This window comes from Cloeon dipterum, chromosome X (genome assembly GCF_949628265.1).
Source record: "Cloeon dipterum chromosome X, ieCloDipt1.1, whole genome shotgun sequence".
In the NCBI taxonomy this organism is placed as follows: domain Eukaryota; kingdom Metazoa; phylum Arthropoda; class Insecta; order Ephemeroptera; family Baetidae; genus Cloeon; species Cloeon dipterum.
The window spans coordinates 1,589,322-1,639,795 of NC_088790.1; the positions used below are offsets into that span (position 1 = coordinate 1,589,322).

Here is a 50,474-nt window from a genome sequence, read left to right on the forward strand (position 1 = left end):
CTCAAACTGGACGTTCTCCAAGCGACTGGGAACTTACCCAGCTCGAGGCAGGCATTCAGGAAAGACAGTATCTCGTCCGGAATAACCAGCCACAAGAATTTGAGTGTCTCGTTCGACAAATTATCCGGACCAGGAGCTTTCTTATTCTTCATATTTTTTATAGCAAGTTCTACTTCCTCTTTCATGAAATAATTAAGATCTATGCTCCTGGGATACTTTTCCAACAGATATTGCAGGCCAAGGCTGTCGTTCTGCCCCAAATCTCTGACGTTGAATAGCTCTCCCAAGTACTGTGTCCACGTGTCCAGATTGACATCATTGGCCACGTAATTAAGATTTCGACCATTCAACCTCAGAAATCTGTAACAATTCTCCTCCGCCTCACCTAAAATCCTTTGGTCATGTTTTTCTTGGAATTCAGACTTTTTCCTATTACACAATTTTCGATACTCTCCTTTTGCATTCAGAAATATTTTTAAAATTTCATTCCTTTCCTCTTGAGTTCCATCCCCTAACAATGAGGACCCCGCTAGCGCTCTCAAAAATGTAAGATCTTGGCGAAAGATAAAGCACTCTGAGTCAAACCAAGGCCGACTCAGCCTGCCCCTTTCACCTGGCGCTGTTATCCTAGAACGTTCAACTAGTTGTAAAATATTATTATAAAAATTATCAAGGTCCTCATTGTGCAAATCAGCTTTTAGAATTATTTTATAACTTAAGAGGAAGTTTTCTAGTAAATCGTGATCTAATTTATACTTAATTTGGGTGGCAGCTTTTAAACTATTTTCTCCCGACTTAGGCACCTCCAAAATTGAACAGACCATGCTATGCTTTCTAAAAAAAGTATCAATTAATAAAAATTCAGTGCATTTAACTGACTGGCCACAGAGAATTAAATCAATTACACTAGCTCCATTGGCGCAAACATAAGTATTTTGCAGAGGAAAGGTGTTGGCAAGGTGGAGATTATTAAGGCTAAGAAAGTCGTAAATTACTTCTCCTTTGTTGCACTTTTTGTCTAACCTACAATTAAAGTCGCCTGCAAAAATTACTCTATCAGCATTTTTAATGAATTGCAAAGTTTCTATTAATTCATCCCAAATGTCTGCAGACTGTAATTCTGGATTTAAATATGTGGCCACAATTGTGAAACCGGAGAAGTTCAAAATTAAAAAGTTTCTAAGCTCATGACAGTCAATTAGAACCCCCAATCTCGGCCCGTAGTAAATCGACAAACCCCGCATAGGCCGCCCTCTGTTGGCTTTAGAACCTAATTTATATTTACAATAAAATCCCCTTATCGAGAGGTTTTTCAGCAAAAATGTCTCAGTAAAAATAAGTACATCGAATTTAGAAATAAATTTGTCGTCAATTAAGTTGATCACATTTCTGAGACCCTCTGCATTCCACAGCATAACTTTTAAGGAATCGATTTTGGGGGGATTTAGAAATTTGATAACTTAGCCTTATTGGCAGCTGCCTGCCTCGTCATCGGCCTCTTGCCAGGCTTGTCAGGGGCTCTTGAGGGCCCTGGTCGCACTTCTTCGTCATCATCAGCACTCTCCTCCATTGCATCGTCATAGTCGGTTGTCGCCCCCACTTCCGCTTCGTTCTCGTCCTCGAGCAGATGCTCGCCGAGAGGCTGGGCCTCATCGTTTGGGTTAAGTTTAGAGGCGGTCTGGGACGCCGATTGCTTGCTCTTCCTCGAAGGGAGATGGTAGACATGGGCTTCGATCTTGTATGGCATGGACTGGCAGCGCCTTTGGAGTTGTTCCTTGACCCAGTCCCACGAGAGTCCATCGAGTCCGGCGCAGATGCGCGGCATAGCGAACTTCTTGATGTTGTTGTCTGCCAGATATTGGGCAAATTTGTCGAAGGCCACGTGGGTGCTTTCGAGAAAGGCCTCCGGCTTCTTCCTGAGCTTATGTGGGGCGGCTTGCTTGGTCACCAGGCTGAGCAGCCTTCCAAGGTCACCCGCCTCTTGGACGATGACGTCACCGATCTGGACTGGCTCTGAGGTTGCTGGTGGTTTCCCGAACCGCGCTGCACACTGACCGGCAACTCCGAGCTCGCAGCGTCGGTCTGCCGAGATCGCTTGCACGATGACGCCTTCCTGGGCTGAAAACAGATTGGCCTCTTTTTCTACAAAGGAAAGCTTACTCTTTTTTGCTTTGCTGGGACCTTTGCCCTCTGCAAGCCTTTTTCTGCTCTCCAGGTAGTCGTTTGTCAGTGGGGTGTCCGTGCCCGGCGTCAGCTCAGGGAATTTGCGCCACGGAGGGCGTTGGGCCCGCGCGCGGGGCTGTGGTGGGTTGCGTGCCAGGGCCGTTTCCAGCGCCGCCTCCGTGCGCGAAAGTCTTTCCTCGAGCCTTTTCTCGCGTGAGTCGGCGGCTTCAAGGAGTCTCTCGTAATGCCTCTCCCGGTTGTCTGCAGCCTCTAGTAGTTTGTCGTACCTCTGGATGATGGCTCGCAGAGACTCTACTGGTCCGTCTTCTAGGTTAGCAGTTTGCATGCGGCCGAACGTGCCGGACGCGCCGGCACGTGGGGGCGGTTTGCTAGGTGCAAAGTCTCTTGGCAGGCGCATCGTGGCTGCCGTGGCCGCTGAATAGGTCCTTGGGCTACCCTGTTGCCCGCCTCTACGCCGCGAGTTAGTCCCTGAGTTCGGCGACATCACCTTTAGGTGGCAGCTGCGCTGCTCCCTCTGGCCGGCTGACGTCAGAAAACAGTGATTTTTCTGCAGGAATTTGTCAGATTTCGCTTTGAAAATCGGGTCCAGGGACGAAATGTCTCAATACAGGGTTGAGGAGACACTTCGCGGCCCTCCTGGGCCCGACAGTGAACTGAAACAATTCCAAAATCCGGGGAAAAGGGTAAGAAAACTGCAGCTGCTTCGCAACGTGACCGCTTCTTACCTGGCGCTCTGCCCCTCTTCAAATATTTTTTAATATTTGTTGCTTATGCAATCAGATTGGGTGCATGTGAGAACATCTTCACCGGAATTCCAAGCGGCGCCAGACTTGAAATTTTAAGAGGACATTCAGAATAATTCAATGTTCTTGACAAACTATTTGTAATTCATATTCGATGCAACCGTCAAAACGAAATATTTAATTTGGGTTCAGTTATGAAAACATGTTTTGAAAAATATTTAATAACCATTAAGTATTATCAGTAAAAATAAACAATTTAGTATCATTTCCACTAATAAACAATTATTTTGTAAAAATTTACAAAATTTGCTTTTGTTGTTGCTGCTGTATTCGATGATTTCACAATATATATTAAATATACGTGGTATTTTTTATATCCGTTTATAAATATTTTTCAAATTTTCATAAAATAAAAAAATCACGATAAATAAATTGTAAATTATAATAATTAGATAGTCTCAGTTTCCTTCTATTTAGATATTTGAAAATTTTTAAAAAATCGTGGAAATCAGGCATTTCTATTGTAACTTAAGTTGTTTGGTTAAATTGGCTTGAGACTAGGTTTGACACGTAATTATTCAAAAAAAGAATATTTTTAATTGTATTTATTTTATTTTTTGTGTCAATCTGTTACTTCTACTATCTCCCTTTTACACACAAGCGCTATCAAAATTGGAATTATTCCAGATTCGCGCGAACCAATATATGATGATTTTTGTGACAGTGCACTTTCTCGCTTAATAGAGGAGCCTATTTCACCAAGCAGGCACGAAGTGGGGGTGCTAGGTGCGAGTGCATTGTACTCGCTTACAAGCATAATAAATTTGTCAGGAAGCCCAAATGCTTGAACTGGCGAAGCACGCATCGCTGATGGTGTGCTTTCAGCCAACCTGCGACTATGATTCTGAGTCGGATCAGATTTAAAATTTAAACTTTTCCACCAGTAAATTTGGACTTTGCGTTGCATAAATTTATGAATCGGATAGCCGCATCAAACTCTTCATTAAATTTAGTTCTGCTGGATAAGAAATCAGTTGCTTATTTAATGTTAAGATTTAATAAATAAAATACGTCAAAATAAATATGAATTTGAATAAGCTGGCAAACTTTATTCAATTTAATAATAAAACTAATTCATTAAAGACATCTGTCTATCACACTATTAATAACTTAACTTATTGACCACCCCGTTGGCTTGCATTGTTAAGGCACTCTCAGGAGTGTCAAAGCAATGTGAGGTATTTGAGCAGTTCGGAGATCTAATACTGGCTACCCAATGTCAGAGATGGCAAAAAGTGGTTAGTTTAGTGACTCGAAATGCTCAAAACGGGCTGGAAGGCGCACCGGCGCCGACTCGCTACTTGCTGCTTTGAACCTTTCCAGCATGCGTGATTTGGCTTCACGGGACAAATGTCTAGCGTTTCAATGCAGTCCTCGGTGCGGAGGCAAGTGGCCCTTGAGTGGGCTGGGTCCCTGTGCGGCCTGGGGCGCCCATGTTATCCGTTCGCGGTGATATTGGGATCCGGGTTTCAGCATTCGTGCTAGTGCAGTGCGCGCCGGCCCTTCCCGGTCTTGGGACAGGGATAAAAAGAGCAAAAAACTGTTAGAAGAGAATTTTAGTCATATCCAAATAAGATATTAGAGCTGTCAATAGTTGAATTGTGACAGTAAATTTAACCTCATTTAGTGTTCCATTATATCATTAAAGGATTTTTTCTAGGATTTGTAAATTTAAAGTATGGTGTTTCCAATTATAAGACGGAATTTGATAGAAATGAATCATATTGTGTGTATACTAAAATTATAAATACAAAATTTAATAAAAATACTTTCAAAATAAACAAATTTCAACTTGTGTCATAAAGAGAAAAATTCATAACTAGATCGATGATCTTTGCTACGAGGAAATATAATGGTCATGATGATATTTCTACAGAGAATCATTCCTCGATTGGTTTTGCTGCGGCTTGAGTTGTGATGCGAGAAATTTGTGTCAGTTTTAAAAGCATTTCTGTACCACAACCCCAGCAGTTGTGGGACATATACATATTTAGAAATGTAACCATCTGTGATGTATGATCTTGCCAAAAGACAAAAAAAGATGCGTTACTAGTTCATATTAAAATTAGTTTATTGCAATTTTTATCCTCTCTTTATTGCTACCAGCAATTCTTGTGGTTCGCCTTGTACGCCAAACTTCCAGCAGCAGCTTGTTTAGCTGAAAACAGAGACTCCTGGAACTGAGAAGAAAAATAAAATTAGATATCAAGTTGTAAGATTAAGGTTAAGAGTTCTCACAGTAGATACAACAAGTCCAGTCATACTCTTCAACAAATCACTCAAATATTTTTCGAACATATTGAAGAGGACCTTTGGAAATTTTCTAGCTGAGTTGGATTCAATCGTGTATATGAGCGACCTGGATGATGTGTGCAGACAGACTTTTTTGATTCCTGCAACATTATAACGTTTTTGAGAATGGAAGATATATTCTAATCCATATAAATACAAACCTGCCTCCCTTAGAATATCAAAGGCCATGGCTGCTGCCACAAAGAAGCCAGTTTTTTCATGCTGCCAATATTTTTGGTCAAGCACTTGCCCTCGATTCCTGCAACATGTAACAAAAAATTTTAACGCGCGATTATGGAAAGTGATACTTTTAGGATCCGACATAAAGGCCTAAATCCTGATAACTAAAAATCTATTTGCACATTTTCTTGAGTTTGTTCAATCGTGATAATTGTGGAAACTTCTCTCCCCAACAAATTTTTTATTTGATGTTTTTCTTTCCAAATACTGTATCTGAATATAGTAAACTGTCAAAAGTGAAAAGTGGTTCCAAGATGTGCCAAACTTTCCGCTTAGAACTTCACTGAATCTCATATTTACATTTTTGTATGATCCTTAAAATAATAATAAGAAAATGCACGGTTTAATGTTCCTTTTGATTTGATTTGATTGTTTATTCTCACCGTAAAATTTAAATACATGTTAAAAAAACAAGTGCTGCAACACTGTATAATGATTTGCCAGTTTCGCCGCGGCTTGAGCCACAATATGAGCAATTTGTGCAAGCTTTAAAAGAATTTCTGTGCTTAAAGATATTTTATGATTTTACGGTAAATTCTTGGCACTTGTAAAAAATTTATAATTTTTTGTGTATTTCTTGTGTGTGTGCATTGCAATTAGGGGCGTATATTTAGTAATGTAACCATGTATGACCCTGCCTAAAACCAATAAAGTTATTAATTAATTAATTATTGTTGAAAAAACGCGTCCTAATTTTGTTGGCGAATGAAATAGCCAATAATAAATCTTTGTTGTTCATTCAAGGGTGAACGCATATATGGGAATAATTAATTTTTTTAGCAAATCCAATAATTTTGCAGTTTGCTAAATTCTTGTAGTAAAATTTGATACTGTTTTAAAACATTAACGAAAAATATTAAAATTACTAAACACTTTGAATCTCAGATGTTCTGATACCGTTTAACACATTAGTTTCATTGGTATTAAAACTTGAAAATTTTGATTTCTATATTAATTAAGTGTGCTATAATACCCATGCATGAAACTTGTGAAAACCACTACACTGCAAGTTTTGGATCTAACAGAAAATTCCCTACAAATGGATCCGTTGATTTTTCACTATGCAAAGTGCGTCACCCTATTTTGCCCCCTTCTGCTTAAATACCCACTGAAACCACATTTTCTCATATTCTAATCGACACTGGGGGTCGAAATAATTTTTTTCGACCAAATATTGAGAACAAGCGCAAATAGTTCCATCAAGCTTATTTTTTTAGTGTAACATATTATTTGATATATATACCCCTCGGCGATATTCTGTGGTGTGGCGAACGAAAATTCGAACTATATTTTGAACTAAAAAAATCTTTTACAACGTTTCTACGGCGAATGGCTGAACCGATTTTGGTTTTCAGAACGTCAAAAAAAAGCAAATTAATTAAAAAAAGCAAAATAGCTAGATTGAGTCTGAAATCGCAGCGGAAATGCCTTAAAACCGCTTAAAACAAAATTTTTAAGAAAGTGTGTGGTTGCGCCATCTGTTGGCGGCTTCAAACACTAAGGGTTTATGCAACTGGTCAATTGATAGTAAATATACATTCACCGTATATTTAAAAATTTCAAGAACTTTTTAGATCCTTTTTTCTGTGTCAATTTCATACATTTCCAGACGCTTCCTAAATAAAAAATACCCTTCAGAACATGAATGTTCACGGAGAAAATCTATTTTGCTACCATCCAATTCTAATTTATTATTAATAATAATTGCTTCACGTTCCTCGTCAAGACTTCCTAATTTTGCCAATTTTTTTAGCACTGCTGATACAGATTGAACACTGAATTTCCTCCAATTTATTTATTTTGCTATTTTTATCCCTGTCCGAGGACCGGGAAGGGCGCGCACTGCACTAGCACGAATGCTGAATTCCGGGTCCCAATAACACCGCGAACGGATAACATGGGCGCACCAGGCCGCACAGGGAACCAGCCCACTGAAGCCACTGAAGGGCCACTTGCCTCCGCACCGAGGACTTTTTTTTTGAAACGCTAGACATTCGTCCCGTGAAGCTAAATCACGCACGCTAGAAAAGTGCAAACTAGCAAGTAGCGAGTCGGCCTAGAGCAATGCAGACGGTCACTCATCCACCTACTGACTGCACTCAATGTTGCCTAACTTCGGTGATCTAATGCGCATTATTAGTGGCCAAGACACTTATTTTCGTGCTTGAATAATATCTGCAGGCCACTGTTTTGTATATTTTTTTTCAGTGGAAGAAACCTTCTCAATCCATCGAAAAGTTCTTTAACAGCATTATTTTTGCATGTACATCTACTAGGTCAAGTTCACTATGTGTTTGCTGGCATAGCAGTGCCATAGTTATCTTTAAAATTGAATTATTTCCTTTTGTATTGGTACATCTGGCATTCCATGACATGTGTTTGAATTCCACACTTTATTTCGACTCCACAGCGTAACGATCATTGATTTTCGTGCCGTTAATATTTATTCTTGTTTTTTCTTGCATGTCAAAACATTCAATTAAATAATTAATTGAAAATATAGCAAGAAATGACATGGCACCAGCAAAATATTGATTAATTACAATGTAATCTCTCGCCGCACTGATTGTGAGCCGCATTATTATACAGTATTAAAGCTTTGAATGTTATGCAACCCGCACTGAACAACTGTTCAGCGTCACAGTTTCCTTCCCAATGCAAGGCGTACGCGACGGTGAGATTTAAATATGCATAAATGTGTGTTTTGGGTTCATTACGGCTACTGACAACTTTTTTACCTAAAATAAACATCATTTCTCGCATATTTTAAAACTGTAAAAATGAATAATTGAATAAGAAATCGGGAAATAACGAAAAAAATTAATTTGCTTTCAAATGGGATTGAATATTATTTATCATTTGCTGTTCTGAAATCGATATGATCAAATTTATAAGTTTTTCAAAAACCGCTAACTTTTGTCACCTCCATACCAATGGAAATTAAGAGCCATTTTATTATTTTGGAAAGTCTCTTAAATACATTCTAGAGCTTAAATAATTACAAATAACAACATAATGATGTCTGTAGAACACTATTATGCATTGAACATCATTTTGTAATGAACCTAGATGTTAGAAAGTTTTAAAATCACGGTGTATTTTGAGGAATGGCTACATTATTGGCACTCAACGAATCCTCCTTTTTTTCAAAAAAAAATTGAAATAGACCATATATATGCGATTTATATTATAGCCATCATCAATAGCGCACAAGAGTTTTAAAGGTGGATCTTGAATCCATCAGCTCACTTTTTAATCCAGTAAAGGTAAGCTGTGAGTCTGACGTAAACGTCAGGTCGATGCGACTCGCAGCCTACTGAAGGACCAAAGCTGGCAATTTCAACTTTGGTCTTCACTCCGTCATATTCAGTGATGGTGAGGGCGCCGCAAGACTCCCTCTGTTGTTGAAAATTTGTCAGTAAAAATTGAAGGGCAAAAAAGCGAAGCCTTTAACTAAAAACAATTTTGGTGATTCATTTGAAAGGATAATAACCTTGACTTTGACTGTAATTTCATAATAATAATAATAATAATTTATTTGTCTTTTGGCATGTACATAATTTAACACAATAATGCAATAAACCACATACATCCAATTGCAAATCAAACATTCAGTTACATTCACTCAAAAAGAAAAGAAAAATTGAAGTTGCTACAACTTCTGTACACAATCAAAATACGTCAACAAACAAAAAACATCAACAAGTCAAGTTTAAAGTCCAATTTTTTTGCTCTTTTTATCCCTGTCCGAGGACCGGAGGACCGGGAAGGGCGCGCACTGCACTAATAGCACGACTGCTGAATTCCGAGTGCCAATAACACCACGAACGGATAACATGGGCGCACCAGGCCGCACAGGGACCCAGCCCACTCAAGGGCCACTTGCCTCAGCACCGAGGACTTTTTTTTAAACGCTAGACATTCGTCCCGTGAAGCCAAATCACGCATGCTGGAAAGGTGCAAACCAGCAAGTAGCGAGTCGGCGCCGGTGCGCCTCCCAGCCCGTTGAGCAATTTGAGCAATTCGAGTCACTAAACTAACCGCACTTTTTGCCATCTCTGACATTCGGTAGCCAGGATTAGATCTCCGAACTGCTCAAATACCTCCCATAGCTTTGACACTTCTGAGAGTGCCTTAACAATGCGAGAGCCAACGGGCTGGTCCAATTCAGTGACCAGATTAAAGATGCCAGAAAACTGCGAAGTCATTGACGTGTAAGAGCCACTTCTTGGACCCACTTCTCGGCGAGTTCCTTTTGTCACACGCATTGACCATTTTTCTTGTTTTGTCGCTTTTCTCAGAGTAGAATAATTTCGATAATTTCTTCTAAAAAGTGCACGATTTACTCGAGTACGAAAACTGGAATAAAAGAAAGTATGCAACCCGCGGCGATTAAAAGCAGTGCCTGTTGCGAACTTCACACTTGACCGTTTTTCTCTCCTATATTCTCGCCTACAATTTTTTTAAGTCTAGGAAAATTTAAAACGAAATTTTGAATACCAAAACAACATTTATATGTTACGAAACCAAAAAGAAAAAGATCATGAATTCACATTTTGAGTGACCTAATCCTTATGGCACTTTTTTAGAAAAACCTCGTAGGCATTGGCGCATATTTCCATCAAATCAATTCCAACTTTTTGTCACCTCTCTTCTGATGGGAATTTAGAGCTTTGTAGGCTTCTCGGTCGACGTGAAATTGATCTGGAATCATTTCAAAAACAATCCTGGTCTGATAAAATTTCGAATTTTTAGTTTTCAAAATCGTGATTTTTGCACTTTCATCTCCATAAGGAATCCCAAAATTCGCTATTTATTCCAAACGGAGAAAGTTTAAAGAATTTTACTGACTCCATCGCATACAAAAGACCACCGTTGGTCTGGAAAAACCGATTTTCAGATTTTTCGCACCCATAGAAAAAATATTTTTATATGGATTTTTCTGCTTTACGGACAAAAATGGTTTTATTTTTCATAAAATTCCGCCGCTAGTCGGATCATCGACCACAAACCCTCATCGGACTTTTACTTTTTTTATTTTTCGTATTTTTAAGTCAAAAATCTAATTTGGACCATTGGAACGTATTAAAAAAATAAAATAAAACCAAAAACTTAAAAAGAGTGCAGATTTTGGGGGCGGGTGGGGGTGGCCAAATGGTCTCAAAGACGCAGAATTCCACGGCGAGTCTAATAAACTTTGGTTTTTAACCCTATAACTCATAGGAGCCGATCTAAGTCCAAAAAACGAAATTTGTGACATTTCAAACTTTTGTTTGCGGGGTATGGGCCTGAAAGTGCCGATTTCTTTTCGAATCGATGCCCCTTGGTCGGGTGCCTCGTATGCGGTTTTCCAAAATCGGACCATTTTTAGAATTTATTATGAATTTGTTCGGGCTAATTAGTCAAAAAAGTCAAAAATTTCCAAAATGTATTATTTTTATTAAAATTTGGCCGTTTGTCCGATCATTGACCACGATCCCTCATCGATCAGGTCTTTGATTGTTCTATTACTTGGGATACCCTTATGACCTTTTTGAGGGTACCGCGACCTGAGATCCGCTCAGACTGGTTTTTTCATTTTTCAGTAATTTCGAGCACATTTGGCGACACTCGGTGACGATTTTACGCCCTTTCCTTTCACCGAACTTCCTCAGGTCACGCGACCTGACGGTATTGCCGGTGATAGTCTTTTGGTCAATGGCACCGCTTCGGAAAATATGAAGAGGCAATATTTGATTTAATTATTTAAAAAACAGCTCAAATGATTTTTTTGCTCTTTTTATCTTTGTCCGAGGACCGGGAAGGGCGCGCACTGCACTAGCACGAATGCTGAAACCCGGGTCCCATAACACCGCGAACGGATAACATGGGCGCACCAGGCCGCACATGGACCCAGCCCACTCAAGGGCCACTTGGTGAGACCTACACTTACGATCATTTTAAGGGCTATCCACCCTCAGATTGGTCCCGGGGCCACTTTCTTCGATTTATCCGACGCTGTAGGCCTTTTAGTCTTTACGCCATCTGTTTTTTGTCAGAAACCACCGACTGCCCTGGACCTAAAAGTAAAGCTTTTTTTGTAAATTAAATTTTAAGATGAAGGCTATTTAAGGATTTTCCCAAGATTTGCTTCTCACGACGATATATTCTGTTTACTTGAGGAACGTGCTAAAAATTAAACTGTGACGTCAGAGGGGTGACGCTTGCGCAGTATCGACCAAAATGTTCTAGATTTCAATGAAAAGCGCAGACTGTGTCAGTTAGCACCTTGCGCGATCAGAAAATACATTTGTGTCGTGTATACTTTCGAAAAAACTCTCGTTTTTTTTTTTTAACTCGATGAATGAGCATATTTGTAAATTTTGGGGCAGAAAATTTGAAATGTATGAAAAGAAGAACACAAGAAGCAGCAGACGATGGAAACATTTATAAAAAAAATTTTATAGCGTGTCGTGCCATTACGAGTAGAGTAAGCCGCCCAAATTTTGATCGGCGGCAGGCATTCCGGCTCCGAGCCGTCAATACAGACATCGGCGGCTGCCTGGCAAAATTTCATCGGCTCGGCTGGCGGCTGGCTTGCAGCCGGCTCATATGTGCTTTTAAACACTGCCTAACCGAAAAATCGCGCTGTAAACTGCAGAGGTCGGAACATACCCGCATTTTCCTGGAATAACAAACTGAATTGCAAAAAACAACCTATTTTAGGGTATTTGTATGGAATTTTGATATTTTTTTTCTGTAACAAGCATTTTTATTGAAGTTAAAAAATTATCATAGATGGCAAAAATAGGGATTTTTAGAAAATAGTTTGGTTTCTCCGAGAGACTGAAAGTCTGAACACTGAGCGGTTATCGTAATTTTCCAAAGCTACTTAATTTTGACGCGAAATGTGACCTATTTGGGGGTTTTCGTAGAAGAATCTAAAACTGGTGGATTTTCCCGATGGTTTTATACGCAAAAATCAGTGGTTAATTTTTGCATATTGTAAAATTTGAGAACTTTGGTATAAGCTATAAGTTGCGTTTAATGCTTTAAAAGGGACGACAAAGTCAAGTTAATTGAGGATCTTTGTACAACATTTGTGTTTTTCCTTTCAAATGGCTATAATTAAAGTTTATATTTTATGAATTAAGGAGCAATGAAATTTTAAGATAAAAGAAGCAAATTAGGTTGGAAATTGGTTTTCATATTGTAAAAACACGTGCAAACAGGGTTCGCAAATTTGAAAATACGCAAAAATCATTTGGCAACATATACCACTAGTTTTGGGGTTTACCGCATTTTTCCAACCGAAAAAGTCATATTTCGCATCGTATAAAAAACTCAATTTTAGAAAATGGCGATGATCGAAGAGTTTAAATGCTCGGTCTCTTAGTGATTACATCAGTGGCTTTTATACGGATTTTGTAAAAATTCCTTTTTTTGGTAATCCATCCTGAGAATTTTCTATCTTCCATAAAAATACATTATTGTGAAAAAATGGTGCAAAATTGTATAAAAAAACGCTCGAAACAGTTCGGGCACTGCAGTGGGGTTTTTCCGAAAAAATGCGGTTTTCCGAACCCTGATTGCGAATTACATAAGGTTGCAACTAACACGGAAAACACCGTTTTTTTATAAAACAGTCGAATTATTGAGTATGATTTATACTTGAGATAAAATTTCCGTGAAACAGAGAACGGCGCGAAATTCTTTAACTTTAGAGCAAGCAGTGAAATGAAGAAATGACAAAAAGATAAAAATTATGGGTGCGGCTGGCTGGCTGACGTGGCTTAGCCGATAAAAAATGTCGGCGGCCGGCGGCTCGAGAAAAGGATCGGCTGAGTCGGCTGGCTTGGCGCGGCGCGGCTGGCTCAGTTTTCTAATTACGCCTTTTGTTTACCATTAAAAATCACTATATTTTTTAGCAGTGCAATGTAAACATACATAATTATGTCTGATTTAAAATCTTGACCATTTACATTCATTTTTTGAATTGTAAAAATTGACTAAAAATTACAATAAACTTGAAAGATAATTTTCCTCGCTCTCTTTTAACTGCCTGTAATAGCTACCGTTTGCCTAGGATATTATTTATGTGGATAAAAAGCAGGGAGGAAAATTGAAAGTGCGAGTTTTGTGCACATGCAGAGTCTCAGCATTGTCCGTTAAAAATTTAAAAGCTTACCAAGGGTGGTCTTTCGCGAAGAAAATGCCCATGCCCGTTTGGAACGGATAGTCATTGTAGTTGGGCGCGCACGCTGCCACCCAAACTTGGCACGCGCCAGTGCGGTCAACTGTCAGCAACTCAAGCGGACTCCTCGCCGCCACCCCCTTCCCAGCTGAAGAGTCAGTGGAACCCAGGGGGTGCAGAGCTGGTGGATCCATCTTTTACACTGGACAGAAAAAAACGTTGAGTTATATATTGAGAGAATTGAATTTAAAATAAACGAGAGACTCTAGAATTTTCGGAAAATCTACTACAATCTCTTATTCAGTATTATTAAGGATGCACGTTAAAATCTACTCCAAATTTAGCAGCGGCGAGGTAAAAGAATACATTTTTGAATTTAAGGAACTAAAAAGCTCATAACGCTGCATCAAAGTAGTTTTTTGCACGACCAAATTGAAAAAAGCTATTTACACCAGATCTGGTGCGAGTGGTATTGCCTATAGGTAAGCACCGCGTTGCAAATTCCTCGGGGCAGAGCTGTGAGCGGTGTGCTTGCGCCAAAATGCAGAGAGACGCTGCTTTGCAACAATTGCAACCTTTGTCCATCTTATTTTTTTGGTTAAAATACTTGTCTTGTTTTTGTTCATAAATAATAAAAGTTGAAATTTTATATATCCAGCTCAAATATGGTTAGAGATATCTGATCAAAATTAATCGCACCAGGCCAACACGTGCTTCAATGCACCCTCTGGCCTAAACAACCTGGTGCGAATAGTTATACCTGGGAAGGTAGTTCGCACCAGGACATGGCGCGAATAGCTTTTCCAAAAATGAAAAGTTTAAAATAATGAAAATAATCTCGCCATGTGGTTTTAAAGTACACGAGAAAAAGATCAATGACCAAACAACTTACAAGTTGCAGCCACAAATGTTTCGCCAAAACAAGATACAAAGGAGCTTAATTCGAAATCACAAGGTACGAAGCGAGAGCGATAACAATAAAGATGGAGAATTAAAAACCAGGTGATCGGCCAGGCCACGTAGCGCGCGCCAGTCAGCAACAGCCAATCAGCTTCGCGGGATGAGTGGAACGTGAGAATCAGATTTAGCGGGATGCCTAAACTCGAGTTTAGACTATGCCCCCTTTCCTTAGTTTCTTTTGTGCGCTTCACTGACTCAGCATACCTGTTGGACCTTTTTTGAGATCACATTCATTTTGTTATCAAGCCGTTGCACTTATACTTATACATACCTGTGGAGGTGTGAACACCTGCGTCAAAGGTCACGCCCCTTGACACGAACACAATATTGTGTTAGCAGAGCAAAAGTTAATTCATCTATGTTTACGTACTTCTTCATTGGCGTATTTTTATCCACTTCCAAATGTTGATAAGTTTTTCAAAATTTAAAAAAAATATTTTTGATTTATAATTCAGAACAGGACCACCTGTTTTTTTTACAAATAACTACTTTTATTGCTGCGGATGAAAAACTTCATTTTTTTCGCAGCCAGTGACAATATTTTGCCAGTTTTCTACAATTTTTAATCTTCTGCATACAAACCCCATGAAATCTAGTCTTCGCATGTTGAAAAACTAGTTTTCTTATTTAAATTTCATGGTGTTATTTCGGAAAATAATTCAAGGGAAATAATTTATTTTTCTGAGTTATGTAAAACCGAAAATTACTCACGTTTATTTTTGCTTCACACTTTATCAATCATGTGTTTGTATATATTACCACGAAATTATCGGAAATCGTTATTAAAAAATTCAAATAAATTAACAATTTGGCTCTAGCTCCTGAAAACGCTCAACTGGGGTTAGCTATAAAAAATAATAGATTTTTAGATATGAGTGTAACCGCATTGTTCGGCTTCGAAACAGCTGAAATTGGCCGCCCAAGAAGGGGGCGTAATCAAGGGAATACAATATGGCATTGCACCACGCCCCCTACAAGCGGCATGTCCGCGTCGCCACTGTATTCCCTCGGTTACGCCCCTCTCTTCGACGCCGAACATTTAGGTTTCACTCACGAAAAATAATAGAATTTTCAATAACATATACTCGTCCCGGTGCCAAAAAAGGTTGCAGGAAAAAATTCTATTATTCTTTATATATAATTGAAAGGCCACAAATTGTCAAAAATTATGAAAATCATGAAATTTTGGAGAAAAATACGTTAAATGGCTTATTTCTAACCACAAATAAAAACAGGAGAATGTTTCTATTTGTCCTCTTTTTTACAATTTTTTAAAATGTGTCTGGAATTAATTCAGCATTCTGAGCCACCTTCGCAACAGGACTAATGTAACAGGTAAATTTTTATCTTCTGGGTGTTGTAGGTTGGATGGTAGCTCGAAGTGTGACCTGGATTACACCAGCCGGGGTTGACTGACGCCGAAAAGAAGAGAAAAAGACGGCATGCCACACGCGCCAAAAAAATTCATTTTCGGTGTAAAATTGTAGAAAGTGGATAAGCCTCATTTTTGTCTCTTGAATTGAAACATAACTGTTTTAAAAATTTTGGAAGCTACTGTTTTAATTTACGGTGATCGTACAGCCACATTAAAATTCAATGAACGCAATTCACGGTCGAAGCTGAAGACCCAGAACCTCAATTTAAGGACGTTATTTTGATTCCTCTGCTTGCCTCGCCCTCTCGCACGCTCCTTCTGTGGAAAAACAGGAAAATTATTAAACTCTGGGCTGGACAACAGTGGAAAACCCTCTCTAAGAATTTAAAACCTGCGGCGCCTCCAAGGCCAGTTGAAAAAAATAGCAGCTGAATGTAACCGCACACTGTGCCCCCCATCAGACGCTGGAGGAGTCATAAACTGCTCGCCGACAATGGAAAAATCATCGATTTCTCCAGAATTATGCCTGACTTGTTTATTGCTCTGAACGGAGACTCCAGCTGCTGAGGCGGGTGCTTGTGTGTGGATACGAAGATGAAATTCTGCAAGTGTGATTTTTATAGAATTTATAGCCAGTGGTGGGGCGGATATTACATCTTTAAACCACCTCGAAGGTTTCAACACGCACTTGACCGCTGCCAACAACTGGAGTCGTGTTTTCAGGGCGCCCCTGAGGACCAACAAGAACAACGGGACGTTATTATAGGGCGGGATTTGGGGACTTTGCTTCTCCATATTATGCTGGCCATTAGCAGGTGCCACAAGCTTTCATAAAGTCAGGCCAAAACAAGGGCCGATTCTCTTCTTCAATTTTTTCTTTATAGAAATAAGAGGAATATTATTTACGTGTTATTGATGTGTAAAATAGGTGAATTTTTTTCAACGAGATATAGCGATTATGAGTGCGTTACAAAATGACCAAATTTTTTAAAACATACTGATTCAAATATATACATGCACGTTTCTCACTCTGTCAGGAAGACCATACTCCTATTCCGACCCTTTTAAACTCTTGCTTCATTGAATTCATTCGGCACACCTGTTCTTCAGCTTGTCACAAAGCGTCTATTAGGAGCGAGGGCGTGGCCGTCTTTGTCGTCGTCTCTGGCTGATTGGCCCGACCAGGTTTTTCATCTGTCCAGACAAGTTTCTTCCCGCTATCGACCAATCACAGCTCGTTCTGCATTCGGAATGTATGTATGAGGCGATCCATTTTTATTATTTTGCCGCTCATTGCCTTTTCGATCGTCTATTGTCTATTGTTTCCCGCTAGTTTGGCTGATCCAGCTGATCAAAATTCAGAATTCTTGTGCACGGCGTCACCAAGTTGGAAACGAATTGACGTGATTTCGAAGGTTTAGTCTTCTTAGAGAGCACCTTTGCCAGCAGGTAATCTTATTTAATCTCTCAAATAATGTGTTGTAGGTGTCTGATCTAATAGTGGTATGTATGTATGTAATGTAATTTTCGGAAGATGGACGATGGCCCTGCGATGGACACTCAATGTGGGGGACAGTTTAACTACTTTTTACTGAGTTATTTCGCTGTCCCCCAATCGAAAAACCCGTCATTGCTCGTCCCCCACTTAAAATAATTAATTTAAAATTCAGCTCTAACCCGTAATATGTACATTTATTTTATTTGTTGCTTATATCCTTCTCGATTTATTTATATACACATGTATAATGTATGTAACACAAATTTTTCTGGTTCGTTCTCGGCTGGAGTAAAGATGCGTGACCTATAGTTTTTATTTATTTGATGTCTGGGAATGGAGCAACTGCATGGTTGATTTTTCAACATTTTTTGGCCAGTAACGGCTGTATTTCCACTTCTTTCTTGTCTAAGAGTAATCAAAACTCTGTTCCTTGCAGTCATGGGCAAAAAGAAGGCGACAAAGACGGAGGCTGGTGGGCCACAGGCTGCGGCCATCGTGAAACCTGAAAAGGAAGCGGTGAATCTGAAAAAGCCAGCGCCAAAGAAAAGGAGAAGAATGCAGCTCAAGAGAATTTGCCAGAATTTGCTTGTGGAGCAGAACGCCTCATGCAAGCCACGGCCTGAGCCAAAATCGGAGAGCACTGTTGTCACCCAAAAAGAAGAGCGAGAGGAGCTGCTCAGGAAGCTTCGTCAGGGCCAAGCAGACGCCAAGAAGTGCCTGGCCAACGCCGAAAAGCAACTTCGCAAGGAAAATGAAGCCCTGAAGAGGCTGGACGCTGAAATTTTGGAAATTTCTCGGATCCATGAGAATGAGGAGGTTGTTGGCACGCTGCAATTTGATTCGGAAAACCACTGTGTCGTCTCGGTGGACGGATATAGCTCCAAGAGAGGCACTGGATTCGGAGTCTTCTTTGGAACAGAGCACAAGCTGTGAGTTCCCAGCGTTCAATTATTAATATTGAGAAATATTTTTCAATGTGAATTTATTCAAAAAAATAAAGATGATACTCTCGTTCCTGTGACTTTTGCCACCGGAGTTGTTCGTATTAAAAAATACGATATTTTGATTTGCGTGAAACCGAAATAATGTTTGGCGTCAAAAGGGGGGTAACCGAGGGAATAATACGATATGGTGGTGCACTACGCCCCCTATGAGTGGCATGTCAGCGCCGCCATATTGTATTCCCTCGGTTACCCCCCTTTCGACGTTGAACATTTTGGTTTCACGCAAATCAAAATATTTAGTATTTTTTAATACGAACTCGGGTGGAAAAAGTCTAAAAGGAACGAGAATATCAGCTTTTTTTATTAAATCCACATTGAAAAATATTAAACACCAACGCTTATAGTTTAGAATATTTAAATTCTCTTCTTTCAGGAATGTCTCACAGCCTTTTTCGAAGCGCCCTGATGCCCACTTTGACTCAGTTCTCTATGCTGCCTTTGTTGCTTGTGAAATACTCAAAAAACTAGGTAATCATTTTATATCTGCTCAAAGTCATAACGCCACCTCTGCTCCAAATTCTGCATGGTCGCTTTAGTTAAAAAATGTAAAATATTAGTGAAAATTAATTCCCTTTTCTATGCGTTTAGGTGTGCACAGAATGAGCATCTTCACCTCTTGCAAAGGACTTTATGAAACCATCAAACTGATGAATAAGAACCGGAAAAAGCCAGGGTCCCGTGGTCTCTTCGCCGAGCTGTGCGTCTCGTTCAAGGACATGAACACAAAAGTGGTATATATATTTGATTTGTGAGATCTCTATTATTTAATTCATTATTGTCATTCTTATTTGTAGACAATGGTGGCAATGAATTGCTCCGAAGGATGGAAGCTGGCAAAAAAAGGCGCACCCTGAGTGCTTTCTTGTCTTACAATCAAATTAAAATCATTTTGACCATTTCTTATATTAAATTGTAGCTTCTCAAAATTGAAAATATTTCAAATTTTACCTCTGAACCAGTGAGTCAAATGTCTTAGGTGCCAGTAATCTTTTAGCACCTTAGATTAATTAATTAAAATTTTAAATTTATCAACAAAAAACGAAAAAACAAAAATATCGCTTGGAGGAAATAGTCAAATTTTTTGGGAAAACTCCTATTTTTTAGGGAAGTTCATCTAGTAAGCAACCCTGATATTGCCGCCCCCCTCGCTTTTCCTGCCAACAGTAAATGGCGGGGAGGGTTGTTTTGATATGAAGTTATCATCCCCCTTATTCTGTGGCAGTCCCTCCTATTTGAACCACTTAAAACACCTACAAGCCTTTGATGGAATCGGATAGGTAAGGTCCTTTCGGAAGAATGGTGTTTATAACCGATTTTAAAGGAAATCTCATTAAATTGGAATTGTAGTTTAAATACGATATCCTGGAGTACGGCAAAAATTTAATTAACAAAAAAATTTAACCTTAATTAGCAGTTTATTTTTACCGAGCCAATTTAATGTCAAATGAGAAATCAAAAAGACGTACGTTGCTGTAAAATTATTATTATTTGATAGTTTTCAGCTTGATCTTACGAACGCATGCCAGCAAAAAATCAAATATTAACAAGCTAACCGATTCTTTGGTTTGCGGCTGGCGTATCAGGCCGAAGAGTGTACGTTTCAAAATTTGTAATGAAAAGGATTTCTCTTGTATATATAAGAGAGAGTTGTTTTTGATTGCTGTTATCAGATTCAACTTTGCTCGGTAGACTTTAATTAAAATTTGTTTGCTTACGAATGGCAAATTGTTTCAGAAGTTTTGTGCCGAAATGGGCACAATAATATGTCGAATATTTTGTCCGGGAGCACGTACGTTGAAAGCGAGCAGCAATCGAAGCTGCACACACTCAAGCCTCCAACCCTGATTTTAGGGTTTCAAATTAAAATTGGCAGGCTTTTTCACTCTGATTATACGGTGATGTGCTCTTCGGCTACTAAAGAATTGCAAGAGGAATGTAGGCGTTCAGAAGGCAGCTCAAAGCTAAGGAATAAAATTTTCCAGAGTGAAATTCAACGATTTGGATATTTCAAAAACGTCGTGTCCCAGAAGCTGAGGCTCTCCTCCTAACTCCTTCACCTCTGGCCACACAAAAATGAAGAGATCTTTCCAGTAGATTGAATACTTGAAATTTGGGTTTTGAAACAAAAATTCTATCAAGCTCAATAATTTGCACAACCCGTGATATGTGAATTAACTTTTTTTCTACAGTCCTGAGATGACGAAAAGTGTTGAAAACCAGAGAGTACAAAAGATTGAAAAAAAACAGGAAACTCTCAAGTCGACGTTAGCCTGCTAGAGACAAAAAGCAGCTTCATCATTTTTAGATTTAATTGCAGAAAATTTGAATTTATTCCTAATATAAGCAAATGCTTTTCAGGATTTTCCAGGTTTAAATGTACAATTTTTTGTTAGAATATATTGTGTAATAAATGTATGTAGGCAAATTTCTTAAAAGTTTAGAAAATATTTTAAGAAGACACGTCTTATTTATTTCGGATCAATCACATCAATGAAAAAAAAAATTGGAAAACAATTAATCATATATCACTCATCACGCTAAAAACATCAAGATCGCAAAGAGCAGGGATCAACATAAAAATATTTTATCAAAAAGATATAGGCTATCTCTGTTTCTAAATTAATGAACTTGCAGAAATGCAAAAATTTCTTACTCTTTTGGATCTAAACATCAAAACTTATAGAAAACTGATCCTTTATTAAAAATAAAAAAATCAGTGAATTCAAGTTCTAAAAAAATAACAAAAAGGTTGAATCAAGACATTTAGCTTTTAAGCTTCTTCTTCCTTTTTCACCTCAGCCCTGTGCTCCTTGCTCTGGCTGAGGCCGTCAGGCATTGGCAGCTGGCCTGGGGAGTGAATGTTGACCAGAACGGCTAACAAAGCTTCGCTGTCGAGCAGGCCGGCCTTGGCCACGCTGGCGCCAAACTCGTCGGCCGTGAGGGTCAAGAGTCGCAACCCTCCGATCACCACAGCGCCCAGCACGTCCTTGGCCACTTCAGGGGTCAGGCGCTGACCTCCGTTCATCTCGTTGGCCCAGGAGACCACCCTCTCGACAAGGTCGACCTCTCGGACCTGCAGTTCTGGCGCTGCCACCAGCAGCTCGAGCGCCCTCCTCGAACACCCTAAGAAGCCGCTGTCCCACAGACACAGAGTGGTCTCCTCGGTCAGCACCTTTAAAAGGAGGAACAAAAATTATAATTCAATTGACTCAAGTAACTCAAGAGCCGCCATATATTTAAAACGCGCTTTTTTATTTTTACCAGTTTCTCTCAGGCATTGTTTGCTTATGATAATTTTCTAATTATTTTTTTACGTGATCTCGACTTTGATAAGCTGTCAAGAGAAATTTTTGGAGAAATTGAGGCAGGAAATAAGAAAATTTTAACCTATATCATACAGTAAATTTTAGGTTGTCACGGGGGGGGGGGGGGATGCAGTAATTTCAATTCTAGCGAAAGAAATCGGTAAAAATTGAGTTGGGGAAAACTGGCCAATTTGAAATTTATACTTCTTGAAACAAATATTTTTTTAAATTAAAGTGGCGTTTAATTTAAAATATAAAGATGCTTTTTGGAATTCATTTAGCCTAAACGTCAGCCTCTCATAATAATGCTGGTATTTCTCAAATCCTTAAGAATTTTTATAAGATATTTTTTGCATCTTTCTGCGCAACAGGAAGACTCTTTCAACCCTTCAACCACTTCTTCAGTGCACCAGGGGACGTGAAGAAAAGTTTATTGAAGTTATATTGAAAAAGTGTGATCCGGCCCGGAGAACCAAAATCGTGTAAAATGCTATTTTAGCAAGTATAAAATACATTTTGAATTCTACAGTTTTAGTAAAAAAAACAGGAGTTTATCCAAATTTTGGTTAAAAAGCAGTATTTCGATTTCTTATGTATAGTAGCATTCAAGTTCAAAGGTAAAACCCCTTTTCAAGCCCATCAAAATTGAAAATTAATGCACTTTTTCATCTAATTAATTTTTTTAAATAATCAATCTTCTTTATTTACAGGCTTTTAAAATAAACTCTACATAGGAATTTGATAAAAAAAAATAACGTCATTTCTCTGCAAATAAATTCGAATTTTACACCCTCGAAATCCTTTTTTTTCTTTTAATTGGACGCTCTAAATCGAAATTCTTTGCTATAGCAATTCCCCATATAGGAAGAATTCCTAAATAGATAAAAAGTCAATTCACTTGTAATTAATATGATTGTTTAGCTTTTCCTGATACTTAGATAATGGTAAAAAGCCCCAATTAAATCAAATTTTCTGCCCAGCATAATATATTTATATATACTTGAAAAGCCTTCATCTATATCATTTTAACCCAAACTAATAAAAATGCATATTTTCCAATTTAAACAGGGTTGAAAAAGGGGGTTGGCACCCTTATGAATATATATCAGCCATCTAGAATACATATATATGCATACTGTAGTTGGTTGTCAAGTCAAACCGTGTGTTTCTTTTATGAATCTTATCTTCCGAGAGACTTTTGTCGCAAAACATGTTTTTTAATTTGGAAGCCATTGTAAAAAATTTACGAAAATGCGTTAAATTTAACTCATCTTCACATATACCACGCCGTGCGGTGTTTCAGGGTCAAATTAGATTATTGTTTTAAATTAAATAAATTACCTTAAGGGCCTTTCGCTGGATGGGCGACTTGTCCAGGGCCATGTCCAGCAGTGGCCATATAGTGTTGGGACGCACACGAGCCAGCACAAAATTGCCTGAAGTCCTCGCAAGTGGCAGGCAGCCAAGCTGTTTAGCAAGAATGTGTGCCCCCATCGCCTCTGGCACGGTATAGAAGGAAGGCTTAAAACCGTAAGCGCTCCTGCAAATGGACAAAAATAAATTTAGCTCGGCTTTTCATGCAATTTATAGAATTTTATATTTTTCACCCCCCTCGAGGTCTATTTTTTCAAACGCCAGATATTCATTGGAAACTTAAAGTGAAATTACCTGATCACGTTGCGAAAAATCCAGGGGTCCTTAGTTTTGATTCTGATGTTCAAGGTGTCTCCTACGCCTAAGTCCCGCAACTTGTTCTCGAGGGTGGATGACAGGGCTGCCAGAATTACTCGGTGACAACGGAAATCCGCCTATGCGAACAAAAAATTTTGATTTGTATTGTACAATCCTGCAAGCCGATGTAAAAAATTAAATTAAATTAATCTGAGTACAAAAATCTCTTGCATTTAAGCTTTTCCGGAAAAGTTAGTTTTCGCCAAGCCTACTTTTACATGGGATTCTGATAAGAACTGGCGAGAATGTGTAACCCGGCAGAAACTCTAACTTAACCATTGTATAATATATATATATATATAGTCACGACCAAATTTTAATGTATACTATGCACATGTTATCATATTTTCAAATTTAAAATACAGTCATCATGTAGGAAATACAGAAAAATGAACTATGTACATAACCTGAGTTCCGTCCAAGCAAGTGACAACCACCTTCAAGTCTTGAAACTGGCCTCTTTGCTGGAAACGTTGCAGTTTGTCCTGCAGAAGGGTGCCTTTTCCGACCATTTTGGACCTCCTGGAATTTTCAGTGGCTGCAGCTGAGAAAAGCGATTACGTGTTGAACACAACCACAGGAGGCGTGCAGACAGCAGAAGGAGAATAATGTAATGTGCATGCAATGTGCATTTAAATACATACATTTGAACAGCTGGCGGTCGAGGTCTGTCGCCAAGCAGGCAGCATCAGCCAATCAGTGTCGCTGGACCGGTGCAACATGAGAATCAGATGTACGGTCACGCCTTCTTTTCGCTTTGTTTTCTTTTTCTTATTGTTAGTAGTAGTGCAACCTTTCAAAATCGCGGCTACTCCTCCTGCTACATACTTACCTGAGGATGAAGATTAAATTACACCTGCATACAGGTCCCGCAGCACCTCTCGCTTCGCACACACAATATAGCGCCGCAAAAAATACTACATAGCTCTCTTTAGGTTTTTATTATTACATAAAATAACGCGACATTCTCATCACGATGTATGTATTCGTATTTCTCTATTCTTCTCTGCAACGGCGGAGTGTGGATGTAATTTTTTGCTTTTATCACACAAGCACACACAATTTCTTTTATTTTGAGCTAATTTATTATGCATGCATTATGAAACGGAATTGTCATGCATTTTCTCGTTCAAACTATACTCTTATACTTTTTTTTGGTTGCAATCTGAGTTGAGCGTGCCACTAAAATACTACATATATTTTCGAAAATCAAAGATCACAGCCCAATAACTCTCGCTGTGAATATATGTAAATTTGTGTCATTTCATTTTTATTTTAATTAACTTGAATCAATTTAAAATTATATTCTGGATTCTGGATTGATTTGAAATATTCGATATAGTGCTTTTGCTTCCAGTTTACGAAACGAGCTGTGATTGGCCGGAGGCAAAAACAGACAAGTTTGGACCAGCCAGAAACGTGATCTAACCAATCGGCAGGCAGCCACTGGGAATTGCCACGCCCTGCTCACCTGCCACTGAGATCAACCGCGGAAAGGTTCCAAAAAAGGATTTGCGAAGATTTTGAATGAAAGAGGCCGCTGTCAAGGCCAGTGCAGAATTGGACCTCGGATGTGAATCCACATAGTTCCATGATTTTAATTCCCAAGTTGTGGCAACACGAGTGCGCAAAAATTTTATTTTTTACTCCGCCGCAATAATGCTATCCCTCGGTTATGCATTTTAATTTGGATGTGTCGAAGCCGATCATTTAGGCTATATATACAAGCTCACATAAAAAATCTAGTATTCTTGTTCGAAAGAAACATCCCTATTTGATTTCAATGCTAAAATCTCGAACGAGAGGCATTTTATATTGTCTGGAATTGTCAATTTTTTAGTCCTTTAGTCTTATTCAAATATAGTGAGAAAAATTTGTTTTGTGAATGTATCTCAGATAATCCGTAATGCATAATTTTGCTTGGAAAATATTTGTTTGTATAATTTTCTGGAATTTTGTTCATGCACCTGTTGAATCAGGAATCACAGTACTAAAAATGATTTTTTTACAGACCCGCTCTGCTTGGCAAAAGTTGCTTTTCGACTTCTTGGGCAAAGCTATAAAAGGGCCGGCGCATATGTCCAGCCAATTGACCAGTTGCATAAACCCTTAGTGTTTGAAGCCGCCAACAGATGGCGCAACGACACTTTCTTAAAAAAATTTGTTTTAAGGCATTTCCGCTGCGATTTCAGACTCAATCTAGCTATTTTGCATTCTTCAATTATAATTTTTTTTTTGACGTGCTGATAATTAAAATTGGTTCAGCCATTCGCCGTAGAAACGTTGGAAAAGATTTCTTTATTTCAATAAATAGTTTTTCACTATTCTACAGCGATTGGCTGAACCGATTTTGGTTTTCAGCATGTCACAAGAAAGCATATTAATTGAAAAATGCACAGTAGCTAGATTGTGTCTGAAATCGCAGTGGAAGTACCTTAAAAGCGAAAGTCTACGGTGGCGCCATCTGTTGGCAGCTTCGAACACTTAGGGTTAATGCAACTGGGTGAATTCACCGAAAAACGGCACCAGAAAAATTAATAATCGGTGATTTGGAATATTTGCATAAGTTTTTAGTCAATGAGAAAGCGTCAAGTGTGAAAGATCCAATTTAAAAAATTACTCCTGCTCTTTTATAGGTTTAAATTTGAATTAAGAGCAAACCATCCAAGGCAGCCCACCTCAGCAGCTAATGCATTTTGAGCCAGATAAGGCTTTAAAGTTTGATTTCGGAGCCTGCGCGGAAGCTTGCACGACTCCTCCAGCGTCTGAGGGGGGTTCAGTGTGTGTATATGCAACCATGAATTGTTTAAAAAGGGAGATAATAATTTATGAATTCTACATTCGGGAATTCAATTCAAAAGGCTGCATAATTGTAGGTGTTAATTTTAATAACTGGTGATTTTATTCAAAGACTAAAATGGACAGGAAGAGAAAATTTATTTGGCAGTTGCAAGGTGAGCCAAGCGGAAGGCCTCCTCAACCTGGGCTTTCAGCTCAGGGTCATCGTTGGGCCCGACGCAGGTCTGGTGAAACAAGAAAATCAGTAAAGCAAACAAAATATTATTTTGGGAAAACTGAGCTTACCCAGCGCATCTTCATGCCCCACTTGGCTCGACGCAGGTCATATATTGGGCCTAGTCTATTTTCTTTGCGCCTCTTGATTCCCTTTTTCTCCTCGTTGAACAAAAATTTGGAGGATGTGTGCACGTGCAAGTTGAACACACCTGGAATCAAACATTGCCCTCATTATCAGGGCTAAAACAATTTACAAATCCAGCCCATACAGGGCAACTTCAAAAAAATCAAAGCAAAATATTCGAAAAATTCAGCACAGTTATTTTGGCGCAAAACCCATTTAAGCAACAAACGCGTTTTTCGTATTTTCAAGCCGGAAACCGAATTCGGAACAAAAGGACAATAATAATAAATAATTAAAGCCGAAAACATTAAAATAGCTCAAGATTTGAGGGGGCGTTGGCGACGGCAAACGAGCCCAAATCACGTAGAATTTAATGGCTTTGGATTTTCGCAGTGGAAGCAGAATTGATAATTTTCAAAGGCGAATAACCATGGATAGCAACAGTTGCCAAATATTGCTTTTGCAGCCACAAATTTTTCGAACCAAATTATCGAAAAAGTCAGAATTTTCAATGATTTCTACAGGCCATATTTCCAGTCCATGGTAAAAATTTTAAAAAATGGCTTTCCTTATCATGGTTCATTATAAGACTAAATAAAATCCGATCTGACCAAAATCCGATCTGACCAAAATCCTAATTTTTAACATTCAAAGATGTGATTTCTGCACTTTCTTGAACAGAATTACATGGGAAATAGAAAATACTCTTATATATCTAAGCACATGTACACGGGACCGACAGTCAAATTTTCAGGTGGGAACCATTGATTATTTTTCTGCCGCGACGGACGCCAACCGAGAGACGGCACGCAAAAAAATTTAATCATATGATCTCACCATTCATTTTGGCTACATTGCACGCCAACGTGGCTGCCGCAGCCTCTGCATTATGGATGTACGGCGAGGGGAAAGGCACGCTCGCGTTCCTGAGTGACATAGTAAGGCAAATCAAGTATTAGAATAATTAACACAATTAAGACTCACCTTGGGTGGTGCAATCCAAAGCTGATACCAACCCCAGATGCAGCTGCAGTGCAGTATCCAGCCGTGTACACTTTGCAGAAGCTCTTCTCGTCCGGCAAGAAACTCATTGGAATCTGCATTTCTTGGTTTCTTCGGACCAGTGGCTCCTCGGCTTGTACTTTGTCCACGCTGGCAAGGGCAGTGTAAATCGTCTGAACCTTGGCCTTCTCCACCCTGACTATTTCCTGCAAGGCTGCGATACGTACTTTTGTTTCCTTTTGCTGCTGCCGCAATCTCTTCAGCCTGTTCACTCCAACACACTCGAAAACGTTTAGGACTTGCTCAGGCTGACACATGCTCGCAGTTTCCACAAAAAGATCCTTCTGCTTCTTTATTCTAACCGGGCGATGCCGTTTTTCATTCGGCTGGCCTCTAGACAAGCCTATGCCCTCTGTGCCCATAGCAGCAGCAGCAGCTATTTTAGCACTACTGCTCCTCGTGCTAACCATCCTGGAAATTTTTTCTCACCTCAATAAAAAATTCAAAGCTAAAATATTCAATAAATTTACATAAATCGCTATTATACACATGTTACTTTCCAGTCTCATACTGGATAAAATATTACGAAACCTGATACAAAAGAGGCAATATAATTTAATTAAATTACCTTTCCCCTATTCTTTCAGGGACAGCTAGAGACGAAGGTCTTAGGTCTGACAGGAATCTTAATAGGTCTTGACGAGAATCGGCACAATCATAACAATAACAATGGAGGAGATGAAAAATGTCTGACTGTGTCTAATGACTAATGAATTTATATGATGATGATAGTTAACTCTTGGGAGGGAAATCGGTGGGGGCGTGGCCTGGATGGTCCGTTTCCGTTCCACGCATTCTCTGTAGCCAGTTTTTATTCTTATGAAAACCGGTATGTACTTAAAACAATTTGGCTTTTTGAATTAAATCAAGAGGATTTAGTACAAATTTACAAAAAAACTCAATGAGTTGAATTTTTCATTTCAAATCACGAGTTTTGACCGCTTCAAGATCCGAAACGTTTTCAAATTGGTACCGGTACATATATGTACGATTAAGAAAGCTTTTTTTCATTCGCTCGTCCTGTTCTTGTTCTCGTCGCTGATTGGTGCGGCTGCGGCACTGCGGCAGTCACAAAATCACAGAGCAGTCAGAGCTCACAATCAGAGCACAGTGTTGTGACACGAATTGACATAATCCTGAGCGCACTGCGAAATCGTTATGTCGCTGTTTTCATCTCCAGGTATGCATTTTGCGCATATAATTTGCAGTAATTAGCCCTGATTTATGTTTGTTTATGCATTTTTAATGAAACAGGTAGATATTCATAAATTTTAAGAACCACGTACATCTTAGCTGTGTTTGCATAATATGCATGTAATGTACATTATGTAATAATAACTATGTAAAATATGATTGGAAAAAATTACACTTTTCGCCGCCGACAAACAGTTTTTGCCATCCATATTTTCTTATAGAATATCCTCATAAGAATTGGCAAGATGTGTAACCCGGCGGAACAGTAATTTTTTCAATGTTTAATGTATGATTTGTATATATACAAAATATTGTAAAAGTATGGTTTTAAATTACTTTAATGATCAAATTCGAATTTTCTCATTATATCCGTGTTTTTTCAGTCAAAACACCTGCTGGTGACACGGATGGGGGCCCGCCGTGGACGCAGGAGCCTGAGTTGGTGACTGTTGAGCCCGATTTAGTGTCAGTGGAGCCCGAGTCACATCATCAGGTGGTGCTGAGCACATCCGAGGGCTGCAGCTGGGTCTCTGAATGCCCGGCCCCGGTGCCTCTGCCCTGGTTCCTAGCCGACGAGAAACCCACGAGATCGGACAACCAGGATGCGGTGGCCGGATCGTCCAAGGCAGACTTGGGCCAGACGATCAGCATGGCAAGACTGCGTGCGGCGGAAGGCCTTGCCGCGCTGCAGAAAACCTACATCCACTTCCAGAAGAGCAGGGACGCGATCGCTCGTGTGGATGAGCCCGAAGTCGTCCTTGTCGAGGACGAGGAGCCGCAGCCGCTGCAGGAAAAGGTTGTCGAACAGCCCCAGCAGCCTGGTGACTCAGATTTGGAGGTGGTGGAGGTCACCATTGATGAGCCGGTGGCGAAGATCAACTACAAGGAGCCTGTGCATCTGGAGACACGAATGCCTGGCCCCTTACTCTCAGTCGACGACGACAAAAGCGGCGCGTGCATCGTCCACATCGATATCTACGGATGCAAGTGGCAGACTCCCCAAGTTTTGGCCGGAGTTGGTGCATTTTTCGCCTTTTGGCATCCATGGTATATAAATTGATTATTTTTTATTTGATTTTTGCGCGGAAATATTTGAGAATAATTTTAAATAATTTTTTAATGTTATAGTCATTATTAAGAATGAATTTTTATTTTCAAGGTTTTGAAAGTTGTCAGGCGTGGATATAAATTCGCAAAATTCGGGATTTTTTGCTGCACTTTAAAAAATTCTTCTTTGAACGCGATCAACATCGCTCGACGTCAGGGTAGTGGTGTTTGAGACATTTGAAAATATGTTCAGTATAATATCACTGCTCTTAAAAAATAAGAATTAGCAAGTTGCTTATAGGCCCTCACTTAGTGTTGGAAAGCCGCCGACAGATGGCGCCACCGGTTTTCAGCACGTCAAAAGATAGCATATATATTAAGTGAAGAATGCTCAGTTTCAGGATTAAGTCTGATTAAATTGCAGCGGAAGTACCTCAAAATTAATTTTTTTTTTTTTTTAATAAATTATTCAGTCGCGGCATCTGTTGGCGACTTTCATCATAAAAAGTTAACACCAATTAACTAACTGATGTAATTAAAATTTGAATTTTTCCGTTGAGATTTAAAGGCGACAGTTGGCAAGAACTGCCAAATTTTTATTTGCCTGGCGCGCGTTGGCGGCTGGTCATTTTCACCAAGCGACATTGGCGCGGCTGACATATATTTCAACGTGTATTTTGATAGTGCTTGTTGGCCTGAAGGGCTGCAAGACATTTCCTTTGCACTTTTTAATTTCGACTCTTTTTCACCAGCGGCTGGCGTTGCTAGCGCAGCTTGGCCACATTCACGGTGGCTGGCCCGAAATACGCCGGATGTCGGTCGCGGCTGGTGAAGACCTTAAATATGTATATAAATAAAAAATCGAGGTCTCATTGTCGGCCAGCCTCGCTGCGCCGCGTAAGCCTGCAAATTTTGGATCACGTCGTCGGCAGCCGCGCCAGCCGCCGTGAATCTGACTTAAAATTAGCTGCGCTAGCCACGCCAGCCGTGGGTAAGAAATTAAAAAGTGCAGGAGAAAGAAATGTCTCCCGACTTTTCGAGCCGTTAAATCATGATCAAACTCCACTGTCAAAATACTGTCAGCCGTGGCTGAGACCTGTAGTAAAAAATCTGGCAGTGAAATCTGAATTTTTGTTCTGTTTTTCAGCAACGTGAGCCGCGCGCTGGACTCTCGTGTGGAGTGGGACAAGGACGACGCGGCAGTCGTGGCCGCCATCTTGGCCTGTCAACGTGCCAGAGCAGCAGGTAATTGACTTTCCATTCGCAAAACTGCCGTTTCTGATATGTTTTTTTAGGGCTGCACAAGTTGAGGATCTGCACCAGCCACAAAAAATTGAAAGGCCTGGTTAAGCGTCACCAGAGGCGCGCTGCGCCCATCGGAATCCAGACGCACCGGTCGCAGAGCATGCGACTTGCCACTCTCGGCATGCAGATCGAGTGGGTGAGTATACAAGCTCCGCCTTTAATCGCCATTTCTCACATTTTTGTCTCTGTCTCTGCTCAGACGGTCGTTTCTGCAATCTCTGCAGGCCAATGTTGCGCCTTCAAGCTCGCCTTCCAAGGAGCCCGCGACCAAGTTGGCCCCATTTGGTTGACTGCCGATCAGCAAGTAATTTGCTAACTCTCAATTTGATGCGGAGTCTTCTTAAACTGTGTGCTACACAGATATACTTAAATAAACGTTGTGAAATCTTAAAAAATTGACTTAATAGAAACTAATTTAAATTTTACTTGGTATACACCGAGAAAAAGATGTTTTAAACCCTTCAAATTATGTAAGAAATATTTTCCAGTCTTTTTCTTGCAGATCAGAATAAAATCCTTGTGTTCGAATAGCATCTATAGGAGAAGTTTCAAGATCTCACGACTCAATTAGCATGGCACCTGAATGAAGGATGAAGAGGTTGAAGGAAAAAATATTTACTGAACAATATTAGATCCCACCTTTTTCCCACAATTTATTAAGCAAACATGGTTGAAAACAAAAAGATGTTTTATTTATTGCTGTTCAGAATATTTTCAATTTCACATTATTGAATTATTGTTCATCTTGATTAAATGAAAATTATAAAAAATCCAGGATATCGGAGAATGCTGTAGAACCATATGCCAAATCCAGAGGTTGAAATTATACCTATACAGAGGAATTAAAAAACAGGCTTTAGGGATCCTCTCACTAACTAAAAACGAATATTTTTGAAAATTAAATTGGACGTAAGCACAGCTGTTTGACACCTGGTTGGCCACTTGCTAGGCAGCAGCAGCAGCGAATTAGCTTCGCGGGAGTGCGGAACGTTAATAATTTTTCTATGGTTACGCTCACTTTCTGCTTGATTATTCTTGTCTCTGGAGATTATAGACCTAGTACCTTGACTACCTGATTTGGCTCAGCCTGACACTCGACATACCTGTACCTGTGGAAGGTCTCGCCCTATGTCAAAGGGTAAGTTATATGTATGTTATCGCAATCGCAGGCCGAGGCGCCGGCAGGAGTGATCCTATAATTTACGCATCCATTCGTTTATTTCTGATTTTTCTCTTTTGAGAGCTGATCGCAAAAATTGAATGATATGATACAAAAAACATTACATTACATTATGGGGGTTGTAAATTTACCACCGAAACATAAAATTTGCATAAAATCATGCAATTTGACTATTTTTTCCAGAGCAGCGGTATATTAGCCGGTATACAGGAAGAGCCCTTGACAAAGTTTGAGAAGATGGGCGAGAAAGTAAAGCGCAAAAAAGACGTTCCTAAGGAGCAAAAAAAGGCAACATAAGATAAGAGGTTGGTAAAAAGCAGCGTGTGGTGCTGCCGGCGCCCGGGTCCCCTTTTCTTCGAACCCGCTACTGGCGCCTGCACCGTCCACATAGAGGTTTTCTGCAGAGACTGGCAATCCTCGCAACTCGTGGCTGGCGTCGGCGCCTTTTTTTCTTTTTTTTTTCTTTTCGCAGTGTAATTTGAGCCAGGCACTAGACCCGCGTTTGCGCGCTATAGAACGCCAAGGCCACAGGTTGGCCGAGAATTTTGCGTACCTGCGATCTACTGGACAACATTTTGCAATTTTTATTTTGCAGGCCTGTACAAACTTGATCTGCACACACTGGAGCAGGAGGCTCAGGGTTGCTATTAACCGTCACCGCAGGGGTGCTCCACTCGGGGGCATGCAGCCGCTTCTCTCCCCCAACGTGAGGGAGGTATATTTTCGGGGCTGGATATTCCGTGGGTGAGATTGCTCCTCCCCTTTTTCATTGACCGCCATTTTTAATTTTTGTATTTTCCCTAAAGCCGCGTGCCTCATGTCTCTCCTTCAAACGGGCATTCGAAGGAGCCCAGCACTCCGGATTAACTGTGTAAAATTGTCACTTACAGTTGTTGAAAATGTTTATTATTACGTGTTTTATTAGAGAGACATATATAATGAGGATATTGTTACACAAATTTACACGCCGCCAACAAATAAATCGAGAACAGTAGTAGCGCGGAAGCAGATAAAATTTATTAAAAAACGGCCTTTTCTTGCCGAAGAAAGTTATCTGGGTCAATAAGCAGAAAACGCTTTTTCATCCTACACCTCATTCTTTGGTCCAGCGAACGCGGCCGCTTTTGTTTCTGCGCCTGGTGCGATTGCATCTGAACATTTTCGACTAAGAATTCTCATTGTTTTGCACTACTAAATTTTCGCTACTTGCTGGTTTGCACCTTTCCAGCGTGCGTGATTATTTTGGCTTCACGGGACGAATGTCTAGCGTTTTCAATGCAGTCCTCGGTGTGGAGGCAATTGGCACTTGAGTGGGCTGGGTCCCTGTGGCGGCCTGGTGCGCCCATGTTATCCGTTCGCGGTGTTATTGGCACCAGGGTTTCAGCATTCGTGCTAGCACGGTGCGCGCCCTTCCCGGTCCTCGGACAAAGATAAAAAGAGCAAAAAAATCATTTGAGCTGTTTTTAAAATAATTAAATCAAATATAGCCTCTTCATATTTTCCGAAGCGTTGCCATTGACCAAAAGACTATCACCGGCAATACCGTCAGGTCGCGTGACCTGAGGAAGTTCGGTGAAAGGAAAGGGCGTAAAATCGTCACCGAGTGTCGTCAAATGTGCTCGAAATTACTGAAAAATGAAAAAAACCAGTCTGAGCGGATCTCAGGTCGCGGTACCCTGAAAAAGGTCATAAGGGTATCCCAAGTAAAAGAACAATCAAAGACCTGATCGATGAGGGATCGTGGTCAATGATCGGACAAACGGCCAAATTTTAATAAAAATAATACATTTTGGAAATTTTTGACTTTTTTGACTAATTAGCCCGAACAAATTCATAATAAATTCTAAAAATGGTCCGATTTTGGAAAACCGCATACGAGGCTCCCGACCAAGGGGCATCGATTCGAAAAGAAATCGGCACTTTCAGGCCCATACCCCGTAAACAAAGTTTGAAATGTCACAAATTTCGTTTTTATGGACTTAGATCGGCACCTATGAGTTGTAGAGTTAAAAACCAAAGTTTATTAGACTCGCCGTGGAATTCTGCGTCTTTGAGACCATTTGGCCACCCCCACCCGCCCCCAAAATCTGCACTATTTTTAAGTTTTTGGTTTTATTTTATTTTTTTAATACGTTCCAATGGTCCAAATTAGATTTTTGACTTAAAAATACGAAAAATAAAAAAAGTAAAAGTCCGATGAGGGTTTGTGGTCGATGATCCGACTAGCGGCGGAATTTTATGAAAAATAAAACCATTTTTGTCCGTAAAGCAGAAAAATCCATATAAAAATATTTTTTCTATGGGTGCGAAAAATCTGAAAATCGGTTTTTCCAGACCAACGGTGGTCTTTTGTATGCGATGGAGTCAGTAAAATTCTTTAAACTTTCTCCGTTTGGAATAAATAGCGAATTTTGGGATTCCTTATGGAGATGAGAGTGCAAAAATCACGATTTTGAAAACTAAAAATTCGAAATTTTATCAGACCAGGATTGTTTTTGAAATGATTCCAGATCAATTTCACGTCGACCGAGAAGCCTACAAAGCTCTAAATTCCCATCAGAAGAGAGGTGACAAAAAGTTGGAATTGATTTGATGGAAATATGCGCCAATGCCTACGAGGTTTTTCTAAAAAAGTGCCATAAGGATTAGGTCACTCAAAATGTGAATTAATGATCTTTTTCTTTTTGGTTTCGTAACATATAAATGTTGTTTTGGTATTCAAAATTTCGTTTTAAATTTTCCTAGACTTAAAAAAATTGTAGGCGAGAATATAGGAGAGAAAAACGGTCAAGTGTGAAGTTCGCAACAGGCACTGCTTTTAATCGCCGCGGGTTGCATACTTTCTTTTATTCCAGTTTTCGTACTCGAGTAAATCGTGCACTTTTTAGAAGAAATTATCGAAATTATTCTACTCTGAGAAAAGCGACAAAACCAGAAAAATGGTCAATGCGTGGGACAAGGAACTCGCCGAGAAGTGGGTCCAAGAAGTGGCTCTTACACGTCAATGACTTCGCAGTTTTCTGGCATCTTTAATCTGGTCACTGAATTGGACCAGCCCGTTGGCTCTCGCATTGTTAAGGCACTCTCAGAAGTGTCAAAGCTATAGGAGGTATTTGAGCAGTTCGGAGATCTAATCCTGGCTACCGAATGTCAGAGATGGCAAAAAGTGCGGTTAGTTTAGTGACTCGAATTGCTCAAATTGCTCAACGGGCTGGGAGGCGCACCGGCGCCGACTCGTTACTTGCTGGTTTGCACCTTTCCAGCATGCGTGATTTGGCTTCACGGGACGAATGTCTAGCGTTTTCAATGCAGTCCTCGGTGTGGAGGCAAGTGGCCCTTGAGTGGGCTGGGTCCCTGTGCGGCCTGGTGCGCCCATGTTATCCGTTCGCGGTGTTATTGGGACCCGGGTTTCAGCATTCGTGCTAGTGCAGTGCGCGCCCTTCCCGGTCCGAGAGGAAAGGGATGAAAAGAGCATTTTTGATTCATCCTATAAAATTTAAATCCATCAGAGAAGTAATTTTCTAATTCTTGAGAGGGTAATGTATTGTTGATTAAAAACATTTCACATTAAGTTAATTTCCCTCCTAATGGAATAGCAATGAGGTAGAAAATAAGACATGCTAAGCTGATACCACTTCTTTTCATTTACCAAAAGGACACTAGTTAACGAAACACTTTTCTCAAGCATTATACAGCAGCTCTTTTCAACTTCAAGGATGTATATTGTTGACTTAACCTACGGTGTGAGTAATATATTTTATAGGTTTAAGCTGCGTGTTAGAAAGTGGAGTGTTCTACTCCAAAGGGGCGAAGGTTAATTTTGATCATTGTCTTCCAAATTCGATGGGTTGGAAGCTCAATTGAATTTCATGATAGCAATAGTTAAATTTCTTACCCAACTAATTTTTTGAGGTTTTAATTACTTTCATTTCTGTTAGACGGAAGAGGGAGAGAAGAAACAGCAAAAATCGAGGTCATCGTGCAGGTGAAATGGGACAATAGAACAGTAATAACGCAAAATGAACGCAAATGAAACCTTTTTTCAGTTTCTGCATCCGCATCACTCTCGTTGCCCTCCTGATAATTTTGCTAATCATTGCGATCACCACCACCCTTTCCTTTTTCCTAGGCAAAGCTGGTAAGTTAATTGGATGGCATATATCCATATGCACGTTATATCCTTTATAATATATTTATGTATGTGTGCATTTGACAGAGATCGATCATAAGGGACGAAACAATTCAGATCCAACAACTCAGAGCCCAACATCAACGACGACAACTACAACCACCATCACCACCCCACCACCACCAACAATCACCCCCAAACAGCCCCCAACAACAACCCCATCACCACCCCCAACAACAACAACCACAAAAACAAGCACCACGCCACCAACAACCACAAAAACAACCACACCACCACCACCACTACCGCCAACATTTAACGTCATGATTTCCATTAACAACGACGAGAGGTTTTGTGGTGGATCGCTCATTAAGAAAAATAGAGTGCTGACTGCTCGACAATGCTGCATGGGGTGAGTTGGCCACAGAAATATAGAAATTGACGAAATTGACAAACTTTTGTCATAATTTTAGAGCAAACACATTCACTATCTTCCTTGGCGGTATTGACGAACCCAGCCGGCAGATTGGCAAGTCGACTATATGCAAGACACACGAGAGTAATAGATTGGACGACGGTGTCTGCGTTATTAACCTAGACGCTCCAGTTTCTGGCGAGGGCCTCAGGACCATCCGCATGCCATCTTGGTCTATGCGCCCAGAAACCTATGAAAGATATAAAGCTACCATCTCTGGCTGGGAACGCACTTCAAATGGTACCAAAATTCCTGTTGGTGATTACCAGGGGACAAAAATTTTAATTCCCAACTTGCCTGTTTAGATGTTACCTCTAACACTCGGCTTATCTACACTGACGTCTTCGTCAACGAAAAGAAAATTTGCAAATCGATTTACCCTAATGTGAGCACTGAAAAGACAATTTGCACGTACGACACAAACGGATCCGACGATTGCGGTGTACGCTTTATTCGCTTTTTGCTCCTTAAAATGTATTTACAAATTTTGTCAACAGGGATACGTCGGCGACCCCCTCACCATCACTGAATCTGACGGAGTGGAGACCCAAATTGGAATCGCCAGCTTTGGTCCTCACACAGAAGCAGAGTGCCACAGCGAAACTGGTTATCCCGACGGCTTCGTCAGAGTCACATCTTACTCTCCCTTGATCAATATTTGGAGTGACTGAGATATCCGCCCTTAATGCTCTGTCAAGGATCGTTTTGTAATGAATCAAATTATCCACATTGCTAACTTTTGAAATATCATTTGACTAACCCTTGCATCAGTTTTTAACTTATAAAGTTAGGAGCATATTTCTCTCTATAGAGAGCGAGTATCTGTTACTCTAAATTCACCCTGTGTATTTGCCAAGTCACGTGATTTTTAACCGTCTATTTTATCATCTGGATTAATTAAAATGAGAAAAAATACATTAATTGTTTAACAAATGTCATAATGTGGTAATTTGTTATTACTTTAGGAGACTTTCCAAAACAATAATCTATCTGTTTGTGAGGTGATAACAAGAGTAAATGTTTCTCTACATTGTCGGTCTGAAATTGAGAAATTCATCTAGGTTATAGGATTTGTTAGAGTAAACAACAAGTTTCAGCAACTTCTTGAACTCCGGATACTGAGCTTCATTTCGCACCTGTTCAGGAAGGCGCGGTTGTACAAATCAAGCATGTATATCTGGAGATTTCGATTTGCTGCCGAAAAAACCTGAGTAGGAACAAAATAGCCATTCTTTGAACAAGTGTTGAGCTTCCCTGACCAACTGAAAATAACGAGTATATCGGCGCACGAACTTGCAGCATTCCATCAAGTTTATTGAAAAAACGGGCAGCAAATTAAATTTTTGAAAATAAGGCCGGGCAGACTGAAGCTGCTCTGGAGACAACCAATAACGGACTCCTGCCATCGCACGAATTAATCTGTTCTGAGCAACAAAAACATCTTCTCGCACTCTGCCGTGACACGAACCCCAAACAATGACTTGCGTACTGAAGATGGGAATAACCGAAAGCACAGTACACATTCAACACCTGCTTGAAATCCACAACTTTCAACAGAGACATCACCATAAACGTAGCAGAATGCAGCTAGTTGAAATAGTTGGAATAGTTTAGGATAATGTTTACCTGGAAGGTTGCTTTTCATAAAGCATGTGTAGCAAATAAGTCATAAATATTCTTGTTTATTGTTGCAATAGTCAATACAATAAATACATTGAAAAGAAATTTTAAAAGCAAGAACCAGCTCAGTGGCTCGCATTGTTAAGGCATTCTCAGGAGTGTCAAAGCAATGGGAGGTATTTGAGCAGTTCGGAGATCTAATACTGGCTACCTAATGTCAGAGATGGTAAAAAGTGGTTAGTTTATAGTGACTCGAAATGCTCAAATTGCTCAACGGACTGGGGGGCGCACCGGCGCCGACTCACTATACTTGCTGGTTTGCACCTTTCCAGCATGCGTGATTTGTGATTTGGCATCACGGGACGAATGTCTAGCGTTTCAAAAAAAAGTCCTCGGTGCGGAGGCAAGTGGCCCTTTCAATGGACTGGGTCCCTGTGCGGCCTGGTGCGCCCATGTTATCCGTTCGCGGTGTTATTGGAACCCGGGTTTCAGCATTCGTGCTAGTGCAGTGCGCGCCCTTCCCGGTCCTCAGACAGGGATAAAAAGAGCAAACTTGACTAACTGAATATTAAAATTATATTAATTAATATTAATATTCTTTGCTTTCAAAATCTGTCTAGAACACGCATAATTAAAAAAAATTTATTCGGATGTCGCTCTTCCCGGAAAGAAATGTTTTGACTGAACGAAACAAATAAAATTAATTGAGAATGCAATGATTATTCTTATTTATCACATTCACTTCCTACTGATAATTGTTACTATGTTGATGCCTTTTTTCAAATCATTTTTTATCGTTTTCTCCTGCGAAATGATTGGACTTTTACGCAACAGCGCTGTTTTATCAGCCTTGATTTTCAGTTTGGCCTCAAGCGAGAATTATTGTAAAGAGGACCTCCGGAGCAAGGTTACAAATGCAACGGTGCTAGGAAACGGCACCCTGCTGACTAGCGATGGTGTAAATCACCCTGAAAACACGTTTTGGCAAAAGGACGATCACTGGTGGGTCTGCCCGTGCCTTGCAGGCGTTTGCATCAGAAAATGCAGTCATGGTGAGCAATTTTTTAAAACCCAAAGTGTTTTTTTTAATTAATGTTTCCGTGTGCGTCTCTGATTTGCTTTAGAATCAAAATGAACAGAAAAAAAATCAAATTTAAAGATTTTAAATTAAACTACAAATTCAATGCTTTTTTGTAAATAACATTTGCTATTTCGTCTTATAAAGATATTTATTGCAGAATACGCGGAAAGACTTGGTTTGACCCTAAAGGAAGAAACGGCGAGGATTCCCGTCTGGGATAGTGACCGTGTGACGCACGCCAGCCTAGATAAAGCGTTTAGAGTGGCCTACAACCACAGTTGCGACGTGGGCTTCCCGCCATTGAGGGATAAAAACTCGTTTCGAATACTGGCTAACGGTTCACTTCATGCTGCGCACTTACAAGATTCTCCATTCAGCGTTAATCGATTTTGCGTTTTTCCTCTGGTTTCAGACTGCCAATTTCCTGAAAATTGACCTTTTGAATGACACGCAGCATTTTTCTAGGGAAATGACGAAATCGCAGCGGTCGTCTGTTTATTGCAAGAACAATACTCAGTCGTGCACGAAGAGCAGTACAGCACTTTGAAGTACACGTTGTACCCGCCATTTTTCATTCTCAGCTCCATTTTCCTGATTTTCACCATCGTGGCCTTTATGGTCACTCCGGAAAACAAAACTTTCCACGCCAAGTCTGTGGTTTGTCATTCCGGATGTTTGTCTATCGCCTTTCTCGGTTTATCAGTAATTTACTTGGCTGGGCCCTCGTTGCAAAACATGAAAATTTGTTCTGTTATTGGTAACTAAATTTTACTTTCTGTTCCTCTTGAAATTAAAACAACTTTAATTTGACAGTATATGGGACGAAATATTTTATCATGACTGCAATTTTCTGGTTAAACGCGATGTGTATCGACATTTATTTTGCTTTTAAAGGGTAAGAATTAATGTATTTCAAAATTATTGTGTAAGTAGATATTAATAGTGCTACAAGACACCTTGAATTTAAGAAAAAATCTAGCTGATGTGAAAGTTTAGCTTTGCAGAACCATAGTTTCTAAGTCTTAATTTTAACTATGAATATATATTTATTTTAGCACTCAGTGAATGAAGTTAATACATTAACTCAAACAAAACACCTTCAAATAGAGGAGTTTCAATAGCCTATCGCAAACTTTATGAGCTATGAATAATTATTAAAAAGCCATTTAAATTGAAAATCATGTTGCAGACTGGTTCGATCAAGCATGAGCCACCTGAAGTTTTCAATTTACGCTTGGACCTCTCCTCTATTTATCGAGACAATCTCAGTGATTTTGGACCTAACGACCTCACATCCCAAATTTAGTCCCGGCATCGGCAAAGAAAAGTGTTGGATTTCTTGTAAATACGTATTATTTTGCTTCAGCCGCGTTTAATTGAAATTAAAACTTGACAGCTTACTGGGGTGAGCTACTTTACTTCCAGGGACCGATTTTCGTTGTGCTGGTGGCCAACGTAGGCCTCCATGCGCGAGTCGATCCGCACTTTAAACAGGGCCAACAGCAAGGTGCACGTGCACAACAGACACGACCGCCAGCGCCTCTGTCTCTACCTCAAGCTGTCCTTGCTGATGGGCTTCACGTGGCTCACCGAGGTTATTTCTTGGGCGGTCGGTGGGCCCCCGGAGTACTGGTATTTTACCGACGTGCTCAATGCCCTGCGCGGAGTGTTTATCTTCTGGATTTTCGTCTTCTCTAACAAGAAGATGAGGAGCAACCTGCAGGAGAGAATGCAGAAGGGCAAGTTTGACGTCAGCGCCAGTGCCAACCTTTCTGAACAGCAAACTTCTGCTTCAACTGCTTTTTAACACTATTTTTCTCACTTTAGGAATTAAAGAGTATTCATACCCTTGGAAAATTCTCTTTGTCTACAGTAGCAGGCGAAAGGTACTGGGGAGGGGGTTCACGCCGCTGTATTCCGCGTGACCACTTTTTGAGCGGTTAATCTGCTTTTAGTGTTTTCAATTGATTTGTTTGAAGCATGTAAATTTATTAAAAAAATATCCCGCCTACTTCAAAAAGACCAGGTATTCACAATTTCCTATTAAATTATATATTCATTATTTATAGATTAAAAGTACCGTAAGGCTAACAAGTTAACAGGAATCATGCATATTAAAAACTCAACTCTCCATCGTGTACGCCTTGCACTGGGAAGGAAACTGTGCAGCTGCACAGTCGCTCAGTGCGGGTTACATATCATTTCGCTCTTTGGCGTCACCGATTTCAAAGCGCCTTTAAATATATCTCATTATCAATCATGAACAGAAAAATTTATAATACAAAATTATCATATACTATTTCAATACTAGTCAACAATTTTAAGACAAACAAAAATTCCTCATGAACGAGATAAAGATAGTTTTAGCTTTAAGGAAATATCCGGAAGTAAATAAATATTATATTGTTTGTATTACTTAATCGACCCTATCAACATTGTTCGTGCGCAAGAAAAAACTACGTGTTGATTGGCAAGTAAAATTGCGATAACATGAGATACACAATTATGCTATTATTGCCTAGAAGGCAGAAGGTTATTAGTTAAATCACTCAAACGCTGGAATGAAGACGGTTTCGCCTTGACCCTCGTCCTCGTCCTCGCGGCTCAGGTATATGTCATTTAATCTCAGGTTTTAAGACTTTGTAAGAATGCATAGTTTCCTTTGCTAAATTTCCCGAAAAGACTTTTGAAAAGTTGATTCTAACAAAACATTTTAAAATGGCCAAAATGAAGCTGACAACTATATTATAACTAAAAAATATTAAAATTTCTTCACAATTGCTTTTACATTAATTTGTGCATTCGATTTTCCTAGAGCAATTTTTTAATCCGTCAACTTTTGCAAGAAATTATAGCAAATTAAAATGTTTCAAATTTGTACTCTAACCATAACTATAACACGGGATGAGCTATTTATTTGTAAAATTGTTGTCTTTATCAAACAGTATATGCAATATTGTTGCAAAAAACACAAAGTTGTACCGACTTTGCGTTTCCTTATATCAGTGGATATTTTTAAGGAAATATGTATATTTACAATAGCTAGTACAGCCAATTCACGCAAATTATCGGCTATATTTCACCTTTTGTACCCACACAAAAATATTCATGAGAGGTAGCTGCTTCCGCACGTGATTTGAAGCTTGAACAAAACTATAATAACAATTTTCTTCTCAGGCCGTTGACTGGCACAAAATACAATCCTACAAAAACGCCACCAGGGCTGGTTTGTTAAACAATTCATTTTTGGTGGATAAAGAAAATATTTTTTTAGCAAATTCAAAGAACATCATTCGTGGACACGTCTCCAGCCCTGAATATTTTCCCTTCCAGGTTGCGATTAACATTACCGGCCGCGAAGATAAATTCTGTGGCGGATCTCTCATTAAGGAAGATAAATTGCTGACAGCTGCTCATTGTTGCTTCGGGTGAGTGAGTGACATGGCCACAGATAATAAAATTGTACAAAAGTATTATCACAATTTCAGAGGGAGCTCTTTCGAGATCCTCCTTGGCGCGCAGAACCTTCGGAGCACATCGATTACGGAACCAAACCAGCACGTTATCACGTCCACGAAAGCCACAATGCATGAGTGGTACAGCCACAAACATTTCCACAACGATATCTGCATTATTCACCTGGACGACTGGGCTCGTGAGGAGGGAATTTCCACCGTCCGTCTACCCTCTCGCTCTCAGGTCAAAGAAACCTTTGCAGGGCACACAGCTACCGTCTCTGGCTGGGGAGGCATCTCAAATGGTACCGAAAATCCTTCCAGTGATTTTCCACAGGACTAAATTTTAATTCCTACAGCTGACGCCCCGATCAATCCTGAGCTCAAGTATGCTGACGTCACCATCATGGACAATCAACACTATGCAGTTACGTCCTCCCAGAAGCAGTTGCAGACGAGAAGCGACTTTGCACTTACAACCCTGACGGTTCGGTAATATGCGATGTAACGGGTTGTTGCCCCTTAATTATTATTTTTACAAATTTTGCCAACACAGGGAGACTCTGGCGGCCCGCTCACCATCACTGAATCAGACGGAGTGAAGACCCAAGTCGGAATCGCCAACTTTATTCCTGGAATAACCTGCGAAACGCATTATTATCCTGACGGCTACGTCAGACTCACAGCTTACCTTGACTGGATCCAAAGGGTGGCTGGAGTCAAAATCCGCAGTTAAATCTCAAGCGAGCGCTATACCAAGGACCCCGCTATTTAATAAATCACATTACCTATATTCCATACTGTTGAAATTTCTTTTAAATAGCCCATTCTAATTTCTAAAATAGCTGAGAATTCACTGTCTAGAAGATCTGGATTATAGCTACCTGACGCGAGGGTTTGATTTTTTCCCTTCTCTGATGATGAGTATGACTCCCTGCATGTCTGAGGGTAAAATTCATCCCATCAAGAAATTGGATATCCTTAAGAAGGACAGCTTATGTTCAATATCCTCGGATATCCAATTTCTTACCGGGAAGCTATCCGCATGTTAAGACCTATGGATTATTTTAAAACCTTTAAAGCACCCTGAAAACCAATTAAAAATTAAAAAATTTAGCACATTTTCGACGACGATGGTGAAACAAACTTTCAGAATATAATTTTTCCCCAATAATTCCACTCTCTGGCATTTTTCACCGAATGAAAGGAATTTTCTAAAATCAACCAACCCACATGTTGAATTGAAAGTAAAAGCGTTGATACCCCTATTAGGCTGGACTGCGCACGTTTCACACTATCAGCAAGCCACAGCAATGAAGTGTTGTTTTTTCCTCTTGCACTCTCTCCACTGTTCAGTCTGCTCCTTTTCCTTGAAATTCTCGAGTAAAAATAAGGGTGGTGCAGTGATTGGCGTCTCGTGCATTTGACTCACGAGAAACAAAAATAATTGTTGGCGTGCTTGGCTAGTGCGATTACAGCCGCGACGAGAGAGAGAGAAAGAGAGCAAGAGCAGCGCGGGGGTGGCTGGCTGATGTCGATAGCAGCGCGCGTATGATTTCACATCCTGGAAGCCGCAGTTCTAGGCCACATACTTAAGCGTGCATCATGAGACCAACAGGTTTGTTGCTCCTCGCGCTGCTTCCGATATTTTCCAGCGTGGTCCTAGGCCAAAGTGAGTACAAAATTCTCAGCAATTGAAATTAAACTGGACTTTGTTAAGAGAAAAACAAGGGCTGGTTCCGCTCCTTGTCCACGGCGTGCGGAGACGTGTCCATTCCGAATGGCGTCGTCAAATTGAAAGACTCCTTCACGTTGCAAGTCAAGTGCGATCGTTTTTTCTACCCTTACGGCCCCAGCACCAAGGTCATGTGCTTAAGGACCAAAAAGTTTTCTTCGCCTCTGCCGCAGTGCACTAGTAATATAAAAATTATACATTTCTCTGCGACGGTTTACCACCTCTTTCCTATAATATACAGAACCTGGCTGTCCACTGCCTGGCGTAATCGAAAATGGCTACTGGAAAACGGAGGCGGAGCACAGCGTCTTGAAAGTTATTTGCAGCCCAGACTTTGAGGTGCACGAGACAGAAATCATCGTGTGCAATGGGAAAAGTTGGAGCGCCCCCGTGCCTTTCTGCTACCGTATTTGCCGCGCAACTGTTGCATAAAGCATAAGTAAAGGTTAATTTGCAGCGAAAAAGCCGTCGTTGACGTGCGACCTGAGCTCGTCGGCGGAGGACCTTTGCGGCTGGCAGCAAGACGGGCAGTCGTCGGACACCTGGACCTTGCAGAGCAAAGCCAATCCGTACAGGCTCAACAACACCGGTCCAGACAAAGACGACTCAACCGCCGAACTGGGTCTGTAAACCACATTCTTTTGTTGCCATATAATACGCGAAATATGGTATAGGATCTTAATTCTTAATATTATTTACATTTTTGGAATCTGCTCAGCGAGACGAATCGAATGATGTGTCACTTTCATACTTTTCGTAATTCTCCCAAAATTCTCTTGCGGAAAAGTGTTGGAAAATCACGTGCAGCAATTAAACGGCTTGTCACAAATATTTCACTTTTGCTAGGATAGTTTCCACTATATCCAGCTTTATTTTGGCTATTTCAAAATTTCCTTCCAGCAAAATTTTCAAACGGCTTTTCCGGAAAATTAGGGAAATGAAAAGAACTAATATGGCTGAATTTCAATAAATGTTTCATCTTTGGAATCTGTTCATCGAGACGAATTGATTGATTTACCATTTTCGCACATTTCGTGATTTCCTTAAATTTTCCGGGAAAATTGCGTGCAACAATTTAACGGTTTTTCTAAACAAGGTATCATATGTATAATAAAGCTGTTATTTGACAATTTTAAATTTATTAATACGGTTAAATTTTTAAAACAGCCTTTCCGGGAAATCGGGAAAGGTAAAAATCTAAAGTTGTCGAATTTCAATAAATTTTACATTTTCGGAATCTGCTCAGCGAGACGAATCGAATGTTGAGTGGAAAAGTTTTAATTTTCCGTAATTTTAAAATGTTTTAAGAAAAGAGTTCGAATTTGTTAATTGGTCTCTAGTTAAAATTTTGAGAAAAATTTCCAACTTTCCAGAATACGGTGAGCAAATTAATTTTGAATATTTTATGTGCAGGCAAGTACTTGTACTTGGACAACAGCATGGCCATAGAGAATAAAACAATCGCCGTAGCTCGCCTTTACTCTCCAGTGTACGCGAAAAGCTTAAAAAACTGCTTTTCCTTTTCATACCACATGTTTGGCAGCGAAAAAATAGGTTTTCACATCATTGTATACTGTTGAAAATTGAGTGATTTTTCGCTTTTTATATAGGAACGATTCGGGTTTACATTGTAAACGCTGGTCAACAAGTTTCGAACACAACGCTGCCGAAAGCGAATGTGACGGGAGACCAAGGCGACGCGTGGCGGCAATTTTACTTCTCCGCCACCACAAACACCTCGATACAGGTTCAAAACTAAATTTTGATTAATTTTCTTTCGTAATTTTCTTATTTCAGTGGGTGATTGAAGCTGAAATCCAAGACGTGGAGAACATCTCCGTTATTGCCATCGACAACATGAAGCTAAACTTCACTGACTGCCCCAGCGAAAAGAGTGAGTATTCTGATTTCAAGTGGAAAAGATGTTAAAAATTTTAATGTCAGAACCGGAGTGGGAATTCCCGAGTTGTAAAAATCGATGCACGCACAGCTTGGAGACAAATCTGACTTTGTCCGTGTGCAGTTGCGCCGACAAGTGCACCATTGAAGACAACTGCTGCTTTGACTTTGAGGTTTACTGCAACGCTGCAGACGATGGTAATCAAATTTTATTACTTTGAGAAATACCAAACCGTTCTAAGAATAACATGGTTATTTTAAAATTTTAACCATTTTTAGTATCACGTCAGGATTAATAGCTACCAAAATTATTTAAAGGACTATGGATACTCACTAGGGTCACGTCACGTCAGGTACAGACCCTGAAGATCAATTTCGACCTTAATTGGTACACCCTAGGCCCTCTTGGTATTTCTAAGCAAATTAAATGCGAGAAACATATTTCACGATCTGCGCATGAGCGGTTGAGCGGCGTCGAGCGATTGTTTTGTAAATTGCAAAGTTGTTCAGGATCGAGAACTAGGTTGGGCAGTGAAAATTTACCTCAACCCGCAGTGAAGGGTTGCAGTATTTTAATAGAAATCGATTTTCGGGGTTTTTTGAGAAAGCGGAAAAATAGGGAATGCTTCAAACCTGGAAGTATTTTTGCATAAAATTTGCTATTTCAGACGAGGAAGAAACGACAGAAAAGGCCTCAACAGCAAAGCCGCGTGCCACCTCGACTGCCACCACGAGGCCGACAACTGTCAAAGCAACAACCCCCAGTACAACAACTGTAAAAACCACTGCAACAACCAAAACCACGACAGTTGCTAAAAAATTGATCACCACAATTGCTCCGAGAGCAACTACCAAACAGATTCGTGAAAACAAGACGACGGTGGTGACGACGCCGCGGAGCAGCCCGCCGATCGCGAGAACCACCACCAACACCACAACTCAAACCACCACCTCCCCCGTCAGCCCCAAGCCCCATGAGTTGCCTGTCACAAAAAAAGGTCGTTCTCCTGAAAATGCTTCATTTGCATAGTTTTACAACTTTTAAATCTAATTTAATTTTGATCAAATTTCAAAATCAGCTTTTTAACTTACCAAAAAGAACGGATTAAAATGTCGTCCTGAGTGCGAGAGGCATGCTTGGAAACTTTTAGTTTTCAAGATGCAGGTCGAAAAAATGCTGGTTTTACATTTAGGGAAAATTAAATTTGATTGATAAAGTTGATTTTGACCCGCGGAACATGCCCTGCGGTTGACCCCGACATTTTTTTCTTTTAAAAAATTAAACCTGGCATCAGGGTGAACCAGGAATCGCCAATTTTGCAACACGAAAAATGCAGGTTTTTTCTCCAAAAACTAGCTGAAAACCCCCGTTTTAAACCCGAAAAAGTTATTATTCGCGCCAAAAGAGAGAGAAATTTTGGAATATTACGATGAATTAAAATTTTCCATCTTTTGATGAAGCCGCAGTGGCTCTGAAAATTCCTATTTCTGGTCATATCTACCATGAGAATTTTTTATCTTCAATAAAAATCATTGTTTAAAAAAATGCGCAAAAACCAGTTGTATGCAAATACATATGTATGCAGTGGGGTTTCCCGGAAAAAAACTCGGGGTTTTGCAAACCTTGGGGTGCAAACATAAAATACAAAATCCCTCCATGAATATTGAAAAAGTGTTTAGTTCCCTTTGACTGACTATTTAAAATAAAATAAAATAAAATATTGGCTAAAATCTAAATAAATTTCTTTGCAGAGGACGAGAAACCTTCGCATTCGGGCTGGTTTTTCTGGATTGTCGGCGTCGTCGGGGCAGTCGTGGTGGCCATCGGCTTGCTGAAGTTTGTCTGCGGAAATTTCCTGCGGCGGCGCCAAGTGTTGGGCGAAGATGGCGAAGGGGTGGCCTTCATCTCGAACGACGCCGACGAACCCCAACTCGACTTCACCCTCGCCACGCCAAATAATGTCAGAAAATTCGATTATGATGAACTTTAGGTGTGAAAAAGAGAAAATAATAAATTTTAATTCATTTCAAAAAGCAGGTGATTTTTCAATTTTCAATCAATTTTTTTCTCGAAACTTTCCGATTTAAATAGAAGGAACAAACCCTCGGAGCAGTTGAAGAGCGGCTACTGCCACTGCAAAGAAATTGAAATATGATTCCGAGAAGGCTCGCACGCACTGCGGTGCAAAAGACTGTTTCGCCAATCAGGAGGCAATGCGACAGAGATGGTGTTGCTTCCAAGGCTAGGTTTGGCAACCTGCAGCATTCCTGCCGTTTTCTGTATTTTTGATCAGGAAGGCATAAGAGCGCAGAAGGTGGGCGTGTCTGCAACTTGGCACTAAACACACGCGCTCTCTCGGCTGCCCGATTGTGCCTTTTCGATTAGGACAACAGCAAAGGGCAGGAGGTGCGAATATGCGCTGATCCGCTCTCGCACTCGCTTTTTCGTCTGCCTCGTCTAGCCTTTTCGACTAGGAATGCATGAATCGCCAAGAGGTGTTCTATGTGTATACGCAAAAATCACACATGAATTCGAAAATCAGTCATTGAGTGCCGACTTAAAATTATCGTTTTCAAATATTTTTGAAGGAAAAAAATGACGATCTTTTGTCGTAAATATTGGGACAAAATATTGACAGCAAAAATTCTTTCCCAATTTAAAAATAATATGTGCTTCGGATTCCTCTCGCTGAGCCCAATTGAACTGATACCAAACTCTATATCCCGGACCAAGGTCAAAGGATACTGATAATTTTGATAATTAATTTGATTAAATTTTTGGAAATGAGCTCAGCTCAATGATTGTAGAATTTTGCAAATATGCTCAGAAGTTTTTCCATGACTTGTGTGAACATCGGTGAAAATTTCAGACAGGCGCGTTATCCATTTTCTTGTTTTTTTTTTTTTATTTTCGACTTTTCGAGCTTTGTAGTTTTTGTCAACTCCTAATCTCTGGTTCTAACCATCAGAATTGCAAAAACTGCAGACCATTCGACTCGTTTCAACCTACCCTAAATAGCCATCGGAATTTGGGTTGGATTTTTTTCAATTTAAGAGGGTTTTATCTGCGATATAAATTTCTAAAATTGCAAAGCGACGTGATTTTTCTCGTTACTTTAATGCATGGGGTCGAAGGGGGATGAGGGTTGAGCAACCTCGAAACCCTTCGGCTATCTAGAAGAGGTTGAGACGAGTCGAATGGTGTGCAGTTTTTTCAATTCTCACTTTTAAAATCCTAGATTAAGCGATGACAATATTGGCATAAAGCGAAATTTATCTTATTTTTGCTAATATTTCCACCGCCTAATCTCTGTTTCTAAAAGTCAAAATTGCAAAAACTACCCACCGTTCGATTCGTCTTAACCTCCCCTAGATAGCCGATGGGTTTTGAGTGTGGTCAACTTTCATCCCCCTTCCACCCCGTGTCTTAAAGTAAAGAGAAAACTCACGTCGGTTTGCTTTTTTAGAAATTTATTCAGAGATAAAAACACTTAAATTGAAAAAATCTACCCCAAATCCCCATGGCTAGGAGGAAGGGGAAGTTGAGACGATTCGAACCATGGGTAGTTTTTGCAATTATCACCGTCA

The 50,474-nt window shown here is 40.0% G+C and overlaps 8 protein-coding genes and 1 pseudogene across 8 annotated transcripts; 6 read left to right on the forward strand and 3 right to left on the reverse strand.

Annotated features, from left to right (window-relative positions):
• Positions 1 to 5,050: 5,050 nt before the first annotated feature.
• LOC135945171 (uncharacterized) lies at positions 5,051 to 13,888 on the reverse strand. The gene is made up of 4 exons (XM_065492638.1): positions 13,687 to 13,888; positions 5,441 to 5,538; positions 5,226 to 5,380; positions 5,051 to 5,167 (listed from the first exon to the last, which is right to left on the reverse strand). The coding sequence occupies exons 1-4, from the start codon at positions 13,884 to 13,886 to the stop codon at positions 5,087 to 5,089; spliced, it is 534 nt and encodes a 177-aa protein (XP_065348710.1). The 5' UTR covers positions 13,887 to 13,888; the 3' UTR covers positions 5,051 to 5,086.
• A 3,435-nt stretch (positions 13,889 to 17,323) lies between these two features.
• LOC135946494 (uncharacterized) lies at positions 17,324 to 19,480 on the forward strand. The gene is made up of 5 exons (XM_065494719.1): positions 17,324 to 17,476; positions 17,962 to 18,454; positions 18,903 to 18,997; positions 19,118 to 19,260; positions 19,324 to 19,480. The coding sequence occupies exons 2-5, from the start codon at positions 17,964 to 17,966 to the stop codon at positions 19,381 to 19,383; spliced, it is 789 nt and encodes a 262-aa protein (XP_065350791.1). The 5' UTR covers positions 17,324 to 17,476; positions 17,962 to 17,963; the 3' UTR covers positions 19,384 to 19,480.
• A 1,419-nt stretch (positions 19,481 to 20,899) lies between these two features.
• Positions 20,900 to 24,078, reverse strand: LOC135947116 (uncharacterized). Its single transcript, XM_065495700.1, has 4 exons — positions 23,973 to 24,078; positions 23,503 to 23,642; positions 23,176 to 23,374; positions 20,900 to 21,701 (listed from the first exon to the last, which is right to left on the reverse strand). Exons 1-4 carry the CDS (start codon positions 24,075 to 24,077, stop codon positions 21,300 to 21,302), a joined length of 846 nt encoding a protein of 281 aa, XP_065351772.1. The 5' UTR covers position 24,078; the 3' UTR covers positions 20,900 to 21,299.
• Positions 24,079 to 26,443: 2,365 nt separating this feature from the next.
• On the reverse strand, positions 26,444 to 28,545 carry LOC135946194 (uncharacterized). Its single transcript, XM_065494288.1, has 5 exons — positions 28,335 to 28,545; positions 27,689 to 28,177; positions 27,542 to 27,630; positions 26,650 to 26,789; positions 26,444 to 26,588 (listed from the first exon to the last, which is right to left on the reverse strand). Exons 2-5 carry the CDS (start codon positions 28,174 to 28,176, stop codon positions 26,502 to 26,504), a joined length of 804 nt encoding a protein of 267 aa, XP_065350360.1. The 5' UTR covers position 28,177; positions 28,335 to 28,545; the 3' UTR covers positions 26,444 to 26,501.
• Positions 28,546 to 28,719: 174 nt separating this feature from the next.
• On the forward strand, positions 28,720 to 31,814 carry LOC135946193 (uncharacterized). Its single transcript, XM_065494287.1, has 5 exons — positions 28,720 to 28,946; positions 29,344 to 30,007; positions 31,155 to 31,252; positions 31,303 to 31,448; positions 31,512 to 31,814. Exons 1-5 carry the CDS (start codon positions 28,925 to 28,927, stop codon positions 31,626 to 31,628), a joined length of 1,047 nt encoding a protein of 348 aa, XP_065350359.1. The 5' UTR covers positions 28,720 to 28,924; the 3' UTR covers positions 31,629 to 31,814.
• A 5,458-nt stretch (positions 31,815 to 37,272) lies between these two features.
• LOC135945228 (venom serine protease Bi-VSP-like) lies at positions 37,273 to 37,767 on the forward strand. Its single transcript, XM_065492781.1, has 3 exons — positions 37,273 to 37,354; positions 37,402 to 37,538; positions 37,594 to 37,767. Exons 1-3 carry the CDS (start codon positions 37,273 to 37,275, stop codon positions 37,765 to 37,767), a joined length of 393 nt encoding a protein of 130 aa, XP_065348853.1.
• A 1,742-nt stretch (positions 37,768 to 39,509) lies between these two features.
• Positions 39,510 to 42,630, forward strand: LOC135947033 (G-protein coupled receptor Mth2-like; annotated as a pseudogene).
• Positions 42,631 to 43,036: 406 nt separating this feature from the next.
• LOC135947032 (collagenase-like) lies at positions 43,037 to 43,949 on the forward strand. Its single transcript, XM_065495584.1, has 4 exons — positions 43,037 to 43,225; positions 43,286 to 43,557; positions 43,612 to 43,744; positions 43,809 to 43,949. Exons 2-4 carry the CDS (start codon positions 43,383 to 43,385, stop codon positions 43,852 to 43,854), a joined length of 354 nt encoding a protein of 117 aa, XP_065351656.1. The 5' UTR covers positions 43,037 to 43,225; positions 43,286 to 43,382; the 3' UTR covers positions 43,855 to 43,949.
• Positions 43,950 to 44,790: 841 nt separating this feature from the next.
• Positions 44,791 to 48,920, forward strand: LOC135946857 (MAM and LDL-receptor class A domain-containing protein 2-like). Its single transcript, XM_065495287.1, has 10 exons — positions 44,791 to 44,924; positions 44,973 to 45,167; positions 45,229 to 45,393; positions 45,445 to 45,609; positions 46,401 to 46,541; positions 46,598 to 46,734; positions 46,785 to 46,881; positions 46,932 to 47,084; positions 47,555 to 47,884; positions 48,639 to 48,920. Exons 1-10 carry the CDS (start codon positions 44,858 to 44,860, stop codon positions 48,875 to 48,877), a joined length of 1,689 nt encoding a protein of 562 aa, XP_065351359.1. The 5' UTR covers positions 44,791 to 44,857; the 3' UTR covers positions 48,878 to 48,920.
• Positions 48,921 to 50,474: the final 1,554 nt, after the last annotated feature.

What these genes read in the sequence shown, in the direction of transcription:
- LOC135947116 (XM_065495700.1), bottom strand. Translation starts at nt 24,077, where the DNA reads ATGGTCGGAAAAGGCACCCTTCTGCAGGACAAACTGCAACGTTTCCAG. An exon ending in CTTGCTTGGACGGAACTCAG is followed by an intron (nt 23,643 to 23,972) that starts GTTATGTACATA and finishes TTGTTCGCATAG; the next exon opens with GCGGATTTCCGTTGTCACCG. An exon ending in TCCAGCGAAAGGCCCTTAAG is followed by an intron (nt 21,702 to 23,175) that starts GTAATTTATTTA and finishes CTCCTTTTAAAG; the next exon opens with GTGCTGACCGAGGAGACCAC.
- LOC135946194 (XM_065494288.1), bottom strand. Translation starts at nt 28,176, where the DNA reads ATGGTTAGCACGAGGAGCAGTAGTGCTAAAATAGCTGCTGCTGCTGCT. An exon ending in TTTGGATTGCACCACCCAAG is followed by an intron (nt 27,631 to 27,688) that starts GTGAGTCTTAAT and finishes TATGTCACTCAG; the next exon opens with GAACGCGAGCGTGCCTTTCC. An exon ending in GGGGCATGAAGATGCGCTGG is followed by an intron (nt 26,589 to 26,649) that starts GTAAGCTCAGTT and finishes TTGTTTCACCAG; the next exon opens with ACCTGCGTCGGGCCCAACGA.
- LOC135946494 (XM_065494719.1), top strand. Translation starts at nt 17,964, where the DNA reads ATGGGCAAAAAGAAGGCGACAAAGACGGAGGCTGGTGGGCCACAGGCT. An exon ending in TTTGGAACAGAGCACAAGCT is followed by an intron (nt 18,455 to 18,902) that starts GTGAGTTCCCAG and finishes CTCTTCTTTCAG; the next exon opens with GAATGTCTCACAGCCTTTTT. An exon ending in AGGACATGAACACAAAAGTG is followed by an intron (nt 19,261 to 19,323) that starts GTATATATATTT and finishes TCTTATTTGTAG; the next exon opens with ACAATGGTGGCAATGAATTG.
- LOC135946857 (XM_065495287.1), top strand. Translation starts at nt 44,858, where the DNA reads ATGAGACCAACAGGTTTGTTGCTCCTCGCGCTGCTTCCGATATTTTCC. An exon ending in GCCTCTGCCGCAGTGCACTA is followed by an intron (nt 45,168 to 45,228) that starts GTAATATAAAAA and finishes TATAATATACAG; the next exon opens with AACCTGGCTGTCCACTGCCT. An exon ending in GTTGCCTGTCACAAAAAAAG is followed by an intron (nt 47,885 to 48,638) that starts GTCGTTCTCCTG and finishes ATTTCTTTGCAG; the next exon opens with AGGACGAGAAACCTTCGCAT.
- LOC135945171 (XM_065492638.1), bottom strand. Translation starts at nt 13,886, where the DNA reads ATGGATCCACCAGCTCTGCACCCCCTGGGTTCCACTGACTCTTCAGCT. An exon ending in TTCGCGAAAGACCACCCTTG is followed by an intron (nt 5,539 to 13,686) that starts GTAAGCTTTTAA and finishes TACATGTTGCAG; the next exon opens with GAATCGAGGGCAAGTGCTTG. An exon ending in TGATATTCTAAGGGAGGCAG is followed by an intron (nt 5,381 to 5,440) that starts GTTTGTATTTAT and finishes ATAATGTTGCAG; the next exon opens with GAATCAAAAAAGTCTGTCTG.
- LOC135945228 (XM_065492781.1), top strand. Translation starts at nt 37,273, where the DNA reads ATGCGCCCAGAAACCTATGAAAGATATAAAGCTACCATCTCTGGCTGG. An exon ending in TGGTACCAAAATTCCTGTTG is followed by an intron (nt 37,355 to 37,401) that starts GTGATTACCAGG and finishes TTGCCTGTTTAG; the next exon opens with ATGTTACCTCTAACACTCGG. An exon ending in ACGGATCCGACGATTGCGGT is followed by an intron (nt 37,539 to 37,593) that starts GTACGCTTTATT and finishes TTTTGTCAACAG; the next exon opens with GGATACGTCGGCGACCCCCT.
- LOC135946193 (XM_065494287.1), top strand. Translation starts at nt 28,925, where the DNA reads ATGTCGCTGTTTTCATCTCCAG. An exon ending in TTCGCCTTTTGGCATCCATG is followed by an intron (nt 30,008 to 31,154) that starts GTATATAAATTG and finishes TCTGTTTTTCAG; the next exon opens with CAACGTGAGCCGCGCGCTGG. An exon ending in TCGGCATGCAGATCGAGTGG is followed by an intron (nt 31,449 to 31,511) that starts GTGAGTATACAA and finishes GTCTCTGCTCAG; the next exon opens with ACGGTCGTTTCTGCAATCTC.
- LOC135947032 (XM_065495584.1), top strand. Translation starts at nt 43,383, where the DNA reads ATGCATGAGTGGTACAGCCACAAACATTTCCACAACGATATCTGCATT. An exon ending in CTGGGGAGGCATCTCAAATG is followed by an intron (nt 43,558 to 43,611) that starts GTACCGAAAATC and finishes TAATTCCTACAG; the next exon opens with CTGACGCCCCGATCAATCCT. An exon ending in CTTACAACCCTGACGGTTCG is followed by an intron (nt 43,745 to 43,808) that starts GTAATATGCGAT and finishes TTGCCAACACAG; the next exon opens with GGAGACTCTGGCGGCCCGCT.